Genomic DNA, 71,722 nt, shown 5'->3' with positions numbered 1-71,722 from the left:
GAAGATACTTATATTGGGTTTGGCTGGGAGATGTAGTGCCTACTGGCGAATGATACCGCCTACAGGCCAACGAACGCGTGATGTTAAACCTTCGGATGAATGAAGAAGTGTTCTATATGCCTTCGGGCGAATGAAATATTATATATATGTATATGCCTTATATATATACTCACACCACTACTAAGCATACTATATATGACATATGTTTTATGAATTGTTTTATGGCATGCTAGGGTTTTCGGAAAAACCTATTACCTATTATGTTGGACGAGTTTTATAAACCTAGGGGTTAGTACATTAAAGTTTAACTGTTTTATTACTACTTACATATCAACTTGGTCCACTCATGTTTTGTTTTGCGCCCCCTTAGAACTTATAATCGAGGCATACAATCCTAGCGTCAAGTACTCCCGCATCGGCATCTTCGAATCCTCTTAGGGTAGGACCTTTGTTCATTCAATTTTATATTATTCCTTTTTAGTGTCTAGGATCAGTTGTATGTTCTAAACATGTTCCATAATTGCATAATTATTGTATTTAAATTTATGAGTATTGTTCATATTTATTATTTCTCATGCATCCTAATATGGCTTCGTCACCTTCGAGTGTCGGCTAGCACGTGCCTACCCTGGTGTTTGGATAATATCAAGGTTGGGCATGTCAATTTGGTATCAAAGCCTCGTTTGTTCACAGTATACTTAGGATCATATCGTACTCTAGTAGTGTGTCGGTCATGACATCATATGGATGTCACGACTTCTGGATTTGTTGTCTTTCGGCACGATTGTGCAACCCTTATTCAGTGTGAATAGTCACATCCTATTGAAGAATAAGAAATTTGTGTCGAGATTGTGCCTCATTGGTGACGAAATGTATTGTTCAACGACTTTCAATATCAGACCGATACTCTGCAACATGTGTTCCTTAGGAATTGCGAGCAGAGTCGAATCTACATAAGAGTGTAAGGAAACAGAAAAATCAATGTGGTATGAGTTGGTTAAGACCAATTGGAGACCCGAAATGATGATGCTACTTTGCAATATACGTTCCTTAGGAATTACAGGCAGAATCGTATCTACACAGGAATGTGGTGAAAAGGAAAGAAATCTAAGTGGTTCGAATTTGGAAGATCTGAATCAGTGATGTCACTCTGCGACATGTGTTCCCTAGGAATGGTGGGCAGAGTCATATCTTTTGGAAATTATTCGAAACATTGGAAGTTCGGGTTAAAGAAAGTGAGTAAACGCTGGTTGTTAAGAAGTTTAGTAAGTGGTAGCTTGGTGGGATCAAATCAATGCTCTCGGACTCATTCCTGCTGAGAAAATTCATGTGGATCCTTAGAACAATTCTCGGCAATTGTTTTATTGAAAACCTTCTTACTTACTCCAACCACGAAGTCAAGTTCACTAAACATCGACAGTCAGTTGTACATCAATTCTTTGAGCATTATTTTTATTTTAGAGTAGATACTTTTCTTAGGAGTTTCTTAAGTAGTAGACGTTATTCTCATCAATTTCCAAAAGGGGTTACAACCGTTGGAAATTGAAAATCCTCACAAGATGTTGTAAAATACGATATGTCTTTGGTCTTGTCAAATCCTATCAGCAGTTATTAACTATTCCTTAAGCTTAGACCTATTTCCTTTTTGGCTAAGAAACCAGTCAACTTGAGTGTGATGCTGATGGTGAATGAAGTTTCTGACAACAGGGTATTGTCTCATCTAATCGTAGCCTTTACACTTTTCAAATTTCTACGGTGGTGTATTATTAAATGTTTGGTTACACGCTAATGCAACAGAATCGAGTCACGCATGTGGTTCTTAACGATTGGAACTACACAATATGAACCATCCTATCCTTGACCTAGAGTTGATAATGACCTTTCTTATGGTAAAATCTGGTGACGTTTTCTCTACATTGAGAAATGTTACATCCTTTTTTACCAAAGAAGTTGTGGTGTTTTCACACATAAATAATTGAGTTGGAGTCAAATGAGGTGGATGGAACTCATGGGTGAGTTAATTGCACCTTTGAGCATCATCATGGTTATGCAACTGTCATAACTGATACTCTTAGTCAGAAATTCCAATGATTGTCCTTCTTAGGTTGTCGGGGACCCATTGAGGATACGAATGGAAATGGGTGATTGTCACCATAGATTTCCTATACAAACCACCTTGTACTCATGGAACCTATGATGACGTTTTGATACTCGTTGGTTAACTCACTCGTCGTATTATCTATCAGTCCGAGAGGACTATACTTCGACCGTTTGACAAAATTCTTCATTCTAGATTTCTTTAGACTGATGTCTCAATTTACATCGATTGCAATCATAATCCTAGATTCATCTCCTGGTCTTAGAAAACGTTATAGTCAACTTTGGGTTCAAACTGACCCTATGACACTTCAGATCATTTCCTTCGCATTATTTCTAAAGTAGACAGACGGTCCAGGAGAGCCACTCAGACCCAAAAGTTTAAGCTAGAACCATCAGTCATTCAATCACCCAATAACCTCCTATTGAGCAAATCTTTACCATAGAATTAAGTTACTTACACGTATTCTTGCATCAAAGTTACGATTTCCACCCAATTATTTTGTACCCTTGATTGATGGACTTGATTTGACCCTTAAATTCGTGTGTGTCCACTTAGCCTTCTCGGCATAATTGTTCGCTAAATTCGAGAGAAATTTTCAATGAATCAGCTTACTTAGGCATTGTGAATTACATTGTTCCAATTCTCGATATACCGTCACTCTTATCCCTCATCGTGATGCGCGTTTCACTTCTAGGTTTTGTGAAGTTTTCATGAAGGTCTCGAGCACTAAATTGTTTGTCCTGTATCACATTTTTATTTGCAGGTTGTTGGACAATCTTGAATAAACTATATAGATCTTGAAAGCCGTGTTGCGTTATTTTGATTTGTGGTTTCTGAATGATTAGATTTTGCACCGATCTCGTTTGGAGTAGTTACGACGATAGTTTTATTTTCAGTTTGTGTATGGCACTATTTGGTACTTGGTATGGTATATTCTATTAGCAGCACTAGTTGGACAATGGAGCTCTACGAATTGGTTTTTGAATGTTTGATTTTATGATTTGAGAAACTGTGTGCTTGTGTTGTTGTTGACTTGGGATTGGACATCGGTATGTTTTCACCCTTAGGAAATTACTACTTGCTTATCGAGACAACAATGTGTTGTCGATATCACGGGCGGCCGACTATAATATCGATGGCATATTCGTTGGGTTCGTTGAGCAAATGGACAGGTAGACCCTTCTACGATAGTTGGTACTGTTTAATTATTGTTAGGACTTGGCCCTAAAACACATCTTTTCTCAGAGTACATGACGTTACGAATGCTTGGGCGAGACCCACTCCCATTTTCAATTTTGATTTTCAGTACAAGTATTTTGTTCTACCTTATATTAGTTTTGTAATTGTATTTTTGACGGTATAAATGTTCGGTTAAGTCTCTCCCACTTTCAGTTTTAAGTTCTATTTTGACGTTATTATATCTTTATAAAGTATGCTCCTACATTCACACTAATGGGGGAAGAAGGTAAGAGCTTGGAGGCATGAAAGAGGTTTTGGCAACCCACTCGCGATGGTTTGGCATATTCTCTTTGATGCAACCACTCTGACTTGATTTTTTCCTTATACATATATTCTTCTTCCTATCTTCGAGTATTTTTGTACATTACATCATTTCAAATTTCGGGACAAAATTTTCTTAATGGGGTGGATTGTAACAACCTGTCTCGGAATTTACGGGATGGAAAGGGTATTTTCGTAATTTCACGTTGGGTTGTAAGATATATTTTGAAAGGATTACTATTTGGGCCTTAAATGGTGTACATGTGGGGCCCCCTCTAGTTTGTTTGCCCCCAGCCTACTTGCTTCTTCTTTCCCTCTTCTTTCCCATGCACTGTATCTCTCTCCCTCTCTAAACTCTCAGACCTCTCTCTTTCACCTCTACTCTCTTCTCCTCTCTTTGACAAACTCTCACACACACATACCCATACTTACATACACATAGACAACCACCACCCCTGCATCCTCACTTCTCTCCCTCACTTCTCCGACCTCACTTTATCTCTTTTTCGGCACTATGCACCGTCACTGTGCATGTGGTTTTACGACGACATAAGTCGAACTTAATCCTAAATAGTCCTAGATCAAGTTTAGTAGGGTGATTAGGTAATGTTTGACGCATTTTGGTAGTGTTTTAACACAGGAACACCTCGGAACCATTTTCTCCATATTATCCAGCGAGACCTGATGACTTTCGAGCCATTTTCTGGCCACCTCAGGCCACGATCGAGGAAACCAAAGGTACATCTCGATTCCTTGTCTCTCGGGCTTCTTTTTTATGTATAGTGTTGTAACGTTTGGTTGAGAATCGAGTTTATCAGAGCTAGGAATGCTCCGGCTTTCTTCTATTTGAAACCCAACCAACCCGGCTTGGAAAAAGGTCGGACCTTACCTAAACCCTCAAGCCCAATTTAGTTAATTGGACCAAACCCTTAGGCCAGGTAACCAGCCCAAGCCCGAGCCCACTCGTTTAGCCTCAGCCTAGAAACCTTTTAAACTTAAACCCAAGCTTTAGGCCCAACTCAAAGAACCCAGGCCTACATACCAACCCAGCCCAGAACCAGCCATGTAATATTCTATGGAATATTCTCGTGTTGACTTTTACGAAATTTGCCCGGGACCTTTCTCAGGGTAATTCGACATCCTAAATCCGTTTTCCCAAAGTCAATCGTTTTGATAAGGTGAGTGGACCCCTTCCAAAACGCATAATTTACTATTAGAAATGCATACATGAAAAGCATGATTTAATGGTTACATTTTATGAAACGTTTATGAGTAAATTAGATTTACGCTTTATGATATTCATGCTTTATCGATTTTGACATTCTTCGTAGTGTATATGATTGATGACTATATACTACGAATAGGTTTTACAATATGACGTTGTAGCTACCGAACTCCGATTAGGATAGATATATATATGTATATTATAGAAATTGTACTTTCTCCCTACGGGCGATTGATATCTATATTAGCTTCGGTTGGGTGATGTAGGGGCCTATGGGTCGAATGATATATATATTGGCTTCGGTCGAGTGATGTAGAGGCCTACAGGTTGAATGATATCTATTTATTGGCTTCGATCGGGTGATGTAGGGGCCTACGGGTTGAATGATACTTATATTGGCTTCGGTCGGGTGATGTAGAGGCCTACGGGTTGAATGATACTTATATTGGCTTCGGCCAGGAGATGTAGTGCCTACGGGGGGAAGATACTTGTATTGGCTTCTGCCAGGAGATGTAATGCCTACGAGTGAATGATATACCTATGGGCGAATGAAATATTATATATATGTATATGCCTTATATATATTTAGACACACACACACACACCATTACTAAGCATACTATATATGATATATGTTTTATGAAAGGTTTTATGGCATGCTAGGGTTTTTGGAAAAACCTATTACCTATTATGCTACACGAGTTTTCTAAACCTGGGGGTTAGTATGTTAAAGTTTAACTGTTTTATTACTACTTATATATCAACTGGTCCACTTATGTTTTGTTTTATGCCCCCTCAAGACTTAGAATCGAGGCGTACAATCCCACAGTCAAGGCACTCCCACAATGGCATCTTCGAGTCCTCTTAGTGTAGGACCCATCTCTTTGTTCATTCAATTTGATATTTCTTTTTAGTGTTTATGATTAGTTGTATGCTCTGAACACTTTCCATAATTGCATAATCATTGTATTTAAATTTATAAGTATTGTTCATATTTATCATCTCTCGTGCATCATAATATGGCTTCATCACCTTCGGTTGTCAACTAGCAAGTGCCTACCCTGGTGTGGAGAATATCAAGGTCGGGCGTGTCACTGAAGTATACACTCACCTCCCTTATCATTTCTTATCTTCTTGAGCTTGTGCCCAGATTGTAGTTCAACCACTGTTTTGAACTTCTTGGATATGTTGAACAACTCAGACTTATGCCTCATGAAATATACCTAACACATTTGAGTATGATCATCTATGAAGGTTAGGAAATATATGATGCCACTTGCTGTATGCCATAGCCAAGTAGTCTATGTGACACTTGCTCTTAGTGAGTTGGTTCATGGTAATTTAGTAACTGTGAGAAACTTCTATTTGCAATCATTTCAACTCTGGTAACCAAATTCTCCAAGTTTCTGTCATCAAAGACCTCTACCATTAAGTCACCAAAGAGTAGAAAATAGCCATGTAGTATCATTTAGCCTACACTTCACAAGTTCATATCAAGTCTAGGCACCAACATGACTTCTTTGATCTATCTTCTGGCTTTGTTTGTTTCAATCACAAATATGCCTTTACCAGTGGCTCTCACAAGTTGTCCATTACCCATTTTAACTCTACTAGTGAATTCTCTATCAATGTGGATGAGTAGAGGCTCATGTGCAGTTATGTGATTGCTGGACCCACTATAATTGTACCAGACATCCTTATTTTTCCCAATTATAGTGATATTGCAAGCATAGAGATAGAACACATTTATCTCCTCCTCAGCTTTGTGTGCATAGTTCACCAATTGATTTCCCTTAGAACCACTGTCTTTAGGCAAATGACCAAATCTCTTACATCTGTGATACTTGTGTTTTCTCTTAAGCCAACAAACACCAAGGTGAGCTTTATAACAGATTTTGCAGAAAGACTTTGTACCTTATGCACCATTGTTTCCAGCACCACTATTTCTTGTAGGCAAGCTTGGTTTTCTTTCTCCCTTTTTACCTTTTCCAAGTCTTCTTCTGTTGCTTGAAATTAATAATTGATCATCTGAGCTGCCTTTTCTAGGACTGGCACTAAGAGACCGAAAAGCTTTTTCTGTGGTGCATCAACATGCCTCTCTAGCCTTTGCTCAAAAGATTTCAAAGAAGCCATCACTTCTTGTGCATCAAGTGTGTATGTGTCCTTGGTTTCTTCTATAACATTCACTATCAAATCATAGGGTCTTGTCAAACTGATTATAAATTTCCGGACTAGTCTCTCCCTAGACAATTCTTCCACAGAGTTTTCATTTGATTCACAATATCAAACAGTCTAGTAAAATAGTCCTTGAGAGGTTCATCGTCCCTCATGCGTGTATATTCAAAATCACATCTACGAGATAGAAGTTTTACTTCGGTTACTTTCTTGTCATCTCTGTACCCTTTTTGCACCGAGCAATTTTGGTCGTCTCTTCATTTGATATTCGAGGAAAGACGGTATCTGAAAGTGCCCCTTATATTATTCTCAAAGCTTTGACATCCCTTATCACATTATCTCTCAATGTAATTTTTTTAGCTATTGAGAGTTCTTCATCCTGGGTCTCGTCATCTGACTCTGGTTCTTCATGTGTGTCACTCGTTTCCTACTCTTCCCTATTCAGTTCTTGATCATTTTTATGCTGTGTATTGTTCTCACTTTCACTTTTATATGTTTATCATCTCCAGCTCTCCTTCTAATATCTGCATACTATTTGGCATCTGCTATGTGCTTGACATGATTTTCTAGATTACAGATAATTAACAACCTATCACAGTAATTTATCTGATTTACATATTTCTTTGAGGGCGATTTGCGGTCATATAGACCTGACCATTTGATATGCATTCCACTAATATAAAGTAGTATCATTAAATTGAACATTCAAGCCATCGATCACTCAATTTGTTACTATTAATTTGTTCGTTAAACCTTAAATTTAGTGAGTTATTTGTTCCAATACTCAATAGCAAAAGAGGAGGCCAGGAAACTAGACTGGCATTCTAGCAAAACAAGGGGAAGAATCACTTTTCTCAATAGAAAGCATATATTTCTGGTCATTTATCCACCAAGAATCATATAAGCACAGTTAAAAAAACCCAGTTTAAAACACTTGAAAAGCGTATATCCACTTGTTAGCTGCTTGAACTAGCTAGAACATTATCAATTCTATTGTTGAATACAATTTCCCTTTAAGAAACTGCTTAGCATGGTTTCATGACTCTACTCTCCTTTCCAGTACTTCAATACTCTTTGGCCGCATATTGCACCAGTCTTCTATAGGACACATGCACATGTTTCCAGTGCAACAGCATTCTCTATCATGTACTAGTTCAGAATCATCTGGGCTGCCATAGTACCCATATACCTCCCCTTCCCTAAGGTTATGATGGAATTCTTATACGAGTATCTCATAAGTTGGATATAAATACTTTATCAATTAGCTTATTTTATCTAAAGTAGCCATATGTATCAACATAAGGTGGATGATACAGAGGTAATTGTTTTAATGGATTCTTGATTCGAATTTCTAATTGGGGTAGTCTCAAACTTTCAATTTAGTCATTGAATGGCCACAAAGATGCAGATATTTTATAACAGAAAGTTTCGGACATTAATATGGCATCTTATAAGATGATGTTGTTACCAAATTCCAACTTTATCTTGATTTGTTTAAAATGTTCTCGAAGGTTTGTTGACAATGATAGTGTTGTTGGCAACTTATATGTTACAATGTTTGACGAATAGCTACATACATGGTGTCACGATGTTAAATCCATGGTTTGGTTCTATTTATATTCTTAGTTTTGTTCTTCAAAGAAAAGAGAAAGTGATCAGAAAACTGTTGGGGTTTAAAAATGCTTCACTACTTGGAGAGGTTTATCTCACAAAGAAAAATGTAACGCAGCGGAATTGATAGGCAAGAGAAAGAAAGAATTCTCAAAGTATTACACAAGGTTTTTATTCACTCACAAACTTAGTACAAAAGGAAACACTCAAACACTCTTAGAAGCTTTGTTGCTTCTTCTTACTTCTTACTTGACACTCTCACTTCTTACTACTTGCTCTCTTGGTTGTTTCAAATGGTGTGGATGCCTTCTCCTTTTATAGGCATGGATGGAACCTTGGAGAAGTATGAAAACATCATGCTAGAGATATCTAGATAATTCCACTACCTTCCTAAGCTAGAATTATCTACACTAATCTTGTATGTTGGTGGAATCCTCACCATTCTTCTAGACTCTTCCACCAACTTGAACTTTGCTAGAATTCTCTAGCATGTGCATGGATCTTTCTTTGTGTATGGGCCGGATCAATTATCTTTGGGCCAAGACAAGATTACAATTCAACATCCCCCCTTAATCTTGTCTTGTGACGCCAATTGAGTTTCTTAGTCTGACAAAGTCTTCTTGTTTGAGTGGCTTGGTGAATATGTCGGCAACTTGGTCTTGAGACTTCACGTATTCCACTTGCACATCCTTTCTTGCAATGCACTCTCTTAAGAAATGATAACGGGTATCTATGTGTTTGCTCCTGTCATGGAATACTGGATTCTTTGCTAGAGCTATTGCAGACTTGTTGTCGACGTAGATCTTTGTTGGCTCTTCTTGTCGCATTCTCAATTCTTTCAGCAAGTTTCTCAACCAGATTGCATGGCAGACACATGAAGTAGCAGCTACATATTCAGCTTCGCAGGTAGAGAGAGTGACAATTGGTTGCTTCTTCGACATCCATGTGAATGCAGTGTCTCCCATGAAGAACACAAATCCAGTAGTGCTTTTTCTATCGTCGGAATCTCCTGCCCAATCACTGTCGCTATATCCAACAAGTTTGTAGTTATCAGAACTTGAATAAAACAAGCCAAAGTTAACAGTACCTTTGAGGTATCGAAGAATTCTTTTGGCCGTTTTCAAATGTGTTATTGTGGGATTCTCCATGTGGCGACTGATTAATCCGACAGCATAGAGAATATCTGGTCTTGTGCAAGTCAAGTAGCGCAAGCTTCCAACTAGACTCTTGAAAAATGTTGGATCTACGCTTTCTCCTTTGTCATACTTGGTTAGTTTGACTCCGCACTCCATTGGCGTGCTCACGGGCTTGCAGTCGTCCATTTTGAACTTTTTCAGTATCTCCTTTGTGTAGCTTTCTTGGGAGATGAAAATTCCTTCTTCGTTCTGCTTGACTTCAATGCCTAGGTAATATGCCATCAACCCGATGTCGGTCATCTCAAATTCTTTGGTCATCACTCTCTTGAACTCTTCAAACATGCTTGGATTACTCCCGGTGAAGATTAGATCATCTACATATAAGCACACAATCAAAATATCTCCATCTTTGACTTTGACGTAGAGAGCATGTTCATGAGGGCACTTGATGAAGTTGTTTTCCTGAAAGTACTTGTCGATGCGACTATTCCATGCTCGTGGCGCTTGTTTTAACCCATAGAGGGCTTTCTTCAGCTTCAGAACTTTGTCTTCATGCCCTTTGATCTCATAGCCTGACGGTTGCTGAATGTAGACTTCTTCTTCAAGAACTCCATTTAGGAAGGCGGACTTCACATCCATTTGTTGAATCTTCCAACTGTTTTGGGCTGCCAAAGAAATTAGTAATCGTATAGTTTCCAACCGAGCAACGGGTGCGAATACCTCATCATAGTCGATTCCAGCTCTTTGACTATAGCCTTTCGCCACTAGTCTTGCCTTGTATCTTTCGACCTCTCCATTGGCATTTTTCTTTGTCTTGTACACCCACTTGACTCCGATGGCTTTGTGTCCTTTCGGAAGAATAGCGAGTTCCCATGTATCATTCTTCTGAATTGCTTCAATTTCTTCATCCATTGCTTTCCTCCACTTAGTATCTTGCACTGCTTCTTGGAAGTCGACTGGTTCACAATCAGCAAAGAGACAGAAAAGTGTAGGATTATCAAGTCTTTCAGCTACCTCATAAAGATCTCGTATACTTCTTGTGCGTGGTACTTCTCTTTCATTTAGACTCCCACTTGACAATGCTGATGCTGATGAATTACCATGATTGGTTGATGTTGGTGAAGCAGGTGGAGTAGTGGATTCTTGTTGAACCTCTCTTGCTTGCTCCATCATTCCTTGTTCATTTTCTTCTTCAAATTGAGGAAAGAAGTGAAGATCACCTGCATGTGGGCCAAAATCCCATTCTCCTTCTTCATCGAACATCACGTCTCGACTGATCACCGTCTTCCCATTGTTTGGATTATACAGCTTATAGCCTTTTGAATTGGTGTCATAGCCGATGAAGATGAACTTCTCACTTTTGTCGTCGAGTTTGGTTCTCCTCTCGTCTGGTACGTGTACATGGGCTATGCTTCCAAAAACTCTTAGATGAGAAATACCTGGTTTTCTTCCACTCCATGCTTCTTGCGGAGTTTTTCCCCACACACTCCTTGTTGGAGACCGATTGGATAGGTAGACAGCACATGCTACAGCTTCTGCCCACAATTCCTTAGGCAATTTCTTGCTTTTGAGCATGCTTCGAGCCATGTTGAGGATGGTTCGATTTTTTCTTTCCGCCACTCCATTTTGTTGAGGGGATCTTGGAACTGTCAAAGGTCGACGGATTCCATTTGCTTCACAAAACTCTTGAAATTCCTTCGAAGTGAATTCTCCTCCTTGATCAGATCTCATGGCTTTGATCTTGCAACCACTCTCCTTTTCTACAGCGACTTTGAACTTCTTGAATGCTCCAAAGACTTCTGATTTCTGCTTCAAGAAATACACCCAGGTTTTTCTTGAAAAATCATCAATGAAGAGAAGGAAATAATTATTTTTACCCAAAGAGCTTGGTTTTATTGGACCGCACACATCGGTGTGAATGAGCTCGAGTGGCTTCTGGGCTCTTGTGGTCGACTCCTTTGGAAAGCTTTTCCTGAACTGTTTCCCAAGTAAACATCCTTCGCAAACTTGATCAGGGTGGCTGATACACGGTAAGCCTCTCACCATCTCCTTCTTAGATAATAACTCCAATCCCCCAAAGTTAAGATGCCCAAAACGAAGATGCCAAAGCCAAGATATGTCTTTGTAACATATCTTGAGACACTTTGCAACATCGTTTTGAATGTTCATGGGAAACATCCTATTCTTTGACATTTTCGCCTTGGCAATTAATCTTCCTTTGTCATCTCTAAGAAAAAGGATATAATTTTTCGTATGAAAATCATAACCTTTTTCTAAGAGTTGACCCAAACTCAAAATGTTGCTTTTCATATTGGGCACGTAGTAGACATTCGAAATTAATTGGTGACCCCCATTTTCCAGGGGAATAAGGATGTTACCTTTTCCTTTTACGGGTATTTTGGATTCATCTCCAAAAGAAACGTTGCCACTCACTGATTCATTGAGCTCTACGAAGATGCTTCTTCTTCCGCACATGTGGTTGCTGGCGCCGGTGTCAAGGTACCATGTATAGTCTTGGTCTCCATCATTGTTCTTGCATGCTAGTAGCACAACACCATTCTCTTCTTTCTCTTCTTTCACATAATTGACCTTCTCATCAAGTCTGTTGTTTGGAGCTTTACATTCCCAAGCATAATGCCCAAACTTTTGACAATTATAGCATTGAACTTGAGATTTTTCATACCTTGAGTTTGAGCGTCCTCTTCCGCGACCTTTTGTTGAGCTTTCTCCTCTTTCGTAGTTGCTATGGTTGTTTAAGTTCCAACCACATCCACGCCCATGTCCACGTCCGCGACCTCGACCACGACTTCTTCCGTATCGGCTTCTCTCGTTGTTGAAGCTTTCTTCTTTCTTCTTTGGTTGAACATGCGTCTTAAGGAGCTGCTCATCATTCCCTTGCCTCTTCTTATGTTTCTCTTCATATGCTTGTAGTGAACCCATTAATTGCTCTATACTAATTTCTTCCAAGTTTTTAGTTTCTTCAATTGTCACGACAATGTGCTCGAACTTGGGGTCCAACGAGCGTAGTATCTTCTCCATAATTCTAACATCTTCTAACTTTTCTCCGTTTCTTTTTAATTGATTGGAAACGGCTAAGACTCTTGAGAAATAATCAGAGATTGATTCAGACCCTTTCATTTGTAAAGATTCGAACTCACCTCTTGATACTTGAAGACGAACCTTTTTCACTTGTTCGGCTCCTTTGTAAGAGGTTTGAAGCTTCTCCCATGCTTGCTTGGCAGAGGTTGCACTCGAGACCTTCTCAAAGCCATTGTCATCTAATGCTTGGTAGATGAGGTAGAGAGCCTTCTTGTCTCTCTTTCTTGAATCTTTCAAACTCTCCTTCTGGGATTGAGACAGAGTAGCTTCATCTTCTGGCTCAGTGTAGCCTTTCTCCACGACTTCCCAGACATCATGTGCACCCAAAAGGGCCTTCATTTTGATACTCCAATTATCGAAGTTGTTGCTGTCGAGCACTGGAACTTGGAAGGCTGCCATAGCATTGCTAGCCATAGCTCTGGTACCACTTTGTTGGGGTTTAAAAATGCTTCACTACTTGGAGAGGTTTATCTCACAAAGAAAAATGTAACGCAGCGGAATTGATAGGCAAGAGAAAGAAAGAATTCTCAAAGTATTACACAAGGTTTTTATTCACTCACAAACTTAGTACAAAAGGAAACACTCAAACACTCTTAGAAGCTTTGTTGCTTCTTCTTACTTCTTACTTGACACTCTCACTTCTTACTACTTGCTCTCTTGGTTGTTTCAAATGGTGTGGATGCCTTCTCCTTTTATAGGCATGGATGGAACCTTGGAGAAGTATGAAAACATCATGCTAGAGATATCTAGATAATTCCACTACCTTCCTAAGCTAGAATTATCTACACTAATCTTGTATGTTGGTGGAATCCTCACCATTCTTCTAGACTCTTCCACCAACTTGAACTTTGCTAGAATTCTCTAGCATGTGCATGGATCTTTCTTTGTGTATGGGCCGGATCAATTATCTTTGGGCCAAGACAAGATTACAATTCAACAAAAACTGTCTCCTGAATCATGTGTATGCTTACTGCTTTTCCTGGTTTTCTTGTACTCGGATTAATGGTTGACCTTATGATAGTTGGCATTTTAGCGACATCATTTGTAAGAATACTGAATGAAATAGTCCACATCATGTTTGACAGTTTCCATAACTGTTCCGAAAGATACTATCTGCATTTTAAAGTCAATTGTAAGAATACTGAATATCGTTATGTGTAATGTATAACATAAACTACTAGGGCTTTCAGTGAAACTTGTTTGCTTTAAATGGTTAGTGGACTTTATGTGCTTTTTAAAGTAATCAATATCGGTCTGTGCATTCATCTGCATTTCAAGTACAATCCTTTAAGCATGTTTTGTCTGTTTAGCTTAGTGAACCTTTACGTTAAGAGTTATTAGCGAGGGCATCATTTTTGTGACATCCTTATTTATAACTTTAGCAATTTCAAACTCTAGTTTTCTCAGAAAGCACATTTTGGAGTGCCCGTGGTCAGCATGCAACAATTCTTCTTAAGTTAGAAAAGTTTCCTAGTCTGGAATCAGGTAAATGGAAACAATGCATTTTTCTACTCAACCCTACTTTGTATGTAAAAAAAAAAAAAAAAAAATTGTCCCAGAAGTAAAAACACTGAACACATAGGTATCGTCGTTAACTCAAACTAGCTAAGAACGTTCCCTGTTCCAGAGTGATTGTCTATGAGGATCTTTATTATCATGCTGCACATAGAAAATCGTCCATGTACCTCTTAATTCTAAATTACTAAATGGTTCTAAATGGTTCTGATCCATTTTTTTCTATATTCCTTATAAAAATTTCATCTCTAAATGCCGTACACATAAACAACGTTTTGACTTCCTAAGTTTCCTAGCATTTAATTATCAGTAAGACATTGACATTGGTATAGGAAGGTCACATTCCGAAAATTGTAATGGTGTTAAAACTTGTTTCCTAAGCTAGAGCATTCCATAGTTTGTTCAAGTTCTATTTTGAACACGAGTTCAATGCCTTTCCATTAATGCACAGTACCTGGTTTTGACCTTTGATGGTTGAAGTTACAATCTCTTCTACAATGGCAGGGAACAACGAATCCAAAGTTAGAAATTGGTCGGATATGGACTACAATATCCTTGTGAGGATATTTATGACCTTGAATTTTCTGGATGTGATATTTGTTTCTTTCGTTTGTAAATCCTGGAATGCAGCTTGCTGCAATCCAATCCTTTGGGAAACGCTTGACCTGACTCTGCTCAAGTTTAACATCTGTAATACTCCTCGAAGATTGACCACTTGGTCTGATAATAAATCAAGCGAAAGACTACTGAAAGTATTGAAGAGTGCTTTATGTCTCAATTGTGGAAATTTATCTTCCTTGGTTTTCCATTTCTCTTTATTCATAAACGATGACCACTTGATATGTACAGCCAAAAGGTATTGGTTTCCATTTCCCTGCATTCATAATAACAAACGTTTTGTTTTGAAACATAAAGTTTCTGATAATGTTGAAGCCGGACTAATACTGATTTCTGCTTCCTTGCAGAACCCCAGGCCTCAAACAACTGGTTCTACCAAGTGGGAACCTGATGACATAGAATTGATTTGAAACAGCTGTCAGGAATTGGGTAGGACTTGAATCATTGGTTGTTGCATATATTGATTTTCCTTTTCAAATCATGAAGCTAGTTGGAAGCTACTGCAACATCTCTCAGCTTAAAGTTTTGTGCCCTTCTAAGTTTGACGTAGTATGCGCAAGGGCCATTGTTGCCTACTTCCAAGCTCAAGACCTTAAGTCTGCAGTGCACAACGGTGCACAAGAAAGCTTTGGTTTTTATGAGGATCGAAATGGAGGATTTGGAAGTGCTGAATGTGTCTCACTGCACATTTATAGATGATTCTGAGCATCCTGGATACTCTTATAGATTCGAACAACTTGGTGAGTCTATCGTTGCACAAGCCTCGTGGCTCAAGGAGTTTCTTGTATGTCCGAGACAACTGTGTGATATGCGTGCAGGTGTAGATGAAGATGAAGAGATGTCCATATGGCATAGATTTGAAAAAGAAATTTGGAGTAAGGATAAGGTAAGTTCGCTTTCATTTTGATAGACTATATGAGAGGCACACGGTGATTGCATCTGAGGAACATACTGTAAATGAAGTTGTTGTAAAGGGTGATGCATCGTGTATAAGAGCTTATCCTACAAAGATTAGTGTTCACTATGAGGGATTTTTCCAACCGTTGTTATCATCGCAAAACATAAGAACTTATGTATTAGAATGTCTAATAAATGTTTTGTTACCTAGCAAATTGTTACTAATAACGGAAGCCTTTAAGGGGAGGGATCCCCATTTTTCAAAAAAAATAGGGACACCCTCTTGACTGTTAGATTTGGCTTTAATGAAATTCTATGGTTGAAATTATGTGGTCTGTGATTTAATCTCAACCACAAAATTTCATTAAAGCCAAATATAATGGTTAAGAAGTTGTCCCCATTTTTTTTTAAAGTGGAAATCCCTTCCCTTAAACGCCCTGTACTAATAACTGAATCTGTTGATATAAAGAAATATTCGATTTTGGACATAAAGAAAAAGAATGTCATTTGAATGAACTCGGCTAAGCTCAGGTTTGCTCATGTTTTGTGCTTGCTTCTAGGTTCTCACAAAATTTCTCAGCTAGTGCAATTAGAATGTTTCAATCCATGGATGGATTTTCTTTTATTTTTATTTTTATTTTTTATACAACGATATACTAGTGATGATGAATTCCATCAGATCATAGTAACTGTAGTACTAGTGGGGATGTTGAAGAGCGATCTTCAGCTTTTCGCCCATTAAGTGATTCGTTAAATGCGAGTGATGAGTATCCATCATTCGTTGACCATTTGAGTGAGATTTAAGTAGGCCTTACACCTATGTTTGGTATGTTGGAAACAGAACTTGAGAATGAGAAAGTGTTGCATTTCACATGTTTCGTACGTCCAGACTCAGGGAAGTTGTCTCCTAACCCTCGAAAAAATTGCCTACATGATTTTGGACCTAAATTTGCCATCCCTGTTCAAGTCCAGTGAAAGTGCGTTCGAGTTTGAGTGAGCATCAAGTTCAAGTCGAATGAGAGCGCAGCACGTTTGAGTCGAGTGACGGCACATCGCGTTCGAGTCAGATAGGACCAATTCACTATTATACCATTTTGGTCCAAAGGAGATTTACAAGATTAGCCAAATTAGTAATTGTGATGGAGGAGGAATAAAGTTTTCAAATTCAAATCCTCGGCATGAAATTTGGAGATCGTCAAAGTCAGACTTGTATTAATTTAAAGACAAATCTGATGGAAACAATCAAGGTTGAGTAGAATTGTAACACGTAATTAAAAAAAGTTTAAACTACTATAAATAAGACCCGTCTAGCTCATTGTTAGTGGTCCCCTACCAAAATAACATCTCATATTTTAGTTTCTCTACACCCTATATGCTTTTATGTTTATTTTCTCCTCCTAGATGTATACTTGCACTTTCAATTCCTAGTGTAAATTTTTCTTTCCAATTGTAAAATGATTCAGATTTTTTTTTTCTTGCTTCTCGCACTTAACGTGTTTATTTTAATTTATTTTCTCATAATTTATTTCATTACAATATAATTTTTCACATTTTATTTTTTTGCAGTAGGAGTATTGTAATTCAATTGCGTATCAATTCGGTCCATTCGACCAGTTCGTTTCGGTTGTTCAATTCATCTTCTCATACAACTCATCTTACCACTTTCACAACCACATCAACCACTATTTTCTTGCACCCAAGGCACATAGAACCTACAACTGAGACGTGTTTCTTCCTCGGTCACAATCGTTTTGAAAAAAGTCAAACAAAGTGCAAATAACATTTTACTCACTCGGCCCCTAGGTTGTGAGTTGGTGCGCCCGGGAACTAAATGAATCTCTGCCATTGAGCTTGTCTTAGTCAGTCAAGAAGATGAATTGCAACCACATAAACCACTATTCAGTTTGAATGCCAAATAGAATTAGGTAATGAGTTTGTCTTATAACCATATGTAAGACTTCATTAGAGTGTGTTGTAGGGCTTGGATTGAACTCAACAGATGATACTGATTAGGCAGCTTAAAGATAAGCTTATACTAGATCAATGGTGGAATCCAATGTGAGAAATCAATGAAATCATCACTGTAGTAGCGGCAACGTTTTGCATTGCACACTCTCTGCAACATTCTTTGTGTTTTTATCAATCTTTCCTTTAAAATCAACAATTTCTTCATTGATTTTAGCATGGCCTTAGAGATCTGTTTGATTCGAAGAATTGGGTGTGTCTTTAAAGCTATGAGAGAGGGAAAAAGGGAGACCCAACGAAGGAGAAAATTCAACTCTTCTCATATTCGAGTCTCATATGGTTGGGTCGAGTGGCGACGAGCTCTGTGCTCCAGTATACAATGCGGAACTACGATCGGGTGCATTCAATTGAAAACCATTTCAAATCTTACGACGTGTGGGACTATGTCGAATCTGGGTTTGAAATACCAGAACAGGAAGAGATGGTGCACACACTGTTGGACAACATATTATTCTGAAAGAAAACCAAATGACGGACACAAAAGCTCTTGGAATAGTACAAGGAGTCATTTGTGTTGGTTTTGAAAAGTTTACTAACTCAATACCAAAATATGTGGGTGATAAGTTTACAAACTCTGTCACACCTCTCACTTTCACTCTCAATAAAATTGGACAAAAATTGAGAAATGAGGGAAGCTACAAGCTTTGGCAAACAAGGCACTTTGATATTAAAAAACAGATTGCAAATACACTTCTAGAATTGAATGACAAATCAGATGGGATTTTTTTAAAGCCTTACGAGAGGCTTCCTTAAATACAACACAACCTACACCTTTACACCATCAATTGACAGCACACAGACAGCAGCATATCTGCTGTCTTTAACACATGGGAACGTGAAAAATGAAAAGACCAAATGTATTCCAGGTTGTCTACATTCGGCTAGCACATGGCAGCACACTGCTGTCTTCCTGCTAGCACATCACATGGCAGCACACTTGTTGTCTTTCATCACCATTTGGCTGAATAATGAAGGAGCAATGATGATTATATTTTGCTGGAAACAATCTGTAAAGAAAGGTTAGCATCACATGGACAGATCACATGACTTTTAATTTGAATTTCCAACAATTTGAAACACCAGTTTTGGCGAATTTCAACTGTCGAGACAACCAATTAATGCAACTTCAGACATCCTGCAACAAGAATTTTGTGGTCATAAAAAGGCTAGAACTGCTAGACTTCAAGGTTTAAGAAGAGATTTTGAGCATACTAGGATGAGAAATGATGAATCCTTGTCCAACTATCTAGCTAGAATGTTTGAAATTATCAACCAAATGAAAACATGTGGTGAATACTTGTCTAATCAGAGGATTTTTCAAAATATTCTCGTTAGTTTGCCAAGGATTTGCAAACTATTGAAGCTCACGAGGTTATCAGTACTCTAAAAGGCTATGATCAATGCCTTGATATGCATGATAGGAACACAAAAGATGTGATAGAAAGGACTTTTGCTGGTTTGAGCATTAGTGCTAAAGAAGGGCAAACATGCAGTCAGAGCTAAATAAAAGAAATCCTGGAAAGAAAAGGATAAAAAGTGGGATAACAAATCCACCCAACGAGTGAAGCAAAACAAATGGCAGTGAAACCGCTAAGAACAAGAGAAAAATCTGTCAAAAATTGCACAATGGTATGTTGGCTTAAGGGAAAACTCAAGTGTACCAACTCTAATGATTTGGACATTTGGCCTTGCAATACAACGAGGAATCAGTTGGCTAACTATGCACATAGAGTTGAAGAGGAAACAAACGTGTTTTATGTCTGCAACGTTACTTCAGTTAAGAAAAAGAAAGATATTTGGTATATAGATAGTGGTTGCATTAGTCACATGATAGCAATTACCAAAAAATGGGAAATGGGCAACATTGATGGAAGGTTTAGTGGCAAGGTGAAGATAGTGGTTGCTTACCTACATTGATGGAAGGTTCAGTGGCAATGTGAAAATGGGCAGTTAGTAGAAGCAATTGGCAAGGGGACACTTGTTGTTGAGACTAGAAGAGGCAAGAGGTTTAACAAGGAAGTGATGTTAGTGCCTGGCCTTGATGAAAATTTGTTAAATGTCTGTCAAATAATCATCCATGGTTATTTCTTGTTATTTGGTGATAACATGGTTCAAATATTTGGTGATAGAAGCCTTTAAAACTCGGTTCCAAGGGTTAAGATGACTAAAAATAGTTTTATTGCCTTGAAAGCTGAGATCACAGATTGCACTAAACTTTGGCATCAGAGATATGGACATTCGAACTACCAAAGTTTGAATGATCTATGAGTACGGTTAGTGGATTGCCAGAATTGAAGAATACAGAGGAGGTACATGAAGGATGCACATTTGGCAAGCATCATAGAGAAGGATTTGAAAGTGGAAAGTCTTCGAGATCACCATAACCTCTACAACTCATACACACTAATGTGTGTGGCTCAATGCAGACAACAACCATGAGTGGAAACATATTTTCTTATGTTTGTTGATGATTGCACAAGTATGTGATGGGTTTACTTTATGAGGAATAAATCTGAGATGTTTGGTATCTTCAATCAGTTCAAGTCCATAGTGGAGTTGCAGAGTGGTTTCAAGATCAAGAAACTAAGTGATAGGGGATGTGAATATACCTTTACTAGAATTCAAGGATTTCTGTGAGAGTGTTGGTCTAGAAAGACAACTCACAGTAGCCTACATGGTTACATTCCACAAAAAAATGGAGTGGCTGATAAGGAAAACACGAGAAGAAGTTCCATATGTGTATGGGGTGAAACAGTTAATACTGCAGTCTACTTGGATAAAAGGAGTCATACAAAGGCTATAAACAAGAAAACACCATTTGAAGCTTTTAGTAGTAGAAAACCAGGAGTAAGGCAAATGAGAGTTTTTGGTTCAATCTGTTATGCATAGATCCCCTTACAATTGAGACATAAGTATGATGAAAACAACAACAAAGGCATTTTTATGGGATGTGAAAATTATGAGAAAAGGTACATAGTTTTGAACTTGAACATTTAGAAGATAAAATCTTAAGAGATGTTATTTTCAATTAAGAAGTCACATAGAATTGGGAAACAAATTTTGAAGTGAGAATCACAACATCACTCCACATTGAGGAGATTGACATTGCACCTATAATTGAAGCTGAAACACCAATTCAAAATACTCCTCCACAGTCACTTCAAACATCTCAAAGTTCAACCCCTCATTTAACACCACAGAGTACAAAATCATATGACTCATAATTCAACACCACAGAGGATGAGAAATCTCAGTGATATAAGTGCTACCTGCAATTTCTGAACAGAGACATTTGAAAAGGCTGTGAAGGATACTGCATGGAAGAAAGAATGAAACTTGAGATTTGGTGAATAGACCAAGTGACAAGCAGATAGTTGGAGTGAAATAGGTCTATAAGACCAAACTCAATCTGGATGGAATTGTGCAAAAATATAATGCAATGCTAGTTGCCAAAGGTTACTCACATCAACTAGGAGTAGATTTAAACATTTGCACCTTTGGCTAGGCTTAACACAATAAGAACTCTAATTGCACTTGCAGCACATAAAAGATGGAAGCTTTATCAATTGGATATAAAATCTGCTTTCCTAAATGGAACACTAGAAGAAGAAATGTATGTTGATCAGCCACCCAGGTTTGTAGTTCCAAATGAAGTGGAGAAAATCTTTAAGTTGAAGAAAGCTTTATGTGGACTAAAGAAAGTCCCAAGAGCTTGTTACAGTGAGATTGATTCATATTTCAATCAATGTGGGTTCAAGAAGAGTCCAAGTGAAGCTACATTTCACTCAAAATTTGGAACTGCCCAGGTATATGATGTCTCTATATGTGGATGATGTTGTGTTCACATGAAGCAATGATGAAATGATTACTAAGTTCAAAGAAGATATGATGAGAAAATATGAAATAACAGATTCAGGACTTTTTGCGTCATTTCCTTATAAATGAAGTGATTCAAAGTTCAAGTGGAATATTTATCCACCTGCAGAAGTATATAGAACTTTGTTTGACAAGTTTGAACTACAAGGATATAAATATGTTGCTACTCCACTGATCGCAAATGAAAAGTTGAGTAAAGATGACAGTTCAGGCCTTGCAAATGAGACTCTTTACATCATAATAGTAGGCAGTTTAAACTGAAAGGATATAAATATGTTTCTACTCCACTAATCGCAAACGAAAAGTTGTGTAAATGTGACGGTTCTGGCCTTGCAAATGAGACTCTTTACAACAAAATATTTGGCAGTTTACTCTACTTGACAGCAAGTAGGTCATACATCATGTTTGTTGCTAGTTTGCTATCAAGGTTCATGTGTAATTCAACCAAATTGTATATGGGAACAACCAAGAAGGTCCTAAGGTATTGTTGACCCTAAAAACTACCAAGCCTACGTGGCACACAAGCCGAGTAATCAATGAGCTAACTACGTCATGCGGTTGTGTGCGGGGCGTGCCAACTCGTTGGCCGAGCTCGGCTGGGGAGTAAATTGTGTTCATGTCGCGTTGGGCGCGCTGCTGACTTCTTGATCTTGTGGCTGTAACCGAGGAATAGAGCCTGAAGACAAGTCTGCTAGTTCTACAAATTTCAATATCAAATTCAGCTCTCAATGTGCCGAATGTAGTAACCTATAACACCTCACTTCGCCGAGAAGGCTAATGAGATGACCTCTGCCAATAAGGATTCGAAAATTCTTCTCGACCGAGACTTGGATAGATAACCAGCCGGCCTCGACGCAGATCTGTTTATCCAAACTGAAGGTACTTCGCGATCAGCTGATTTTACGGCAACAATGTTGTTTATCCAAACTAAAGATGTGTTGGCGGAAAAAGAAAATAAAAATCTCAAGGTGTTTGAGAGGTTTCGCGTAGAGTGAAGGTTTGCGCAAGACAGTTTGTGTGTTGAATTGGAGGGCTATCAATGTTGCACAGCGTTATGTATTTATAGTACTATTTGCTTGCTAGCCATGCTGAAGATTATCTGCCGCGGCATCAAAGCAATCAAAATAATATTCCTCAGAACATTATCTTTAATAACCTCACGAATTGCCATCCTCTCGAATTTGTTTGCGAGATCGAGACCACATGCATGCTTGAATGATAAGTGGCGATTAATCTGTGCTATTGGAGACCATGTGAGGACTCTGCATACTAATCCCAGAAGCCTTGCCTTATCCAATCCAAAGCCGTCACTCAAAGTCAAAGACTCCCAATGCAACTACAAACTTTCTTCTTCCACCATGTATGTCCATATGCATGCAAGGTATATTGCAATTTAATTGCAATATCACTGGAGATATCATCATTTAATTATTCTCAATTCTTATCTTTTGCATGCCCCAAAAGAGACCATGTCCATTTCGAACTATACTTCCCTTCAGACGGCACCATGATTATCACTTTTCAATGATAATCATCACCAACTCTTTGCTTGGTCAAGTTCCAACTTCCTCCATTCTCATCCATGCAGAACATGCTAATCCCTTTTAAGTGTCTTTGTGCTGATCACTCCACACATGCACGAATTGTATGGAAAGTCTCTCACCCACACGCATATGCATCACGCATGGCCAAACAGGTATGTATATGGGACTATTGATTTTGGAATTGGCTATGAAAAGAGAGAAACTATTATACTTGTAGGATTATGTGATAATGACTAGGGAGACAGTGAGGATAATATGAGAATCCAGTCTTTTATCAAAAGACTAAACACATCAAGAGGAAATTTCATTTTATCAGAGAAGACTTGCAAGAGAACTTCATTTAGAGGGGAGTGTTGGAACTAAATGAATCCTGCCCATGATCATGGCTTAGTTAGCAAGGAAGTCCAAAAAGGTCAAACGGCTAGTTTCAATTTGAATGCTAAATAAAATTAGGTGATGATTTTTGTCTTATAGCCACATGTAAGGCTTAAATTAAAGTGTGTTGTAAGGCTTAGATTGAAACCAACAGCTGGTAGTGATTAGGCAGCTTAGAGATAAGCTTGTACTACACCAATGGTAGAATCCAACATGAGAAATCAATTGAAGCATCACTTCAGTAGCAGCAATGTTTTGCACTCCCCATTCTGCAACATTGTTTATGTTTTTGTCAATCTTTCTTTATCAAAACCAACAATTTCTTCACTGATTTTAACATGAAGGACCAAAAGATCCCGAAATCCTATGTTTGTAGCTAAGGCCGATTTTGAGACAAACAACATGAAAACGTCCTATGTGAATGCTTGGTCTAGCATCTATATACAACATGTTTTTGCCATATACAATCTTTTTAGAAAAGCGCCTTAAGTGAGGGCCTTGTCTAACACCCGTCTACATGCAGTGAGGCCAGATTTCTTTTCAGCTTATGATTTTATGCATGCAGGTTTTGAATTATTAATTACCGTGTTTGAGACTATCTAAGTGTCTTGAAGATTTGCAACTATTAGGATATTTAGAAAAGTAATTTAATGTAATTTTGGTTGAAGGGCAGTCCCTAAAATTGACGAAGGTTTCTTGTGATTAATAATTTTAATTTCACTTAGGATGAATACTACATCTTAAGGGTTGCATGGTTTTTCAAAAGTTTTTCATAAAGCTAATGAGTCATGCATGTTTAGATTTGATCTTAATACCACAGACAAATTGCATGTTTGATATACGTTTCTAGATTGGGAGTCCAAATAGAGTATAATTTAGGAAAACCTAACTTTCAAAATATGTGTGTATAAGTTATAAATAATTGGGAGAACTACGTGGGATATAAAAGTGATAGCACAACCCTAGTGCTTTACAACTTAATTTTAAAAATTGTTTTCGTTTGTTTTTTTCCTACTTGCTGATTTCTTAGGTCTTAAAATGAGCCTTTTTCCAAAACTTTCTTTAAATAATCAGTTAAGATTTGATTTTAATATAAATTGTTTTAATAATCCATGTAGAAAATGACCTTACTAAAGCCGACTATACTACGACTACCTTGTTTCTCTTGCAAGTATTTTAGGTGTTTTTAACCCTTTTTGCGTGTGTGATAAAAATCCTATCATGAAGCATCAACAAGTACACAAAATGAGTGTGGCGAAGATGAGAATATTTCATTGGATATGTGGGCACTGATAGGTGCATTATTTATCATATTTTCATGTTAATAATCCCTAGGCTTTGTTAAGGAATTGATTATAAAAGAGCCTTATTACTTTCCTTTTCTCAGTTTCAACCAATCTACGCATGCAGGACGTTTTTCGTGATAATTCGACTTTCCGGAGGATTTTTTATGGAAGGCCAATTGGAAAAGGAAGCTAAGAGGCTGAAGATAGTTTTGTGTCCAAATTTCATAATTTTCCATGGAGCCATTCATTCCAGTTTTACAAATCAATTCCACAGAAGTTGTTTTCCTGTCAGAATTTCGCAGCTGTGGGAGAATGAAGATTTGGAGGCTTTCCTGATTTTTCCTAGTGATGTGTGGATATATGCTTGGAAAGATAAGAGATAAAGCTAGGTTTCTCATATTTTTACAGAATTTTCGAGAAGATAAATCGACCCCAAAACTGGCGTGCAAGGCAAATGACATGTTTCCCAAGTCAACAAGGATTCTTTCCTAGTTTGTGTCATTAATTGTTTAGGAGTTTGTTTTATTTTGGGAGACTTTCTCCCAGACCTTTTAGGATTTTTCTAGTATAAATAAGTTCCCTAAGCTCTCTCTAAGATATCCATCCATCCACCCCCGCATCCCTCATATCACCCACACCATACTACCATTCACCATCTCCGCAATAAGTGAAGAAGAGCTTAGGGACGTGCTTTGCCATGGATTCCAGGTTCTATCTTTCTTTTATTTTTATTTCTATGTGTAACTAAGTTATTTTCTAAGGTTTATGATGAAGCCATGACATGAATATTTGCGAAGTACTTTGTTCATTAATTATTATATGATTATATGCCATTTAGATTCTTAATTTTTGTGGGTATTTTATTCTAGGTTCGAATTTCTAATGACTGATCACCTTTAGGAATTTTGCATCTAGATAAATCTATGAGGATGACCAGTCAATTAGGTTTATTGGAACTAAGATTAAGAAAAGTAGACAAATTAGTGAGGATGACCAATATCAAGCTAGTCCTACTTGGTTGACATGATTCTTCTACACTTAATGGGTTTTTATGTGTTTAATTGTATGTCTAACCAATAGGATATAATTATCATGTAGAGATACAAGAGTTGATGCCTGACCACGGATTAATTCATACCTTAGAAAGAACAACCTTTAACGTTGGCATGGTTATTGGATAGTAATTGGCTCTAGGAAAAGTAAATAGGATTGTTATTGGTGGATTCATTACCATAGGCTTTCTTGTGTTGTGTGTTTGTTTTAGTTAATTGTCTTTTCTTTTTCTTGTTAATTTTAGTCTTAAGCAATTACTCAATTATTCAATTCTATCTATCCTTTGTTTGTTTAATGAAATCTAGCATGATTAATCGGTTAAATTGGTGTTAAAGCAATCCTTGTGGGATCGACCTCGTGTTTGCATATATGACTATAATTGATTCATGCGCTTGCAAGTTTAATTTGGTTTAAATTAATTTATTATTTAGGTTAGTTTAAATACACATCACGTTTTTGGGGCCGTTGCCAGGGATTGCCCCTTAATCCCGATTTGGCTTGTTGATTGCGCTTTACTAAATTTTATTTTTCATTTTCTATTTTTATTTATGTAGTTCTTTTATTTTTCTTTCTTTCTATTTTCTTTTATATATATATATATATATATATATATATATATAAAATAAAAATAAAAAACGGTAGTCTTCTTTGTCATCCTATTCAATTCTTAGTTGAAATCCTTGAGTTAGTTGGAGTCTTTTGTTTGTAATCCATGAGTTATTAGGAGTAGTAGTTCTTTGGTTTAATTTTTCTTTTTCATCAATTAATTTTCTTTCATTCCTTCTTTCACTATTGTCAATTTTCTTTTTCCAGGCAAATACCCGATGGCTTGGTATCAACAATTTCCGATGGAACATTGGCCTAGTGCTCAATTCTCAGAGTTTATACAAGAAGCCACACCTATGAAACCCACAAACCTTCATGGGAAGAAACTTTTGCGCTGATGGTTCAAGCTAATATGCAATATCAACAAACCACCTCTCAAATTTTGCAAGCTCTCCAACAAGGGCAGCAAGCGTTCCAGCAAACATTCCAACAAGAGGAGCGAGCACACGCTCATGCAATAGCAAAATTGGAGAAGCAAGTTGGACAATTTGCTGCAATAGTGAGTGCAAGAGACCAAGATATATTTCTAAGTGAACCCGAAGTTAATCCAATTGAGCAAGATGCATTCCATGAACAAGATAGTGCCCACATTGCATTGAGAATTGAGAAGGACATCGACCACGAGTTGAGTGAATTAGCAGAAGGTGAAGAAAAGATAGAAAACTCAAAGTTGGAGGACCCTTTGAATGAGTCACTTAGCCAAAGAGTCATTACTAACTGGTCCCTTTATGCCGACATTCAAGTTGTTGATGAAGTGTCAAATATTAAAGTGCTAGACGCAAATCCATCTCCATTGGATATTCCTGAGTGCCACATCCTTAACACTACTGATTCTAAAGTTTCAAATTCATTCATTCTACATCAATTCAAAGATCCTTTTGAAGTCCACTGCTCAAATTATGGAAGAGAGTTTGGAATTGAACCAAAAATTGAAGTTATGCATGCTCAACTCACTTTCAGTCTAATGGCCAAAATATGGTGGAAGAGACAACGGAAAAAGATGAAGAATCGAAAGAAGTCTCAAGCTTTGAAATTGAAGAACCAAAAGTATGTAGTGCCTCATTGCCTTGTATCGACACCAAATTTCAAAGCTACAAGGTGGAAGAAGGGGAAAAAGAAGAAGATGCATGGAGTGGTTCCCCATTTCAATTATCCACCATCCTTCACTTAATTTCGGCACAGTCTAGCTCATGACTATAAAGAAGCGCTTCTTGGGAAGCAACCCAAGTTTTCTAAATCTTTCCTTTATTTTTGTAGTTTTCATTTTGTTTTTTAAATTAGTTTTTAATTTCTTTCTTGTGTTGCATGAGCATGGGCTTCCAAGATTCAAGTTTGGGTTGGGAAGCAACCCAAGTTTTCTAAATCTTTCCTTTATTTTTGTAGTTTTCATTTTGTTTTTTAAATTAGTTTTTAATTTCTTTCTTGTGTTGCATGAGCATGGGCTTCCAAGATTCAAGTTTGGGGGAATTCGTTATATGGTGATTCGCATCGCGCTTCAACGTTGTTCATTCATACTCCAATAAAAAATCCGGGGAAGTTTTTCACACCCTCTCTTTAAATGTGTTATTTGTTATGTTTTCTATGTTTTAAAAATTGAGGACAATGTTTAGTTTAAGTTTAGGGGTAGGCATTGGATTTAAGTTTTATAAGTAGTTTTATAAGCATTGAAAGTAGGAAAAAAAAAAAATCGAAAAGTTTATGGTCTTCAAAAGCACTGTTCGATTATAGTTTGCTAGGAGTTGATTTTGCTGAAATCTATTTAATTTGATTTGGTCGTTTCCATACTTTTTAGGTCTTGGTTTGTTTTTTCTTTAGTTTTTTTTTTTCCTAATGTGTCATTTATTTAAAATTTAATGTCATATAAAAAAACAGAAGAAAAAAATTCAAAAAGATTTTCTTTTTCTTGAGTCGTTTTCTTTTAGTTTGACCTTCCATAAGTCCATGATAATAATTCACTTTCTTCTAGGTCACAAACTTATTTGAATTGGTTCTTTTTATGTAAAATTTCAATCGTTTTGTATGGTTAAACAGATTTTTCCATGATCATTCTCAATTTTATTTTATACAAATAACCAATTTTACTATGATTAGCTTTTAACTTAGAGAATTATATGTGGATTTTAAGTGAAAACTTATTGAACCTTTGTGAGATTTTGAGCCTCTTGCATATTCTTTCTTGTGAGTTTCATGATAGCATTATCATTCACTAGAACTTGCCCCAATATCTCTCAAGGCGAATCCTATGTCATGCAACATTAGAGAGATGATTAAGGCCATGTTTGGATCGTTTGAGCTTTTCTAACCAACCTTTTATGTTATATTATCCCTAGTTACCCCACTTAGCCTTTTCTTTCATTACCCATATTCATCCTTACCTATTTAACCTATATTAGCCATACCCTATAGCTTAGGAGATATTAAGTGAATGTCAATGAAGATAAAGGTTAGGTTCTACAATAAATAAGTGGCGTGTACCGAGGTACCATGTGTAGTATTATTATTTTATTCTTCTTTGGAAAAAAAAAAAAAGAATCGAAGAAAAAGAGAGAAAAAAAAAATCAAAAGAATTAGAAAAGAAGAGTTCGAAATTGTTCCATCCTTCGACATGAGTCCTGGATGCCAATAATAGAAGACCCAAGTTTCAAAAGAGGGCCGACCAAGTTACATTATGAAGATATCTTGGTATTTCTTAAGCTTTAGTTTTTCCATATCCTTTCTTTGATCGCTCATACCCTAGCCTATCGTTACAACCCTTGTAAAGACCTTTGATCTTTGGTGTTGCATTGATTTACATTAGTGGAGAGTTGATATGATGAGCAAGATTATGGGGTTTTGTATTGCATATCATGATTTGAGTGAAACACTTTGCCCTTTAATGTGTGATTTCTTTCTAAGTGATATTCATGGTGGATAATTTGAAGTGGAAGCTCTAGTTTGCATATACCTATCTGGGTTGAGTAAGTTGTATTGATATTGGTTATTTCACTCATTACACTTGAGAATGTTGTGTAAGGTTTGGTTAATTCTACTTTGAAAAATGTTTAATTCTCTTAAGTTTGGTGACCATCTCTTGATTGCTTTGAGGCTAATTTATGGAAGGTCTATTGTTTCATTGTTGTTTTTTATTTTTGTTTTCCTCGACGACTAGCAAAAGCGAAGTTTGGGGGTATTTGATAGGTGCATTATTTACCATATTTCATGTTAATAATCCCTAGGTTTTGTTAAGGAATTGATTATAAAAGAGCCTTATTACTTTCCTTTTCTCAGTTTCAGCCAATCTGCGCATGCAGGACGTTTTTGGTGATAATTCGACTTTCCAAAGGATTTTTTATGCAAGTTCAATTGGATAAGGAAGCTAAGAGGCCGAAGATAGTTGTATCCAAATTTCATAATTTTCCATGGAGCCATTCATTCCAGTTTTACAAATCAATTTCGCAAAAGTTGTTTTCCTGTCAGAATTTCACAGCTGTGGGAGAATGAAGATTTGGAGCTTTCTTGATTTTTCCTAGTGACGTGTGGATATATGCTTGGAAAGATAAGAGATAAAGCTACATTTCTCATATTTTTACAGAATTTTCAAGAAGATAAATTGACCCCAAAACTGGCGTGCAAGGCAGATGACGTGTTTCCTAAGTCAACAAGGATTCTTTCCTAGTTTGTGTCATTAATTGTTTAGGAGTTTGTTTTATTTTAGGAGACTTTCTCCCAGACCTTTTAGGGTTTTTCTAGTATATAAATAAGTGCCCTAAGCTCTCTCTAAGATATCCATCCATCCACCCCCGCATCCCTCATATCACCCACACCATACTATCATTCACCATCTCCGCAATAAGTGAAGAAGAGCTTAGGGACGTGCTTTGCCATGGATTCCGGGTTCTATCTTTTTTTTTTTTTTTTTTATTTCTATGTGTAACTAAATTATTTTCTAAGGTTTATGATGAAGCCATGGCATGAATATTTGCGAAGTACTTTGTTGATTATTATCCGATTATATGCCATGTTAGATTCTTAATCTTTGTGGGTATTTTATTCTAGGTTCGAATTTCTAATGACTGATCACCTTTAGGAATTTTGCATTAGATAAATCTATGAGGATGACCTAAGATTAAGAAGAGTAGACAAACTAGTGAGGATGACCAATATCAAGCTAGTCCTACTTGGTTGACATGATTCTTCTACACTTAATGGGTTTTAATTGTATGTCTAACCAATAGGATATAATTATCATGTAGAGATACAAGAGTTGATGCCTGACCACGGATTAATTCATACCTTAGAAAGAACAACCTTTAACATTGGCATGGTAATTGGATAGTAATTGGCTTTAGGAAAAGTAAATAGGATTGTTATTGGTGGATTCATAACCTTAGGCTTTCTTGTGTCGTGTGTTTGTTTTAGTTAATTGTCTTTTCTTTTTCTTGTTAATTTTAGTCTTAATCAATTACTCAATTATTCAATTCTATCTATTCTTTGTTTGTTTAATGAAGTCTAGCATGATTAATCGGTTAAATTGGTGTTAAAGCAATCCCTGTGGAATGGACCTCGTATTTGCATATATTACTACAATTGATTCGTGCTTGCGAGTTTAATTTGGTTTAAATTAATCTATTATTTGAGTTAGTTTAAATACACATTAGGCACACAAAAAAGGATAGGCTTGAGAGAGGATATCCGAGGTAAAGTAGGAGTAGCTGAAATTGAAGATAATATGAGAGAAAATCGGTTAAAGTGATTTGAAAATGTGAAACGAATACCTACAGATATTCTGGTTAGAAGATCCAATTACAGACAGAGGCTCATGGTCTAAGGGGTAGAGGAAGACTTGGAAAGGGACCCTAAGAAAAGACTTTGAGTACTTGAATGTAACAGAAGGCTAGCTTGGCACAAAACCGAGTTTAACGGAGTTCTAGGATTCATATAGCCGACTCCACTTAGTAGGATAAGGTTTTGTTGTTATAGTTGTTGTTGTTGTTATTGATGATTGAAATGGTTCTGATACGGAAGCATAAAATGTGACAAGGGAAGTCATGATCACATCATCAACATGCAAATGCAGTTTAAGCAGTCACGTCTTGTTGCACCACATGGATTACATTTTCAAGCAATGCACCATCTTCTAATGGAGCATATCTCGAAATCACCTGAGTATAAGGTTAGCCGTTATAGCATATCTAGATTATAATATTTGGTTGTATTTTATATGCATGAGTCCTAACGTTGCACCTTTCGGCCGGTTATTGTTTTCTATACAATTCGAAGACCAGGAATTTTGTCAAGGATCCTTATTATCATGTTGCACATGGAACATCATCAATGTACCTTTTGCTTCTAAACTAATATGTTTCTGTTCTATTGTATTCTGTATTTGTAATGCGTGGACTTCCTAAGTTTCCTGGCATCTATTTATCAGTAAATGCACTACGAGATAGACATTGGTAGGAAGATCACATTCCAAAATTGGTAATGTTGTTAGAGCTGGTTTCCCAGGCTAGACTCGAGAGCATCCCATAGTTCGTCGAAGTTCTATTCTGCACACGATTTTAATGCATTTCCTTCTTGAAAGTTTGGAAGTTAGATTCTAGAATTGTATTATCTACACTAAGGGGGAGGGGGTGGACCTAACCTCACAATAGGTTAGCAATAATGTGGTTCAAATTCGCCTTTGATAAGTATCAAACCTAAAACCTTTCTTTTTATTTGATTACACACCTCTCTCACACAAAGCATGAGTAAGAGGAGATAGGGGAAAAAAAGGAAAACTAACAAAAAATCCAAAAAAAAACTTTAGTTTTAATGAAAAAATGACAAATAAATGTGTAGTGAATAGTATCAGGGAAAGATAAAAATATGATTTTTCGTTAAAAGTGAATAATACCGGGAGTTTTTCGTTAAAACTTAAAAAAAAAAAAAGTAACTGTTACAATCTCACACGCTCAATATGCTTAGCAAACTCACGTGCAATGCACAAGTACAACTTAAAATGCATCAATTGTTATGACAACTGGTGCAATCCTAGCCTATGAGTTAGTCTAATCTCAACCGTTCATTTACATTTGAACTTAACAAAGAATTAAGAATGGAACTTGGAATTCTTCACTTCAATCCAGCCTTCCATCGACCTTCCTTCACTGCAATGGCTGTCCACTTTTTGCAATCCACTTTCTGCTACAATCCTTAAATGTCACAATCTTCACTAACGTACCTTTTCCAGTAGCTTGCACTAGTTCATCGTTTCCCATTTTCACCTTGAATGTCACAAAATTTGTCAACATTGATCAGCAAGGATTCATGTGATATCATATGATTGCTACATCCATTGTCAATGTACCAAACACTACGCTTGTTTCACAACCTCTGCAGAATGGCAAGCATAGAACATAAAGGCTTCATCTTCTACATACTTAGCATGGTGAACAAGCTTATTCACCTTGCTATGGCAGGCCCGGCTATATGACCAAATTTGTCACATCTGTGACATTTAAGCTTGCCCTTGAACAAACAAGTGCCATAGTGTAACTTATCACTGTATTTGCGCACCTCCTTACCATTTTCCTTATTTCCACTGTGCTTAACAAATGCACTTGGTCTGTCAACAGTCTTAAACCCTTATTTCTTCTCCTTATTCTTCCACAATTTATTTCCCTTAGCACTGTTACCTTGTGAACCATCCTTAGGAGTTATATGTAGACTGCTAAAGGCCCTTTCAGTGACTTCACTCTCTTCAGCATGTCTAAGCAATCTCTACTCAAATCCTTTTAGAGTAGCTACAATCCCAGTATATTAATCTCATCTAGCTTCTTACTTCCCTCTGTCACAGAAACTATATTATCCTATGATGCATGGACACGGACACGGACACGAATACGGGGATACGTGAAATTTCTAAAAATGAGGACACGATACGTCAAGGATACGGCAATTAAAAAAAAAAAAAAAATATATATATATATATACACACACATATCTAAAACATTATAAAATAAGCATTCAAATTTATTTCAATAAACTCTAAACATTTAGAAAGATAGTTCATCCAATAAGCAATTAGCCTTAAAACTTGAAAAAAGTAAAAAGATCATCCAAACGAAATTAAAATAAAAAATAAAAAAAAAAGTCTCATTCAACTTCCATGTTCATGATGTCTCCTCCAGTAATCAAAGTAGTCTCCTATGACGGTTCATCAAGTGAAAGGTTAGCAATATCAAGCATCCCGACACTTTCTTCACCCAAGTTTTCAAAGCCATCTCCTCCAACATCCCACAATTGAGTAATACCTTCTTTGTAGGTTGAGCTATTCCTTGATAAAAGACGAAGATTATTATGCACAAATACCAAATCCTCCGCTCTTTGTGGTGTAATCTTGTTCCTTCTTAGAGAGTGAATAAAACTATAAGTGCTCCAATTTCTTTCACAACAAGAGGAGGAACAAGGTTGTCCAAGTAGCTTCAACGCTATGGATTGGAGACTAGGTGTAGAAGCTCCATGGACAATCCACCACATCACTGGTTCCAAATGAAACCTATCATTCATAGAATCAATAGCTCCAAAGTCATTCAAGCACATAGAGAAAGAGGCATACTCCACATTGATACTTCTTCTAATTTCCTCATTGGAAAAGTATCTCTCAAAGCACTTTTTCCTTTCAGTTGTAAGCTTAACATCTCGGTGTGGAGCAACCCGACTAGGGTCTTCTTGGAGCCATTCTGAACTATAATACCTAAAATAAAAGAAATAGCACTTTAAAAATATAATCATAAAGCTAAAGATTAATTTATAAGAGTTTATAAGGATATTAGCAAAATCATTACGTTGGATTTATGCGCCAAACAATGAAGTGGTGTGCTACTTTTAGTCCATCGCTCCAATAAAATGCGATACACCGCATCAAAAAAGCTGCTTTTTTCATGTAATGCCTTGCGCTCATTCCTGTAGATAGCAGCTTTCACCTTTTCAATCATAGTATCCCACCACTCATACACCAAGTGAAGACAAGGTTTATCTGTATCAGCCATTCTAATAACCTCATATATTGGAGCTGTAAAGAAAAGAATATAATCAATCTTCTCCCAAAAGTACTCATCCAATATTTTTTGCTTCACCGACATTGCTTTAACCAAATCATCTTCTTTGTACAAAGCCCAATTCGGGCTAATCACCATTTGTTGTAAACCTTCCTTTACTTCCTTAAATCTTCTAAGCATCACAAGTGTGGAAGCAAATCTGAAAAATTTTAAAATTAGGATAGCTCATAATTGAATAAGAAAAGAAAAAAAAAAAAGTGGAGAAAACAAACCTTGTTTCGGCAATGGAGAGCAACTTTAGTTTGCAATGTTCATTAAACATGGACAATCTCATGCTATGGTTCATAATAAAAAATTTTATGGACCAAACATCACTAGCAATAGTTGAAATCCAATTGCAGTCATCGTACGAAACATTTGTTTGTTTCGGAGAGCATATACTCTTCAAAGCAAGATTAAGAGTGTGAACAACAGAGGGTGTCCAAAAGATATGGGGATAGTGAGCCTCAATAAGTAACCCAGCAGCTCTACAGACAGGAGCATTGTCAGTGATCACTTGAACAACATTTTCATGACCAATTTCTTTGATAGCTTCTGTGAGAAAGTTGGCAATACAATGCTTGTCTTTATATTCACCTTCACAATTAATTGCCCTCAAGAACATAGGCCCGCTTTCACAAGTTGCCATAATATTAATTAGTGGTCTCCTTTGTGCATCTGTCAACCCATCACTACACAAACTTACACCTTTAGTGCTCCATGTGCGTTTGATTGGTTGGAGGCATTGTTCAATGTGACTCTTCTCTTGTTGCAGAAGAGTGGTTCTTAGTGCATTGTAACCTGGTGGAACATACCCTGGAAGTGTAGAAGCACGAACATATGAGTTTCGATAGTGCGGATTTCTTGCAAGGTTAAATGATAAGCCACCTGTTTAAAACATCCTTGCAACCTCGGCATCACATTGATCTTGAGCTTCCTTGTTAAAAGCTTTACTGAGAGGCCCACTTGTTCCTTTTCTCTTCTTTGGATCAAGATTCACTTCAGGTAGATCATAACAGAAAGAACCAGTATTGGGCAAAGACACATTCTTAAGAGCAGAACTCTTCAGCTTATATTCACACTCTTGAATTAACTTTTTCATTTCTGCAAGATTTTCATTAGTAACCTTGCTGCAAGGCGCGATCCCGTTTCCAGCCATTTTTAACAAATGATACTTGACCCTAGGGTAGGATCCTTTATAAGTTTTCTGACAATAATTGCATTTAAATTCAGTATTTCCTCCTCCTTTATTTCCCACTTTTTCGAGGTTTTTGACATACTTCCACAACGGAGTGTGATAATTTTCTACAATCTCATCCGGATTAGCATTATCATCCAGATTAGTATTATCATTCGCATGATTATCAGGATGATTCATTTTCCTAAGTCAACAAACATATAAAGTTATAAACAGTAAGAGTTAATCCATTATGAAAGCATGTACATAAAAAAACACATCATGAAAGCATATACATAAAATTATTATAATCTAAATATTCATACCACTACACAATAATATATTATAATATGCAAAATACAAGAATATTATAATAATACAAAAAGTTAAAAACAGAAAAGTAAACAGAAAAGCAACAAGCTTCATCAGAAGAATATTATAATAATACAAAAAGTTAAAAACAGAAAAACAACAAGCTTCATCAGAAGAATATTATAATAATACAAAAAATTACAAACAGAAAAGCAAAAAGCTTCATCAGATTCGAAGGGTAGTGGTATGGGTATTATAATATATTATTGTGGGTAGTAGTATGGGTATTATAATATATTATTGTGGGTAGTAGTATTATAATATATTATTGTTTGGAAAAGCAAATGGCTTTACATTTTATAATCAGTTAAAGGCTTAAAGCTTTTAGTTTCTTTCTTTCAAACTTTCAGACTTTCAGTACTCACCTGGAGTTACAGATAGAGAAGAAGGAGACGACGGCGCAGTTGTAGACGGAGAAGATGGAGACGACGGCGCAGTTGCAGATGAAGATGATGGAACGGTTGCAGATGACGGTCTGATTCGTGAAAGTCTCCCAACAAGAGTGATTTATGTTATGAGGTTCGAGAGGTAAATCCGAGTTTTATTTTATTTTTTCTTATTATCCTCCGATTTTAGAGTGATTTCAGTTAGCTAGCTTCGATCAATCACGATTCTATGCGGATTTATTGTGATTTTTTTTTTTTTTTTTTTCTGATTATCCTCCTATTTTAGTTTCAAACGTATCTGAAATGTAGGATATGGGTATCTGGACGATACGATATGCGTATCTTATCAGCCCTAAACGTATCTCTTCATTCCGATACGTATCGGGCGCGTATCCATGCGTATCCTTCGCGTATCCGTATCCTCAGCGTGTCAGATACGGGATACGATGGATTTCTCCCGTGTCCATGCATTGTAGATATTATCATAGCTAGGAATAAGACAGATTGACATTTTTTCAACTATTCTCTTATTTGACAACTCATCACCATACATCTTCATATGGTAAATCAAATCAAACAATCTAGTCAAATAAGCAGATAGTATTTTATCATTTCGCATTCAAGCATATTATAAATCTCTTCTAGTACCTCGTAGTTTCACATCTGGAACTTGAGAATCACCTCAGTATTCCTGCTTCAAGGTGTCCCAAGCAGTTTTAGCCGTCTCTGGATTTGCAATCATTGGGAAGATTTCATCAAACACTGCGCCTTGAATCAATCCCAGAGCTCTAGCATCTTGTGCAATAAGATCTTGAGTTGCAATCTGCTTCTTCTCAGTTAGTTCATCGCCTGTTTATGAGGGAAGCTTATAGCCTTCTTCAGCAAACTTCCACAAATTATGTGACTTGAAAATCGTCTTATCTTGATGCACCATAAGTCGTAGTTTACTGCGGTGAATACGGAATGTCAGTTGGATCGGTGTCTTGCTAATGCGGGATGTCGTAATCTCTTCCGATATTCGCAAGTCATCTATCTTGCACCGCTCACTTTTGACCACATTCCTATTCTTCTTCAAGTCAAGCAAGGCCCTAATCAAAATCAACGAAAACACAAGCAATTTCGCTTTGAAGAGGCGTGGCTTCAACGAGAGGACTGCGCTCAAGTGGTAGCACGCATCAAGTTGTTGAAGTGGAAGCAATCCTTGGCATCAGTGAAGGAGGAGATAAAGATTACCAGAGACTAGTTGAAAGTTCTTTTTTAACACCCCTCGGATTCGAAGGAATGGGATCTTGGGCCCTTGGCAGAACTCTCCTTAGTAAACTTGAATCTTTACTCTCTCAAGAGGAGTCTCACGGGAAACAACGTTCCAAAGTAACCTGGATTTGGGATGGGGACAGGAACACTCGGCATTTTCATCAAAAAATGTCTAATCGTCTCCGAACAATGGTATAAAAGGTTTATTTGATGCTAATGGTGTTGGAAATTATATATTGTAATATATAATTTTAATAATTGAATGACAAATATTGTTAACCAATTTCTTGGAAAGGTTATGTTGTTTAGGTGCATTCCTTGATAAGTGATGTATACTTATGGATGAAAAGTTACATCTCCTTAATAAGTAGAAATTGAATTCTATTTAAACCCATGAAACCATTGGTATTAGAGATAGAAAATTAGAGTTAATTTTTACTCTTGAGAAATAGGGTTTCCCCACTTTGTTTCTCTCATGCTTCGTGAGTCAAATTCCGAGTCGTGTCTTGAGAGTATGGAATATATAAAGTTCGCCAGAGTCCGAAGATTGAAGTTCTTTGACTTCGGATTATAGATTGTTGAATCCTGGGAGATGGACGCCTACCGAACTACAAGCACAAGAGTAGGGGCGAAATTCTATCTTTAGGACATTGCATTTATACAAGCCTTAATCTCCAAGTTTGTCAGTTATTCTAACTTTCTCTCTAGTTGTTTATATTAATCTTATATATAATTGATGTTGTGAATTTCTTTATGATTATTAGCATTGAAATTATATTGTTATTTTTCATATTTTCTAATATTGCTTCAACAATCTAAAGATAGAATTTTTTTTCTTCATGCAATAATGAGAAAAATATGGATTCAAGAAACAATTACATTGAGAAAGTAGGAAAGAATGATTTGAATATATGTTAGTGAAACTGCTGTTTAAAACTTTGAAATGCATGCATATTGTTGTGAAGATATTGTTCTTGAATTTCATTAAGAACGAAATGGGCAGTTTGTTAAGGGTTCGTTTATTTAATGTTTTTTGCCATTTAACGTTATTGTTGTTTGTCACATCCCGACCCGGGGCGGATCACTTCCCGGACCCGCTCCACCACCGTAGCACGATATTGTCCGCTTTGGGCCCTGACCACGCCCTCACGGTTTTGTTTCTGGGAACTCACACGAGAACTTACCGATGGGTCACCCATCCTAGGAATACTCTCATGCGCTACTCGCTTAACTTCGGAGTTCCCATGGAACCTGAAGCCAGTGAGCTCCCAAAAGGCCTCGTGCTAAGTAGGGATGGGAATATACATATAAGGATCACTCCCCTGGGTGATGTGGTATATTACAATCCACCCCCTTAAGGGCCCCAACGTCCTCGTTGGCACACCACGCCCAGGGTTAGGCTCTGATACCAAATTGTCACATCCCGACCCAGGACGGATCACTTCCCGGGCTCGCTCCACCACCGTAGCACGATATTGTCCGCTTTCGGCCCCGACCTGGGAATGCTCTCATGCGCTACTCGCTAAACTTCGGAGTTCCCATGGAACCTGAAGCCAGTGAGCTCCCAAAAGGCCTCGTGCTAGGTAGGGATGGGAATATACATATAAGGATCACTCCCCTGGGTGATGTGGGATGTTACATGTTGGTTCAACACTATAAAAATTAGACATGAGAATGGCGATAAGTTCTTGTGATGTGATTGGTTTTGCCAATTCAAAGTTAACAGACCTTTCGAGGTGTTTTCCTACCAAACCATGGTGATTTAGCATATTACAAGGTACCATTCTCTTAATCTCATGGAATACTACAACTTTGGTTTTTGAATCACTCGATTTGGTTGAGTAACGAAGAAGATATGAGTGTTTGAAAGTAGCCCAGAAACCGACCCAAGTGTGGCATGAAGGCAGCACAAGACGGACAAAAAAGCATTGTGGACCAACACTCCAGGGACCGTGAGTATAAGGTTGGTGACTTTGTTTTCCTGAAGTTGTCTCCCTGGAAGGGTGTGGTTCATTTTGGTAAGCAAGGAAAGTTGAGTTCTCAATATGTTGGCCCCTACCAGATTACTGAGAGGATTGGTGCAGTTGTTTATAGATTGGAGCTACCATCAAAGTTGGCACAAATTCATGTTTTTCATATTTTCATGTTTTGGAAGTATGTGTCGGATCCCTCTCATGCTATTCAGCCGAAACCACTAGAATCAGGATGCGAGTTACGTCGAGGAGCCAGTGGCGACCATTGACTGGCAGAAGAAAACCTTGAGGAATAAAGTCATCCCATTGGTAAAAGTGATGTGGAGAAACCATGTCGTCGAGGAAGCTATAGGAAATGGAGGATTCGATGAGAAGTACCCGTATCTTTTTAGTTGAGTTTGTAATTTTGGGGACAAAATTCTTATAAAGGGGGTAGATCGTAAAACCCCTCCCCAAATTTAATTTTACATTTCCCATAAAAGTTTATGTAATCTTGCAAATTGGCCCCCTATCCTAATCCAATCCAGACCCTCCCTTTAAGATTCTCTTTCTCTCTCCTTTGCCACGTGGCACCACCCTATCCTAAAGAACGCATGTTGCAAAGTGGTGTCACCCTTTCGATAGGGAGATATATGGCAGGCATGAGGTATATATTGATGGCTTCGGGCCGAGAGATACTGATATTGATATCACTAGCTAGCACACTATATACGAGATATGTTTCATGAAGATTTTATGGCATGCTAGGGTTTTCAAAAAACCTATTACATATTATGCTATTGATGTTTTCATAAAACTTTGGAGATTAGTATGTTGACAACTGTTTCAGTATTATATATATATATATATATATATCAACTTGGTCCACTCATGTTTGTTTTGATCCACCTCAGGACCTAGAATTGAGGCGTATAGTCTCAGCGTCAATGCACTTTCGCATCAGCATCTTCGAGTCCTCTCAATGTAGGACCCATCCTCTTATTCATTCAATTATATATATATATATATATATATATATATATATTTTAGTATTCTAGATTAGTGTATACTCCAAACACATTCCTAAATTGCATATTCATGATATTTAAATTTATAAGTCTTATTTATTTCTTGTAACCATGTATTCTAATATGGCTTCGTCACCTCTGGGTGTCAGCAGGCATGTGCCTACCCTGATGTTCAGGGAATATCAAGATTGGGCGTGTCATGTGGTGCTGCCTAATCAATCATCTCTTTAATCCTCCAAAGTCCTTTTGTATTTTGTCATATATATATATATATATTCTATCTTTTTCCCTGGAAAAGATTTTGGCTATTGAATTTCAAATTTTTTCTTTCCTACAAATTCCACTAGTTCAAAAGGATCCCATCGTCTCTCTTCTCTTAATCTCATGTATTCTCTCAAATGCTATTATAATTTTCACCTCTTGTATGCCAAAGGAAAGAATCGAGTTGTTCACTCAATCCGAGTATTGCGAGTGTACACTTACAAGGATCATAGGTTGTTGTATTCCAGAGGGTAGGACGCCATAACCTACTACACCGAGACATTGTCTTAGAGGGGCGAAACTTACTCTTAAGGACAGTGATTACACGTCTCAACCTAAAATCTTATTCTAATTAAGGATCAAAGAAGAGTGTTTCCAAAGATAAGTATTTTATCTTATTTTGTTTATCTTATGTAATTAATTGCGGAAATGAAAATTATCATATACTAATATTTATGTTATGTGATTTATTATAGGAGAAGTAGCATCCGGATCGCTTATCTTTCCAAAACTGTGCAATGTCTTGTATAACATAGGTGCAAAGGTCATTGTGAATTATTTGAAGGGAATTATGGATGCAATTATTTCTGAACAGCATGGAGCTTTTGTGCCTAGCAGCTTAATCTCGGATAATTCTCTTATGGCATCTGAAGTGGGGCATTATCTTCACAACCTTAGACGTGGCAAGCGGGGTTTGTTAGCATTAAAACTCGATATGAGCAAGGCATATAACCATATGGAATGGGGTTTCTTTACGGAAAGTTATGCTAAAAATTGACTTTGATCCGCACTGGACTGAAATCATTATGAGTTGTTGTTAGTTCTGTTTCGTACTCCTTACTGGTGAATGGCGCGATCACTGGGTATATCTCTCACACCCGTAGCCTGAGAAAAGGGGATCCCCTGTCTCCCTATTTATTTCTCCTGTGTGCCGAAGGCTTGACTAGTTTAATTCTCAGAATGAGGAGCTAGGGAGATTACTTGGTGTCTCTATTTAGTGTGGGGCGCCAAGCATTTCCCACTTTTTGTTCGCTGATGACAGTTTCTTGTTCTTCAGAGCCTCCTTTTAGGAACGTTGGCATTTAAAACAAATACAGAAATGTGCGGTATCGTTTAGTCCCAATATTCGTCGTGATATACAAGACAACCTTGCTGCCTTCTTAGGGGTTAGTCAGGTTGATGTACAAGATCGCTATCTGGGCTTCCCTATTGTTCTCGAACGAAATCGTTCGGAGTGGTTCGCTCATATTAAGGACCGTCTCTGGAAGAAGCTAAAGGGTTGGAAAGACAAGCTCATTAGTGCAACAGGTAAGGAAATTCTTATTAAAGTGGTTGGTCAGTCACTTCCCATTTATTCAATGAACTGCTTTCTTCTTCCAAAAACCTTGTGTGAGGATTTGCAACGTATTTTGTGCCGGTTTTGGTGGGGACAGTGAGGACACTAGACGGACTCATTGTCTCTCTTGGGAGAGTATGTGTCATCAGAAGGATAAAGGTGGTGTTAGGTTCCGCTCGCTCTATGATTTTAATCTCGCCCTCCTTGCCAAACAAGGATGGCGGCTGCATCAAAACCCGGAATTCTTAGCATCTCGATTACTGAAAGCTAAATATTTTCCTCATAATTCCTTTTCGCAAGCTACTTTGGGGGCTACAAGCATGTCGAAGTGGTATCATGGAGGCTCGACCAATCTTGGAAAGAGGTTCTCATTGGCTAGTGGGAGATGGTAACTCAATTCCTGCTAACTGTGCGTTGGAATATGTCTCGGATTTAATCAGTTCTGAATCGGCTTCCTGGCTACCTGATTTGGTTAACGAGTTGTTTCCATCTTGTGATACTACGCAAATTCTCTCAATCCCGCTGAGTAGCAGACTCCCCTCGGATAAACTGATGTGGCATTATGATGCTAACGGTTTATTTTTCGGTGAAAAGCGCATATAAAGATGCATATTCTATGCGTAATCAAGCTTTATCTTCACATTCGAGCACTGTGGGGGTCTCGATGTGGAGAGCTATATGGCAAGCTAAAATCCCCGGAAAGGCAAAAGTGCGTGTTTGGAGGGCCTGTCTCAACTCCCTTCCTACGCGTGCTAATGTGGAGAAAAAAATGAGTGGTGGTGGACAATAATTGTGTGTTTTGTAGTTCCTCTCTGGAGCCGGCGTTACATGTTTTTTCTGATTGTCCATTTGCTCGACGGGTTTTTTTCTCCTCCCATTTGAAATTGGGTTCAAACCCTTCGGTCCATTCTTCTGTGTGATGGGTTGCTATGTGTCTTGCCTCACTCCCTGCAGGTCAGTTGAATCTTTCTAATGCTTATTCATTCTATATGGCTGGCCAGAAATTGTCTTTTATGGGACGGTAAGCTTGATAGTCCAGCTTTGGTGAGTCATCTGACCAAGTTACACCTAGAAGACTTCCTGAAGGGCATGCCTGCATGACAATCCCGTCCCACCCAAGCATTGACTTCCTCGAGACCCCCACTAGCAGGTTGGATAAAGATCAATGTAGATGGGTCATTTGGTGCTGCTACTAATATGGGAGGTGTTGGTGCGGAATTTCGCAATGAATTTGAATCACATTATTACTAGCTAGTTTCTCGTTCTACCCAAATAAAGAAATTTAACTACAATGGGTTGCATAGTCTTTCTTCCAGGTATAATTATTGTTCTACTAATAATGTTTAATTAACTTTACTTTTCGCAGTCCCATAAATGATGTCAATTGTTGATTTATACAAGGGCGGAGACATAAACTTTTTTATGGGTGTGTTAACTAAAAAAATATCCTAAAATCAAAGGACATTTTTTTTGCTACATATAGATTGTATACAAAAATTTAAGTTTAATTTTTTTTTATTCATATACTTTAAAATTTGCTTGGTATAAACTCAATACACTTCACAATTGCAAATTGCAAAAAATTATAATAAATCATCCGATTTCACATATATTTAGATGCAAACATAAGGAGAAGATAGAAAACTTAATACATGGACTATCTTAACTACAATCACGCAACTAGCAAAACAAAACAATGAAAGGAGAAGTAAAGGCAATCTTAAAAAAATTGATTGAAAATAACATAAAGCCCACTGAATAAAAAAAAAAATTATTCTTGCACTTTTTTTTGTCTATTGTATAAGGCTATACACCTAAAATACATACATATTGTTACAAATTTTCCCTGAGCTACAGCCCACCGTAGCTTCTTCAGAGGATGTATATTTTTTTATTAATAAAAAGGGAGAAGGGGAGGCTCCATCTCAAGTTTAAGGAGTACCACAAACGTGTTCGAGAACACACAGAGAATTTTGACCGCTTTTTTTAATTTTTACAAATAACAGACCAAAAGATATTGCCCAACATGGTCCCAAGTTTAGCGAAGAGGAGCATATCATGCTTCAATTTTTTTTATTTTTTGTGGACCCTACGATTTAGATTGGAAGAATGATGACGAAGGATCGAAAGGAGCCCACATTTTGGGTTGTTGTGTTTGTGTCTACATGGTACAACTTGTTATCATTTAATATCCAATTAATTAGAATCATATCATCAAGTACATGTGGGAGCATTTTTATTTAGAAATTTTAACGAAAAGTTTTCGGTACTGTTTGTTTTAACAAAAAACTACATTTTTACATTAAAAAAATCAATTATGATACTATTGACTTTACCCTTTATTTTGTCCTTATCGTTAAAACTCAAAGTTTTCAAACTATTTTAATTAGTTTTCCTTTTTTACTTACCACTATAATTATTGTATATGTTTATCATACACTTACTCATTTGTTATGTGTTATTTCATTTAATTCTATTGAATTTTCACATTAAATTTCACTTTTTCAATTTTAAAAAACGCTAACCAAGATTAAATGAAATGATACATGATATATGATTAAGTGTAAGGTGAGAATACACTAAAGTTTAAGATGATAAGAAAAATGGCTCTCAGTACAGATAACGGGGAAGTGCCACTCGTCAACCGGATCTTGCACCAAGTGTCTCTGACCATACCTCAACTCTTCACCAATGATTACAGCACAAATTAAATTATAAAACTAAATGGAGATTAGAGAGAAGAGAACACAAATGATGTAAAAGTCAACTCTTGCAGCGCCTGACAAAACCGTTTTTCAAATTAACACTTCATTGGGTGCAAAAGGACCAGATTGCCCTTCAAGTTCTAACATATTCCAAGCCTCAAATGAATAAATAAAGCTCTAACATGTTCAAGGCTTTCTGAATTGACCAAAATGACCTGCAGTAATGCAAGAGAAGTCACCTTTGAGAGCAAGTCCAGCCCTAGCAGAATGGGCTGGCACCAAGTGAAGAAAATGGCCCGGCCTGCAGTGAAGTTGCTCCAGCCCGCGAAATTGACTGGCACCCAGCCCGTGCCAGTCAAGAGCCCAGCCCAAAATGGACAGACCCAGAGGCCGGTCCGTTTATTGGCGCGTATTTTTTAGACTGGGTGGAGATCTAGAGGCCGGTCCGTTTATTGGCGCGTATTTTTTAGCCAGCGCATTTTGTAGGGGTGGAGATCGTTTGTGCCAGCGCATTTTTTAGACTGGGTGGCAGCACATTTTTTTTGGGGTGGAGATGCTTTGGTCTATTACTGTTCATTGGGTCTATTACTATTCAATTAAGTGGATAAATGCGCTGGGTGCTGGCGCAAAGTGGATAGGGGTGGAGTTGCTCTGATAGGAGTAGTTGAAACTTGAAATGACCATCTAAATGCATGACACAAGCGAATGATTTCTGCAATCCATTTTTTTCTCCGACATTAAATTTCTTTTTTATTTATTCAGTTGAATAAGTCAAAGACAAAATAAGAATGTAGAACGAGAAAACAAGAGTGAAAATTACTGCCCAAACAACCGAATACGATAACAAGAGCAAGATGATCTTTTTCCACAATTTGACCAGTTAGGTTAGTTCAATGGTATTTTCCGAAATTCGAGATGAAATATTGGACATTTACGTCATTTCATCTTTACCACAAGCTGCCTCGTCTCATATTAAAAGCCTTCACACCAGCTGCTTCCATTTGAAAAATGAGAGACAAACTCAGTTCCCCTGAATCTTCATCTTATAGAATGATGAGAATTCAGCATCTCAGATTTGTATGTGTGGCCTTCATGATCATGCTTATGATCAGTCAGATATCGAGTTATCATCGCAACGATGGAATGAAATTTGAAGGAGCCAAGAAAACTGAAAAAACTGGATTCTACTCCAGAAATTCATGGTATGTCTCCAGAGAAGCTCCAGAGGAGGGATCTCGTGTGACCGACCGAGTTACCCGCGTTTCCCTACGAGAAGTTCCACAGGGACCAAACCCACTTCACAACTGATCACCCTTCTTGCAACTATATTTGTGTATTCTCAGTCATACAGTATTATTTTTGCAGCTTCTGGTCTAAATCATTTCCTTTTTTTTCTAGTGAAAAATGTTAGGAGTGAATGTAGTTCATGAAGAAAGTGTGTAATTCTGTAAACAGTTTTGGATTCAAAGGATTAAAAGCTATTAGCATGCACATATAATCTGCACTTGATTTCTGGAGATTTTGCAAATGTTCTCGGGAGTAAAATTATTATTTTCTTTAGCACATGAAAAATACTATTCTAAATGAACAAAACAATATTAAAAATATATAGCAACCGGTCGATTGCTCTGCCCCTGGTGGCGCATAGGGTCTTTCCTTTCCAATCCACTACGGCTCAGATTCAAAAGCTTCCCTGAATTTACTATAGCTCATATTAGTAATATCGCTTGTAACAAAAAGAAAAAGTTAATTAAGAAATAGCCTATATGGTCTTTCTTTTCCAATCTACTACAGCTCTTGTTTCTTGGTCTTTCTTTTCAAATCCACTACGGCTCTTGTTTCAAATTCTTCCCTCATTTTGTTGTAGCCCATGTTAGTAATATGGCTTGTAATTAAAAAATAAATAAATAATTAGTAATCAGTTGATATGGTCTTTCTTTTCCAATCCACTGTGGCTCACATTCAAACATTTCCCTCATTTTAATGTAGCTCATATTAGTAATATCTTACGATAAAAAAAATTTTAATTAAGAATTAATGGATAGGGTCTTTATTTTCCAATCCACTATAGCTCGGATTCAAACTCTTCCTTATTTTAGTGTTGCTCAGATCAGTAATATTGCTTGTAAAAAAAATATTTTAAATTAGGAATCAGTGGATAGGGACTTTCTTTTCCAAACCACTACGGCTCGGATTCAAACCCTTTCCTCATTTTTGTGTTTTTCAGATCAATAATATCGCTTGTAATAAAAAAATAATAAATTAGGAATCAGTGGATATGGTCTTTCTTTTCCAATCAATACGGATTCAAACTCTTCTCTCATTTAAGTGTAGCTCATATCAGTAATATTACTTGTAATAAAAAAAAAAAATTAATTAGGAATCAGTGTATGGATCTTTCTTTTCTAATCCATTATGACTATGATTCAAACTCTTCCCTCATTTTAGTATAGCTCAGATCAGTAATATCACTTGTAATAAAAAAAAATTAAAATTAGAAATCAATGGATATGATCTTCTTTTTTCTTTTTCCAATCCACTACGGCTCGGATTCAAACTCTTCCCTCATTTTAATTTAGCTCATATTAGTCATATTGCTTGTAATAAAACAATTAAAAATTAGGAATCATTGGACAGGGTCTTTATTTTCCAAACCACTATGGCTCGAATTCACACCCTTCTCTCATTTTAGTGTAGCTCAAAATAGTAATATCACTTGTAACAAAAAGAGTTTAAAATTAAAAATCAATGAATGGGCCTTTCTTTTCCAATCCACTACAACTCAGATTCAAACTCTTCCCTCAATTTAGTGTAACTCATATTAGTAATATCGGTTGTAATAAAAAAATTAAAAATTAGGAATCATTGAATAAGGTCTTTCTTTTCCAATCTATGATGGCTCAGATTTAAACCCTTCTCTCATTTTAGTGTAACTCAGATCAGTAATATCACTTGGAAAAAAAAAAAAAAATTAAGAATCAGCGGATTGGGTCTTTCTTTTCAAATCCTACTACTCGGATTCAAGCTCTTCCCTCATTTTAGTGTAGCTCAGATTAGTAATATGACTTGTAATAAAAAAAAAAAATTTCTAAAATTGGGAATCAGTGGATAGGGTCTTCCTTTTCCAATCCACTACTGCTCAGATTCAAGCCCTTCCCTCATTTTAGTGTAGCTCAGATTAGTAATATCACTTGTAATAATAATAATAATAATAATAATAATAATAATAATAATAATAAAATAAAATAAAAAATAAAAAAAAATTAAAAAAAAAAAAGAAGCTTAAATTTAGGAATCAAAGAGTTGTAAGAAAAAAGGTGAGAACCAACAAACCAAGTTCTTGCCGGAAAGGTTGTTTTTTTCAAAGTACAAGACTTGTCAAGACATGACTAGGTAACTGGAGTTGCGTCGACAACAAGAAGTTGTTAACATAAGAAGTGAACATGCAAACACGTAATTGATTTTGGCTTGAATTTGGTGGAACACAATTTGGATTCTTATGGAGTATAAAATAATCTGAAATGCATAATATTAATAATTTAGTTGCATATTATTATGCGTTTTTAGTTTTTTTCTGTAACGAAGTCAAACAATGCATTTGGAAGGATCCTATAAGTCATTCAGAAACCAGATAGAAGGTTAATGTTGCAAGCAACAAGCGCTATGGAAGTTTGACTGATAAATCATTCAAGATACAAGAAAAAATACGTACATTCCTACAGTACAATGCACAATTTTCGCTTGTAATCCCGAAGAATTGGACGGATTAGATTAATGTAATCCCGTACGAGGATTTTGAAGAAGACGGAGTGAGTACCTGGTTGAAGGAACAAAGATGGAGAAACCAGCTTGCATACTTAGTGCTTGAATTAAACAGATTGAGCAAGAATGCATGCTCAAAACCCTGCAGGGACACATATGAATATTATGAGATGTACCTCTTTTCGTATACTCTTCGGTTTTGATGAATAAGGGTAACAAACCTCACAGGATCCTCTCTACATAATCTCATTGCCAACTGGATGAACTGAAAAATGAACAGAAACTGTTTTCCGAGTGATTTGCTCGAATTTCGACTTCCATATCTGCAGTTTGGTAAAATTTCCGAATGTTAGAGATTTGTTGGTTGAATGAAACAGAGACAAACCTAGAACTACGATCCCAAAATGTGTCTCGAACCTTAAATTAGCCGGAGATCATAATTATAAATATAAAAACGACGCTGAAAGAACAAAAAGAGCTAAGAATGTAGCCAAAAGATTGGGAAGAACGGTATTTTTCATCATGTAAGATTAGATAAAAATGCACTCGTGATAAGAGAGTTCATGCCACAGTGGATGGGGAAAATTGGATTCAAGTACATTACTTACTTTTTTGTATTCTGAGCTTCCCATGAATATCTCAAAAGCGTCAACTACAAGTTATACAGTGAATGAAAGTTATCAAAGTGAAGGCAGCATGTATCTGAATCTAAATAAGGCAACGAGCGCTCACAGGACCGAAATCTGATCACTACTCCATGTGTATACTCCTTGCTGCTGAGATTAAGATTCAGACCTGCAAACGAAAGAGTAACAAGTTACCATAGGGATACTTCGTAACAAAAATACGAATTTTTCCACTATTTCACCAGAATAAATGTTATATAAACACAACCAAAACAACCTAGAAACAAGAGTTGACAAAATCGAGATGCCTTGTTTTAGGGTTCAAGTGAATTATTTTCCACGAAGAGTGAAAAGTATAAAGAGATGGCTTTTAGCTCAAGCAAACCTCGAGTAGATTGGACAATCAAGGATGGAAATCCCACAATCAGTTCTTCCAAAGAAACCAATGCCTCTTCCACATGTCCAGATGCACTATCAACAAACGATAGCAGAAGCACAAATTCCACACCGAAGTTGAATTCCTGCTTGCAAGAGTAGTTAGCATAGCATTCCCTTTCGAGATTTCTTTTACACCCAAAACCGACAAACATAAATCATATGGATATATTAAGATGCGGAATGAGAATTCAAAAGTTTGATCCCAGCCAATTTAGTTAAAAGGGATAGTAAAATTTAATTGACAGTAAGCAAGTCCTGTATAATCGCAAGCATTTACACTCTTTTCTGCATGTGCATTATGTAGTCCCCAATCCCAATAGGATTGTATTGCATAAATAAAACAAAAACCAGTAAGGATGTCGTTTCAAACCTCTCCTTTGCGGAATATTGGAACAATGTCATCTTCTACTTCAGATTCGTAGTGGACATTAAGCAATTCCTGTGTATGTACCATAAATTCCAGTCCAATAAGTTGAAAAAATTGTTAAATGCAAAATTAACAAAAATCGAAGCCTAAAGAACAGAGTGTCGGTGTTTACATGTCAGGGCATACATGGCAGTAAGGGAAGACATGCTCCTTGAGAACTCGCATGTAGAAGGGGTTCTCATAAAACTTGCCAATGTCTTCTTTTCTCTGGAAACGCATGTAGACAGCATGGGTATACTTGTCAGGGTTTTGATCAGAGACACGTCCTATATGAGCGATTGAGAACATATAAGCCCTTGTAATAGTGCAAATCGGACACAGAAAAGCCACCAAAATCAACCAAGTATTTTGAGTAAAACTCACCTAGTGATATTGCGAGAATGCCTCGCATTTGATACTGGGTTGTGTAGAGATAATCCAGCATATCCTTCTCTTCTTCATCAGATAAATCCTGCTTCGCTTTGAGCAGGCTTACGTGTTCCACAATTTTCCTGTGGAAAGTACAAGATCATTACGTTTGCATGTAAAAACAGGTGAATGCATTAGCTGACCACATTAAGTGACAATTGATAATGTCTAGTAACACCACATGACCACAGATGTTCTGACCACATTATGCGACAGTTGACGTGTCTGATAATAACCAGACATAATAACTTTCGTAAAACAAGTGAATCCACCTTCTACACGACATGATTGTATGATGTGATACAAGATGCAATTCAAAACATAGAACTGTGAAAGATGGGCTCTCCACGCCAATGAAGCTCCTTCGAAATTCAACCCCACCAAGCCAATCTCAATTTTACGTGAAAAAATAAAAGTTCAGAACACGAATAGGATTATAATGACAACAATTGGAAGAGTTATGAACCTTTTCTTCTGCACATTGAGGCTCGAGCTCTGCTCCTCCGTAGCCGAAACCAACACTCCCCCATTCTTTTTCTTCCCCAGCCATGTTCTCACAACTCCGTACGATCGGAAAACTGACCATAGATAATAAAATTGCACCAAAAAATCCCAAGAAAAAAAACACTGAAGAACAAAGAACAAAAAATCGAGTCGAAACCAAAAAATTCGTATTACCGTTAAAAGGGGCAGGGCGGGGAATGAGAAGGCACCGGCCACGGGGGTTTGTGAGGCGAATGGGAGAGAGTACGGAGCATTGAGATTGAATGAGCATCGTGGCGTTGCGCGATCCTGTGGTTCCTGTGCCTTTACCTTCTGCGAGTCTTGTGAGTGTGGGTTATATCAAATTAGGGGGACGATCTCTTCCGGTATAAAATGGGTGGACAGGGAAATAAACGAACTTTTAAATTTGTGGGTTTAAAATTGGCGCTTAGTTATTGAAGTTACCAAATTGCCCTTTCGGGAACTATTATTATTTAGTACTAGAATATGAGCATACACGAAGTGTGTGAGAAAATTTTTTATTTTTGTTTTTGAAATAGAAGGAGAGAGTAAGAGAGTGACAGAGGGTTAAACTGGTTATTAAAGTTACCATATTTCTTATTTATGTTCTGTTTTCATTAGAGGGTTAAACTGGTAATTTTCGTAGGTTTTTAGTTGACAATGAGTGTTTTATTAATTAGTAGAGATATGATGTATTTTTAACAAGATGATAATGTATATTCCAAACTATTATAACTTATGAGATGGGGAATCCCAACTAGTTGTACAATGAAGAAGTGACCACATTACACTCACTACTAACTGACCTAACCAATATCTACAACGTTCAATGTTTTAAAAAACTTGCATTGGGGTGTGCCTAGGCAGCCTTAGAGGTGGGGTGGCAACATTTTCGCCTTTGTTTTTTGGGAGTTGGCAAAATACTCACCTAGGCTTCATGGGGTGCGCGAGGCGGGGCGACAACATTTTTGCCTCTGTTTTTTGGGAGTTTGCAAAATTTGGAATTCTCTTGAGTTGTAGAGTTTGCCCAGCGAAGAAAATGAAGATAGCTAGGGTTTTATTTGAGTTTTCATTTTTCTATACTTTTTATTACCCACTTTGCTACATTTATTATCCCTCTTTACTGATATTTTTTTTACCTCAGTATCTTCTTTTCTGTTCACTTTTCATTTTTCTATACTTTTTATTACGCCACTTTGCTGATAATTTTTTAGGAAAACTAATGAAAAAAACGTGAAAACTTTGAGTTTTAATGATAAAGACAAAATAAAGTGTAAAATGAATAGTATCAAAATTGACTTTTTAGTATTAAAATGTGATTTTTCGTTAAAGTGAACAATATCGTGGGTTTTTCGTTAAAATTTCCTAATTTTTTCCCCACCATCTTCCTTTATGTTCACTTTTAGTTAAGAGTTATACAAAGTATTATATATATATATGTGTGTGTGTGTGTGTTCAAAATTTAGGTTTCTTAAGGCTTCGCCTCATACCTCAAGGATTTCGCCTAGACAGGACCATCCATGAAACGTCCCATCCACACCTTTTTCCTTTAAAACATTGACATCATCTTATGCAAAAAATATACGTTGATTGAAGCTTTTGAGGTATGTCTTGTGCCTCTTTAACTTCCATTTCTGAGGGGTGCTTGGCAAACAAGTCCCAGAAAACCTCGTTTACAGTCAAATGCGGCGTTTTGATTCTCGAAGTGTTTTTCACTAACATTAATAGTTGTCACTTGGCTAATCAGATTAATACATTTGTTTTAATACACTCTTTGGACCATACAAGCCACAACATCTCAGAGACCTTTCACATAAACTTCATGATTGTAAATGCAATCACATATTTGAAGGCCATACCAAAAAGGTTTTGCCTCGAAAGCATAACCACGCAACTTGCCAAGGACGGCTTGACCTAGTTCTTTAGGTTTTGGAAAAGCTCCGGCAGATGGGCGTTTGTAAGCTTGGTCCTCTTTGTGATCTCGTGCTTCTTCTTCTTGGGTTTGGATTTGCTAGGAATGCCTTGACTCTGTGCCAAGGCCCTTCTTTTTGCAGTATCCGTGGCCGGCTTCATCCCATTCTTCTGGAGCTCTTTCTCAATGTCAATCATATCACGCGGCAACTCAATCCCCCTAAAGAGCACCTTAAGGTCATCGTCAACCTTGGAGGCAGGCAACCTGGGGTCGTTTGGATATGCTATGTCCTCTTGTGAATCAAAGTTTGAAAGCAGCCAGATATCACCCGAAGCTTTCAAAGCCTAGAAAATAATTTCTCTTTCTAAGATTCCACAGTAAGAGTAGAAATCCAGAGACTACAATTTACATCACAGCATATAACAGCAGCCACAGAAGCCTCAACCAAAAACTGAAAGTTGGGATGAAAAAACAAGATGCACAGCCATTTTCCTTCATAAAATCAAAAGAAAGAAGAAATCTATTACGACATCTTTAAGACCAAAGATGTAGAAGTCTCTTTTGGGGTCACCATACCAAGCTAAAGGCATTACGAAAGGTTCCTAACAGGTTCCGCCATAATGGCCTCAGTAAAAGCAATAGGGCTAAAGAGAAATGAAAACTTCAATTCTCTGTAGTTCCTCAAATTCCCTAAATATGCAAAAGTTATAAAGACCCACGGACATTCCATCCGTGTACTTTACAAGGTATAACATCAAAACACTCTGGGACCTCTCTTTCGCACACAAAGACAGTTGCATTATTTTTTGGGTAGGGGGAGGAATCTCTAAGATATCTAAAAGGTAAATACAGTATTGTATGATGTCATCTGCTATACCATGATTCATCAAATAAGTAGAACATGTACAAATAATATATACCTGTAAATCGTCCATCACATTTGGGTAAGCATCCTTGAGATCAATGACCGGTATACCCTCTGAAAATTTCCGTACTAGGGACAGAAGCTGTTTTTTGTCCATGATACGATGTTTGGACTACAGATAAAAAAATACAAGTGAAGATGTCATCCTTCATGGAGGTTAAACAAGAAGGCCATTTATAAATAATTCAAATGATATATAAAATCATAGGCGTCCTGGTCTACTCGGGCAGATAGTTAGATAAAATTCACAGTTACCTTATAAGAGAAGCTCTTCCCATCATAAGAAACTTTTAGGTTATTCCTCAGACTGTCAAAGACAGCTTTGTTAGCATTCACATCGACATAACATTCTTGATTAATTTGCTCTGGTGTATATGAAAGCCTTGTCTGCAAAAATATGTAAACACAGAGATTCAAAGTCATCAGATAGTCCTATCCAAGCTGGCATCTCTCTTATCAAAAAGCAGGAAAGAGAAAACAACAAAAAAGAGCTGGGAAAGGGAGGGAGAGTAAAAGGTGTTTCCAGGAAAGCACCAAATTGCTCCAACAAAATTATAGATTAATGCCAATGTTAGCACCTAGTGAATTTCTAATTGCTACAACTGAACCCATGGCGAAGCTAATATTTTTAAGCACAAAAACTCTTCCATCTAAACTGATACTCCCCATCTTAACCTCGCAAATATTCTGTTATAGGCATCCAGAAGATCAAAAATAAGCAGTCCCTACCAATAGCCATCAGCACAGCCCTCTTGTATATATTATATACAAATGCTGACTTATTTCTTAAGTCTGTTATTTGTTTATGTTTTAGTAGAAACAAATTTTAATGCAGAAAACAATAACATTACACAAGCAATGGACAAGATGGCCATAACAGGAATGCAAAAGTATAAGAAAAATCATGGAAGCAAGTGTTCTCAAACAGTAAGACATAAACCACATAACACAACACGATACCTAGTATATAGCAAGATCAACCCCTGAATACTAGAATAAGATCAAGCCCTGAATTCTCTATTGAGGCCCATAATGATGACCAAGATAAAAAAAAATTCCAATAAAATCTGTGTCCCACCACCTGCAACATCTTCGAAAATCATAGCCAAACATCCCAAATAACTAGCCAATAGTATGCACCCCCATAAAACTTTGGTTTTCTTCTCCCACCCTGGTAACTAAATTTCTCAGATAAAACGGAGAAAATATACTGCAAACTCCCTGAACAAGCACCACCAAAGGCTCAAAAACCACAGGACAACGTATAAAAACATGATCTCCAGATCCCCGTGCTAGCATAGGATGCATCACTGAGGATAAAGGCATGAGTCGGCTCTCCTCCTTGGAATCATGCCCGGAGTATTGACCTTTTTATGAGCCACTAACCAAGTAACAAACTTCACTTTGGGAGGAATTCATCTTTCGTGACCAAAACTATATATACAAGTACAACTCACATATGTTCATCAACCACAGGCAGATGTAGAAAATAACGTACAGCCAATTATCTATACCCTTGCTGCTCACGCTGGGTGCTCTAGATACTGATCAATCATCAGCTTTACATCGAAAAAATTTCTTGCTATGTGTATCTCCAAAAAAAACTACAAACATAACCAATTTTGGTATGTGGTATTTTACAATTTTTTTTTATCATTTTGTTAAGCAAAAAGAGGTTTTTTTTTTTTGGGGGGGGGGGGGGGGGGTGTGTGGGGGGAGGACACAGAAGTCACCACTGTCCAAATCCGCAGGCACACCAATAAGTTACATGCCAAGAATATCTGCACTAACCTCTACCAATTATCTTGAAATGACGCTGATAAACAAATTGTAATGGTACACAAAAAGCCTGCTCATTACAACTACCGTACGGAACAACAGGTAACTGAAAACATGGGGTTCAGATGAGCTTGTAGCTCAACCATGGACACCTCAATTTCTTTTCATGAATCGTGATTCAAAGTACACACACCACACAGTTATGATTTATTATGATTCATTAGGAGAGTTGTAAATGAAACAATATAATAGTCATTTACATCAAGCAAATAAAGGGACAAAATGTGGGTTTAGTTCGAACCTCCCGCAACAGGTCTATAACACGCTTGATCTGAGCTCCAACAGGGGCTTTCCGTATGCTATTAATATGTTGAAGTCTCTCCGTATCATTTGAAAATTTGACAGCTGGAGCTGGAGCCTTAGTGACTGCAGGCGCAGGTCTTGGTGTTGCTGTGGCCCTATCAGATGCAATGCCGATAAGAAGTGACTGTGCGCTCTCTTGCTGCTTCTTGAACCTATTCAAACTCTCTTTCAACGCCATCTGCAATTCACAAAGTTTACTTAGAACTCATCATCTGTTAAAACAGTATAGAAAGATGTACTAAGTAAACAATGCAAAATCAAGCTTATACACAAATATCAAAATTGAAACTAAAACAAGCTATTGCAAGCGGTGGATTACACTGGATAGGGCCTTCACCTTCCCCTTAAACCCACTGCATCCGAGGTTCAAACCCTTCCCCACCCTGTAGTTTAAATGAATTTAGTGTAAATTATCGGATTGATTGTCAAAAAATCCAGAATCTTTCAATCTCCAAGAGTACACATGTAATCTCAAATTACTTCATTTCAATTGATTTTTATTATCAAGCTCCAGTTTTTTGATTAAAAAACGAACATGGCATATTTCTAACACCAATCAGAATTTGAAAAAGATTTCCCAGGTCACTAATGAACATATTGGAATCGATAAAATCATAAACCCCTATCTCCAATTCATCAGAGTAAGAAGTAAGAAAAAACGTAATTTCAAGTAAAAACCCACAAAAATCCAAATTTTTTTCCTTTTTTAATTTATAATTTACCCTTTCAACTTCTGGGCGCTTGCGATGTTTGCCTAATTCCCATCACAGAAAACAAACTGTGGGACCTAAACATGGTGTGTAAATAGATGAAACGATTCATGAATTCAACAGAAAAGGAACCCTAAAACAGGTAATCGAATACGTATTCGGGTAGAAATTTGAATTTTAGATGGATAAAATTCGAAATTAAGCACTAGTTTCTACATACCCAAAAGCTAGAGAGGGAGAACGAGTAGCGAGAGAACAAATGCTTACCGAAGACAGCTCGAGAGGACTCGGATGAAGGCTGCTACTGTAAGAGATATGAGACGACAAATGGGGGGATCGGATGCTTACTAAAGCGACGAGAGAGAAGAGGAGGGACAGAGTTTTATTTTATTTTGCAAAATCAAACATTTTAATTTTGATAAATTATATTTTACCCCTTCTTCGGGTATGGGCAGGATTTGGAACCTCGTTGGATCCTCTTCCTAGGGATCCTAGACATCAACGAACACAGACCGTTGATAAAAAATCGTACGGTTCTAATTAAATATTTTTTATATTTTTAAAAGTAAAGCACCAACGTTTTGCATAAAAAATATAAAAAAGAAAAAAATCGTGGCTACAACATTTTTGATCAACGGTCCGTGTTCTTTGATCCCTATGATCTCCAGAAAAGGGATAGGGCAAGGATCCAAATCCTATGGGGCAACTGTAACCTCATACGACAATTAAAAAAATTTATTAAATTTGTCGTTTGATAGCAAGAAAGCACAGTAAAAGATTTAATGATGACCTATTTTTGAATTAAAATTTAACGACAGGTGATCGATCAAGTTTAGAACATATCTTAAAATAGTAAATACAGTAATAAATCATACAAAGAAAAATGCAAAAATGCAAGGGGATAACAAGGTATAGGTAGCAACAGAAAATAATTATTTATACACCTTACTTTGGGTTCAATCCATCAATTTTCGAAAGAGGATCTTTCTGGATCTAGCCGTTCATTGTATATCGTGCCATTAGTTTTTGTCAGATACTATTTACGTTTAAATTTAAATAAAACAATCAAATGATTTTTAGCCTTACGATACATGATGAATGGTTAAAATGTATATATTCGATCCAAATTCCCAATTCTCTTCTTGCAATTTAACCGAGTTACACTGTTGTTTGTAAGGAAAAAAATAAAGAGGGAGAGATTGAGAATCGAGGAACACGTGTGCCGCAACATTTGACTCCGGTCCATTCCAATCCACAATGTTCACTAATATACGTTTTAGCTGTTTGCTAATTCTCAATACACTTTCACTTCCGTTTTACTTCACAGGACCTGGAGACACCAAACACCCTCGATAACACCCAAACTTTGATCGCCGAACAACGCTCAGATTCCCGCGTCTCATCACTGGAGACTTCGTATTCCTGGCAAAATGGTGGCCAAGAGCTCGCCGGACTGGCTCCCGCCCGGCTGGTCCGTCCAATCCAGAGACCAAAAGAGAGGTCGCAAAATTGAGGTAATACTTTCGCCAATTTCGTTCTTCTGTCTTCCTAGGGTTTGACTTGAAACCAGACAATCTCGGTTTTCAATTGGTCCCGTTAGCTTGTGGCTGAGCTGCCATGGTAGAAAGCTTGTAGCTTTGATTGCGTTAATTTGGCCCGTGTTTCTCTCTTTAGCTTCATACAAGTTTTCTATGATAACTGCATGTCACATTTTCATGGCCTTGATGATTTCGATGATATGCGAGTGCGCCTGTTTGCGAAAAATGTGTGCTTTGTTGATGAAAAGGAGTTGCATGTTGGGTGTTGCGTGATTCCGGTTGTTTTTAGCTAATAAGTTTTGCATTTTTAGGAAATTCTGAAGGTTTCTGTTCTGGGATTAGTAGATTGACTTAAATTAATTGCTGTACGGTCTCAAGCCGTGATTGTTTGTTCGCTGCACGGAAACAGTCTAGTTTGTAATGGAAGATTTTGTTGTGCTCAGGGTTTGGGGAGTGTGCGTTGTCTTTCTCTTGCGTAGATTCCAAAAGATGTGCATCAGGAGTTATTGATGGATCTTGCTGCCCAAAAATGACTGTTTATTAGGTATAGATGCGAACGTCAGTGTCATGGCTCATTAAACTCTCTTTGGGGTTTTTTGTGTCATTTCTGGTGTTGATGACGGACGTATTGCTTGAGCTGGCAGTTGCAAAATGACTGTTGTGAGTGAAGTATTGGAATCTGAAATGAAAATGGATATCTTATCGTCATATTGGAGGAATAATGTTTAACTTCTTCCTATTCTGTTCCAATCTTGATGACCTAATTGAGCAATATAGTTAGAAAAGATATTAACTAATATGGAAACTTTACAATCAAAAGATCATGCCATTGTGTTATCACTAAGCTCATAATCACTTTGGTGTCTGCAGTTTTATATCCATTTGGAAACTGGGAAAAAGTTCTTTTCTAAGGATGATGCTGTGCGCTTTATCAAAATGGAAAACACGCGCGGTAAAAAGCCTCAGCCAACTTCTGTGCAGATCCCAAACCACTCAGAAGAAGTTCCTTCTCAAGTAAGTCTTTTTTCTTTTTTAGGCTTTTCTCTAAACCATATGCTAGGTTCATCTATTTGATTGGGCTTGTTTGTTATCAAAAGCTTGAAGTGGACCCAACCGAATATCCTGAATGGTTGCCTAATGGTTGGAAAGTGGAGCTGAGGATACGACAGAGTGGTGTGCAAGTTGGAAGAGAATACAAGGTAATGTTTATGTGCATTTTTTGTGTGCCTTGCCGTTATTGTCTAGTGAATTTATACTTAATACCCTTTTAGCATTTTATTATAACGCCATTACTAGTGGCTTGGCAATTAATTTTACCAAGGAACTCCTGGTTTGTTATTAATCATGATTTAGCTAGTATTCCAAAACACATGGTCGGCCTGGCACATGCATATTTGACATGGTTGTGAGATATGTCAGGGCTCAGTATTTACGTTTGTATCAATGACTTGATCGCATTTCACATTGAATACTTTTTCTAGTACATCAGATTTTGCCATCCAAAATTTGGCCCAAGAGTATGTCAAATTAGTTGTGCACATAATAGTGCAACAGTTATTTTACCAAATATTTTAGTAACATTCCATTGCATATTAGATGTCAAACATTCAAAAAGAAAAGGTTGAAGCAAGTAATAGTTTATTCCTTTGAATTCTATAGGTTAGAAATAAGTATTAGGATAATGGTTTTGGTCTGTTTGAAGGATGCTAGGTGTTAAATTACATTGTATTTGTGTAAAAGTTATTACTGCACTTATTCATATTAATGCTAGGTGTTAAACTATCTTCTATGAAGGATGCTAGCATTAAATTCTATGGTGCCACTATTATCTTTGGTGCTATTTTGTCATTAAGTCGTTAGCAAAGATTCCTGTATGGTAGAATCCTAGAAATTGTTTACCTTTTATTAATGTCTTGCACACTTGTTCCAACCATAAACTGTAATATCTTTTCTAAATCCATTCACAATGAGATTGTATGTTGTTGTATTCTGTGGTCTAATTACCTGTCTTACGTACAACTTAAAGCGCGGGTTGATTTGGTTTTACAAAAATAGTCTTGTAACTTTCCTGTTAAAGTTGATAGTAAACTATGAAGAAACATTGACTTGAGCAATTTTCCTTTTGCAGTGTTACATTGATCCCTCCAGAGAACGTACATTCTATTCCAAGCCAGAGGTATTTCGGTATCTCAAAACTGTAAAACGGAAGAGCTCGAAGTCTGGAAATCTCAAATCTATAAGCAGCAAGAGATGCATAACCGAAGGGAAGGATGTCACTACCATGCAGCTGACAAAAAATGTTTGTTTCATTTGATATTCTCTTGCTGTAATTTCTTTTTCATACTTATTTGGATGGGACAAAAATTCTAAAAAAATTACCCAAAAAGAAGCTCCATGGTTTATGAATTGAATTCCTCCGTCCAAAAGAAATCAAAATCTAGCTACAATCAGTTTTCTTTAGAAGCTGTGTTCTTAACTTCGTAGAAAAGCCTAAAGTAGAGAACACTTAGCATTTTACGTGATGTAATATTTTAAGGAAGTTAACCATTTGAGTCCTGATTAAACTATCTGCCTTCTTGGTAAATTTTTCCTACAATCACATTCCATCCCATAAATGGCCAAAAACGTCAACCTGATGACTACTAGAATTTTCCTATCTTTTTACTTTTTCATATGGTTGAGTTCCCCTTGGTCATTATATCTGGGTCGTTTAGTATATAAAAATCAAAGCATGGAAAATGGTATAAGATTTCTGAGCTAAGTCATTATCTGCTTCTACCTTAATCACTGGAATCAAACGGATTAGAGAATTAGGTTCCTGCTGAAATATTTGTATACGGGTTGTTGGATAAATATAATTTTGTGGTATTTTAGGATCACTTTTCCCGCTACTGTTTTTTGATATAACTTCTCCTACTATTGTTGAATGATGATGTTTTGGGTATACCTGAAAGGTAGAACAGTGAACTATTTCACTAAACTTTACCACTATTAGAGCTTAGTCCAGCCTGCCAGACATCCATTGTAGTTTGATTGTGAAAAAGAGAAGTTCTAAACTGTATATTATGTTTCGTCTAAAAATAAATAAAAATAAAAGAAAAGTAATAAACTGTTTCTGCGAAAATCATCCTAAGCCTGAGGTGCCCTGATATTGACGGCACCTCATTTCCATATCGAAGTATGAAGATGGTAGTGTTAGGGGACTACTCACTGCAGGTTTCTATTGTATGACATACTGAAGCTACCGAACGAATGATTGCATTCTGTTTATGAAATTCATGTTATTACATTTGTTTAATCCAATGATTGTTGATGTATAATTTAGGTTTATGTTGAGAAGCATCATGTGGAGGATTTACCACCGGGATGGATAAAGGAGATCAAAGTTACAAAGTATGCAAATCGATTTAGAAAAGACCCGGTATAGAATCAGTTACCCTGATACTTATTCCAGCTGATGTTGGTTCTGTTCATCACCCCATCTCTCTCTCTCCATTCATAGTACACATGCTCATGTGCTTTCCATGCTTAGTCTTGCTGTAGTAATAATCCAACTAGTTGCAGTTTGTTTCTATGAGTTCTTGACTATATATTATATGCTGATTTTTAATGGTCCATTCCTTTGGACAGTATTACACAGATCCAGACTCTGGATACGTGTTCCGCTCCAAAAAGGATGTTATTTGCTATCTAGAAACTGGAGAGATCAGTAAACATGCATTTAAACCCAGGAATATGTGCGGGAATGTTCTAAAGTTAGCTAATGATGCAGTAAGTGCTATATCCATGCTGTTTTTTTTGTTCCCCCATCACCAATGTTCTCTGTTGCTGCAATGTTGTTGTTCACTAGTGCAACACCAACATTATTTATTTGTATAAACAGTTTTAATGTTTAATGGTATCAGTTTGGAGTTTACACTGTAAAAAATCAGAATGCTTATTGTTGTATTCTTTGGAAGCTTTAGTGCTAAAACATTAGGTTACATGAAAATTTAGTGATCATGACAGATACGGTGTGATGCATGTCTAACATGTGCAGAAACAAAATAAAGTTCAAGTGATATTCACTTATACTACTTTGAAAGACAGAATCTTTTTAATTTAAATCACTTATAACACTTTGAAAGCATGTTCCAAGTAAAAACAGGGAGGACTAGGTGGAATTTGGGCTCTGATATTTTTTGTATAACATGATTAAGCTTAATCCAAAACAATACATCTCTCAGTCCCTGATTGAAATACAATTCTTACATTTATGTAGCAGTGAAAGCTTTCTCGTGTTGTGGGGTTTTGATTTTCTATTTTGTTAACGCTATTTAAAGCATCTGTTTTTCATAATGGTTTTGGAGCATTGTTACTGCTTTGGCTAAGATTCTTTCATGTTGTGGTAGGCCAATTTCATGCGTATTAACTTCTTACCCATTTTAGTGAAGATGGAATTTAACGTATTTAAACATAAAGTTGCTGTTTTCACACTCATCTGTTCTACTGTTCTGTTTACCTGTCTCTGAAAGAAATAGAAGGTATTCAGTAAATTCTCTTTAATGAATAAATCATAAAAGTATTAAACCAAGGAACTCCAAGTCAAAACTGATGTTTCTCTATAACTATGACCCTCTGAATGTGGTAGGCTTGTTAGGAACAATTTTATCTCTTTTATTAGTTATCTGTTATATCTGTTGTGCACGAGGGACATTATATTAATAATATGCTTTTCCTTTTTTTTTTTTTTTTTTTTTTTTTTTTCTTCTGTTACTGTAGCCATCATCTGCAACCAAAAGGAGAAAACTTGAGCATCCTGTCATGAGGAGACAGGTATCACAGCCAAAAATTGAACTCCCTGACAGACGTGAAGGAAATATGTTATTTGTTGAAGTTGAAGGTTCTGTGGTAGACCCAGGAAAAATGAGTTCTGCTGGAGATGAGCCTGGTTTGACTCCTGCTATTAGTCTGAACGAGAACAATTCACTTGAGCCTGTGATGGAAAAAAGCAATGTGAGGAGAGCCCTAGTACACTCGAGCAAATCAAAAAACAAGGAAATTCATAATTTGTCTCGTCGGTCCTCAAAACGACTTGCTGGGATCAGTTTAGAACTACCAGAAGCTGGAAGCTCCAAGTTGTTAGACAAAAGGGTACCCTATGAAAGTGGAGTGGCCTTTGGTTCGACAACTGAGATTGTCCAAGAGAAGCATTTAACTGGGAACATGCTTGAAAAATGTGCCGAAACTAAGGAAGATAGTTCTCTAAACACTCTGGAAAAAAGCAAAGGCAGGAGAGCCCTAGTAGACTCGAGCAAATCAACAAACAAGGAAAAGATCAATTTTTCTCGTCGGTTCTCCAAACGACTAGCTGGGAGCAGGTTGGAACTACCAGAATCTGAAAGCTCCAAGTTGCAAGACAAGATGGTACCCTCTGTAAGTGCAGTTGCCTTTGCTTCGACAGCTGAGGTTGTCCAAGAGAAGCGTTTAGTTGATGACATAGTTGAAAATTGTGCCAAAAATAAGGAAGATGGTTCTCCAAGAAGACCGTCACAGGCAAAAGCTGAACTTTCTGACATACATGGAGGAGGAAAAATCGATGTTAGAAGAGCCTCTGTAGACTCAAGCAAATCCAAAAACAAGGAAAAGTTTAATTTGTGTCGCCGGTTTTCAAAACGACTTGCTGGGAGTAGGTTGGAACTACCAGAAACTGAAAGCTCTGAGTTGCCAGACAAGATGGTATCCTCAGTAAGTGGAGTTGCCTTTGCTTCGACAGCTGATGTTGTTAAAGTGAAGCAATTAACTAATAACATGCTTGAAAAATGTGCTAAGACCGAGGAAGATGGTTCTCCAAGCAGGTCATCACAGCCAAAAGCTGAACTGTCTGAGACACATGAAGGAGAAAGGTCATTGCTTGAAGTTGGAGGTCCTTTGTTAGACCCAGGAAAAATGATGTGTACTGGACATGAGCCCCTTTTTACTCATGCTGCTTACACCCTGAATGAGAATAATTCAGTTAAGACTGTTTTCAAAAAAAGCAACATCAGAAGATCCCCAACAGGCTCGAGCAAATCAAAAAACAAGGAAAAGCTTAATTTGTCTCGTCGGTCCTCAAAACGACTTGCTGGGCTTGAACCAGAGGGGGCTGCTAATTTGGTTTCCACTGAACGAGCTGTTCAAGCTGCAACTAGGAAGCCTAGTAAAAGTGATTCTGGTCAAGATGTAGGTTTGGCTTCAGATCTTGTAAGTAGAGCATCTCAGCAGCTTGGGGCTCCATCAGAAACAAAGGTAACGCATCATACTTTAACTGATTTAAAATCTGCATCACCTGAGCAGCCATTGGACAAGGGAGATATGCAACTTGATGACCAAGTGGTTCCTAAGGAGCAACAACAAGAGCTGGAAACTGAGAAAGGGGATGCTGAGAAGCCAGAACCAGAGCTCAGCATTCTGTTTGGTTCAGACCCCTGCCTAGAATTTGCATTCAAAACGCTTACAGGGGAATTGCCAATATTTGATAATGTGGATAACAGGCCTATTCTAAGACCTGCAGCTGATATGATGGAAAAAGAAAATTCATTTGACGGTGGAATGGAAAAGAACTGTAGTAGAAAACCGAGGGCTAACAAATCCAAGGACAGTAAAGAACTTAAGTTGCCCCGTTGGTCTTCAAATCAGTATGCTGGGGTTGAACCTGAGCTGCTGGCCAGTACTATGTCCGAGGAACGAGCTATTAGAATTGCAACAGAAAATTCATGTAAAAGTATAGCCATCCCAGCTGTGGATTTGGCAGATGAAGCATCTCAGCCGCTTGAGATTACACCAGAAGCAAAGCTTGCAATTCGTCCTTGTACTGCTATAAACAATTCAATGCAAGAGGAGCTGTCAAACAAGAGCGTGAAGGCTCTTGAAGAGCATGCTGTTCCTCAGGAGAAACCCCAAAACTTTGAAACCGAGAAGGCACATGTTGAGCATCCAGAGCCACATTTCTCTTTCCCTTTCATGGATTCATGGTCCGACCCATGCCTAGATTTCGCATTCAAGACTCTTACAGGTGCAATTCCATTAGAGGATGATTATTATCACGGTTACTTCCAAGAGAAACTTGACACCTCTCACAACCATAGAGATAGTTTGGCACTACCAGATTTTGGCACACCTAGCTTGTTTCAAAGTGATATTTTACCTCAGTTTGATCCACCAGAACAATCTGTTTCTGGCCAACAGTTTCCCATGAATTCTGCATTCCTGCCTTCAGGAAATGTGAGCATGCCCAATTGCAGTGGAATTGGTTCAGGCCAACAGTTATCTAGGAATCCTTCATCCCTCCCTGCAGGAAACGTGAGCATGTCAAATTGCAGCGGGGTTTGTTCAGGCCAACAGTTACCTATGAATCCTTCATCCCTCCCTGCAAGAAATGTGAGCACGTCAAATTGCAGCGGGGTTTGTTCAGGCCAACAGTTGTCCATGAATTCTTCATTCCTGCCTGCAGGAAGCGTTAGCATGTCAAATTGCAACGGGGTATGTTCAGGCCAGCAGTTATCCATAAATTCTTCATGCCTGCCTGCCGGAAATGTGAGCTTGTCGAATTGCAGCTTGGTTGATTCGCAGTGGCCTTGCGTAGGAGGCAGTAATGATTACCATGGAAATGTAAAGTCCTAGAGCGAAGGTAGTTCCTGTCTGCAAGTACACAGGTTTCTGTAAGTTGTACATTTTGAAACCTTGTAACTGTATGTCTCTTGTGATGTAGCAATGTAACCTATGAAACAATTCATGATAAAATTTCACATTGTTTAATAGAATGGTAATACAAATAATCTAATAAAAGACGACCCCTTAATTGAAAATAGAAGAAATAAAAATCCAACTCAATAAGCATCACCTCTAAGAACATTTTTTGTTAAAAGAGCACTGTAGGATTTTTGTGAAGCACAAAGCACTATCGGATATCTATTCACAAAGCTATTCGTTGATTAAAAAAAAAAAAAAATTCGTTGAATTAAAAAAAAAATATTCGTTGAATTAAAAAGAAGAAGAGGTAAGATGGAAGACAACTTGCAACAGTCACATAATCAGTAAATAATTATAATAAATGTTTGAACTAATAAAAAGCTAATAAAAACATTTAATAATTAATTAAAAATTATTTGAAGTTGTTGTCAAATTTGACAGCAACTCCTATGTTGCTATTTCATGTCATGCCACATATATAGGAACTGATATTTTGGTTGGAAAACACTAGTGCAATCTTCTTTTTTTAACTGTTATTGATGATGTTGACCACTTGAGTTGTATGTCTGGAAAGGATTTTAGGCACCCACTAGTTATTAGTACCCGCGCGTTGCTGCGGGTTTTAAAGCAGAATGAAATGCTATATTAAAGACTTGAAAAATGGATTTGCAAAGCAGTAACAACACTAATAACAAAGAAATTGGAAAAGCTAGAGAAAAGCTTGAATTGTGAGAATATAGGGATGAACTTGGGAGTTTTTTATTGGATCACAACAGTTACAACTGTTTTTGGATTAGGATGATTATTTTTACAGACAAAAAATTAGCAAATACTTTCATATGGAGATACAAAAAATATTAGAGCTATATATTCTACTTTAGCAACCCTATGTGCTCTAAAAACTAAACCAGCTTCTGTACACAAAAAATTAACAAATGCTGGTATATGGAGGTACAAAAAATATTGTCTAGTTTTGAGCAGAAAGTGGTATTTACAAACTACCAAAGATCTTAGACAATGTTTAATATAGAGTAACAAAAGATGCAAAATATTCTGTAGTAGAGCATGAAAGGTCTTGTTCCAGGAGCACTATCAGCATTGACATTGAGAAACCAAGCTACACAGAGAAAAACAATGGAAGGCATTTAGACAGTGATTAAGTTCACATTTGAGCAGTTTTTAAGCAAAAAATTTAGCAAAATGAAACCATACTTACCTAGTTCATTTTTGGAGGGATTGTATTTGTTTTTGAAGTAGCTGGAGGCGGTTTTTTTTTTTTTTTTTTTCCAGTGATTTGATAGGCATTTCATCAAATTCTTTTGGGTCAACTTCTGAAATTTCTTCTGCCTCACTGTTTTAAATGGCCATGACTGATGAGCACATTTTATTGCACAAAACATAAAAAATGTTGCCCAACTATAATTCGTTATACTCTTTACTCATTTTAAAAAAAAAAAAAAAAGATTCTTCACAGGTATATTTTAAGCGAAGCAAGATAGGCAGAAGATATGCATGTTTGAACACAGGGAAGTAAAAGAAAAGTATCAGATTTGATGACAATATGGAGTTTGAATCAAAACCTCTCTTCACTGCCAGTAAAAAGAGCTTTCCTCACGGACTCCCTCTTTCGCTTATGTGATTCTCCGCTTGTTTCAGGTGGTGAGGTCGAAGATGATACAGTAGTGGAAGATACTGTGGCTGCTCTTGGTACATTTGTGGAGTTACCCGTTTTATAGCTGTCTTGCCTGACACATTGTAAATCAGCACATCACTTTTTTGTAAACTATTCTTTCTATTTTCGAACCGCAAGTGAAAAATCTTCTTTTGTCCAATTAGTCGCAAAAACTCATTTGGCAGTTGTTGGTCAACCAATCTCTGATTCATGACCAAATCTTTGCAGGCCATACCAAAGTGTTTTTCTTTAGCTTTGCCAATTATCAAAGCATTGATTTCATTAGTGTTGTCTTTAAGAATCAAATTAACTTTGTACCTATATTTAAAAATTGAGTTGCATGAGTTTTTTATGGTTTATAACTCATTGTTAACAATTAGAGCAAAGAACTTTATACAACAGAGGTTACAGATTTGAACTCATATTTTACTTGCAAAGAAACAGCACGGAGTTGAAAATTGAAGAAAAAGTAAAAAAAGACAGAACAATAAACTTGCATATTAAATGTTACCAGGGTGTTGGAATTTGGTTGGGGTGTTTCTGACAAATGAGTTGTCCGGTCGCTGGGTCCTTATGCATTTGCTTGACACAATTGGGGTAAGCATTGTACCACCAATCATAATGTGTGTCGAAACGTTTGATAGATGCTTTACATATGAATGTATCATTCTATGAAATGTTTTGTGACACGTGTATCATAAAAGAGCAACAACAAAATTAGTTTTTGTTCAACATGTAAAAATGCAGGTTCATGCTTTTTTTTTAAAAAAAAGATAGGAACGCATAAATCGTTTGTATACCTTATACATATTAGGATCCAAAAAGGCCAGCTCATCTACTGTTACTCTTCTCGCAGTACGCAGAATTTCAGCCTCGTTTGCCTGCCTTAAAGAAGGAGGCAGTATTTTTACAGGGACTTTACAGGTTGAGAACCTGCAAGTTTAAAAACAAAATAAAGAATTTTGAAAAATCAGCATGTTTGGAAGTTTAAACAGGAAGCACGATTTTAGATGTGCACTCACACTAATTTATATGAGTTAACCTCTAGGAAGTTTCGGTCGATGAAAAAAAGTGAGGAGCCAATACTATTCAAGACGATGTTGTATGCAGATGCCAAAAAATAATAACAGAATTATAAAACAAACATTAGTAAATATTAGAGATGAGTAAGTATTTTTAATTGAATGATAGATGTTTAAATGCGAGAAAAAAATTGTAATGAATACATTTAAAAATGTGGTAAAATAATTTGAACACGCAAGACCAGAAACGAAATACAAACCGTAATGAATAGATTCTAACAGTTGACAATTAAGAAATAAAAATGAAAAAAAAATTCTGTCATAAGGGATAGCAACCGAATACACTAAAATCGCATAATGATAAAAGAGTGGAAAAGTTTATAGCAACAAATGTAAGAACATAACCAAATAAAGATAGAAAAAGTGGGTTTTAGTTAAATGAGCTACCTGGGTAAATCTTGACTTTTAAACTTGTAAACACAACAATAATTGGCAAAGACAACTTCTGGATCGATAAAGAACAAAAGCTTCTGCAATATTTACCCACAACATAACAGACAATTCTTCTTTTCTGTGCACAAAATAAATGAGAAACAAAGACTAAATTTTCTTCCCACCCTAACAGATAAAATGATATTAACAATTTAGAATTGCAACAGTTAAACAAAAGAACAACCTGATATTCTCAATGTATATGTCACATTTTTGTGCTATACTTCGATTAATCTATTTTGGTTCCAATTGCTGGACCGCAATTATATGGCCAATCACATCTTATAATTTAAAAAGTTAATACAAAAATAATGTCAAAACTCATTTCACCGAAAAAACAACAGAAATGTTTTTAATTGATGGACATGTAGATACACACACATATAGAGAGACATATATACACGTATTGATGTTACTTGTAAGAGTATCATCTCTGTTCAGACGGGGATAGAGCATGTTAAAATCTAGTAGGAACAGCCGATGTCGAGGGATGGGTGGAAAGACGGTAGAGAGTTTTTTAAACACTGTCGTAGCGATGAATATAACTTGGGTATCATGCGGCACCACTTTATACGGTCCTCTGATTCTAATCGTGCGAAAATTCACGATTTCGTAGCAATTACCGGCATCAATCTTTGAGGCTACCAGTTCACAATGAATGTCTGATGCACATATTTCAACCGCGTTGTTCTTTGTAATTGCTCACGTGCCATAAAAAACAAGAAAAAAAAAAGGAATAATAACAGAATTAAAAAAGTTATGAACAAATAAATAGCAAAAAAATTATATTTTGGCACAGAGAGATTGAATGAGCACAGTGGGTAAATAGACTAACTGAAAATATGTAAACTATGACAACCAAGATTTACAAAGGACTTTTACACGTGAAAAAATCAAACTGTAAACTATATATATATAAACATGAATATAAATTAACAAACTAACAAATGAAAAATAAAAAAATAAAAAAACTGATGGCATAACTATAACTGTTAAAATACTTAATTAAAATTATGGGACAATGATGGCTCACCATTTCATCAACATACAATGTAGTGTTATGTATTTGTGAATAGTTATAGAAATGCTAGATTTCTATATCATACACACACGAATCTTTATTTTGTTTGCTTTAGTGTAAGCGCACAATTCTGCAATAGGGGTGACCTTGACTGTTTCCATTGAATCTGTTGAAAGTGAATATAAATTTTATAAAGATAAGAATCACCATAATCAAATCTGAAAACAAATATGAAAGAAATGACTGATTTGTTTCATTCCTAATTAAGTAAATGGTCAAAATAATTTTAACATAACTGTTACAAAATCGATAACCACAACACAAACTCGAAACTCCAAAAATAAAAAGGACTGAGAAAAGAAATAAGCCAACCAAAAGTAATTAAAGAACTAAACTTGATAAAAAAAAAAACAGTTCACATTAGGATAGTAACACAAATGACCACACATTAACCGATGACATACAATAACTATTATCAAACACTCAACACATTATGAACGCAATAAAACAATGGTTGCAAAAAGCAAACTAAAGAAGAAACCAAATATTACAAAGACTAAAACATTACTTACCAAAAGTGAAACAAAATGTGAAGCACTTGTCCTGGAAGGGAAAAGTAGGGTTAAAGAGATATAATCAACTAATTTACCACAGTGCAATGGATAAACCAAAAAGAAAAACACTAAGTAAGTCAGTTTTAATACATTAAGAAAGAAATAAAAGACAGTTATCTCTGTCAGGTGGCATGGGTGCAAATTCTTTTTTTTTTTTTTGTCCATAAATATAACTTTACATTAATGTGAAATCGAAATAAACCAAATTTGAAACAATCAGGTATCCATGGTACTCACCTAAATTTCAACGCATCCACAACAAATTTTATATTCTATCAAATGGCCACCAGACATTTAACCAATTAATTAATAAAGCATTTGAGCATCACATGACTAAAAACCTAAATCTCAAGCCTTATATACCGATGTGCACGGAAAGGAACTAACTTGACAATAAACAATATTAATGCAAACCTATAGATAAAGAAATAAATCCAAAATGTTTGAACACAATTGTAGAACAAAGCACATCGCATTGACCTTGAATTGAACCCCCACTAACAATCTAATACTGCCAAGTGAAGTTCAAAAATAATATAAAACACTAAGATGTCGAACCTGAATTAACAAACTATACGACTTGTGTGTGTGTGTGTGTGTAACTAATTTTAATTAAGTATACAAAA

The 71,722-nt window shown here is 36.8% G+C and overlaps 4 protein-coding genes across 9 annotated transcripts; 1 reads left to right on the top strand and 3 right to left on the bottom strand.

Annotated features, from left to right (window-relative positions):
- Positions 1 to 33,809: 33,809 nt before the first annotated feature.
- LOC108865555 lies at positions 33,810 to 36,080 on the bottom strand. The gene is made up of 4 exons (XM_048589189.1): positions 35,624 to 36,080; positions 34,936 to 35,518; positions 34,464 to 34,862; positions 33,810 to 34,359 (listed from the first exon to the last, which is right to left on the bottom strand). The coding sequence occupies exons 1-4, from the start codon at positions 36,078 to 36,080 to the stop codon at positions 33,810 to 33,812; spliced, it is 1,989 nt and encodes a 662-aa protein (XP_048445146.1).
- Positions 36,081 to 48,770: 12,690 nt separating this feature from the next.
- LOC103958494 lies at positions 48,771 to 51,674 on the bottom strand. 3 transcript variants are annotated; one of them, XR_007260262.1, is made up of 10 exons: positions 51,513 to 51,674; positions 51,301 to 51,412; positions 50,790 to 50,917; positions 50,553 to 50,692; positions 50,370 to 50,438; positions 49,947 to 50,082; positions 49,668 to 49,730; positions 49,544 to 49,587; positions 49,112 to 49,258; positions 48,771 to 48,990 (listed from the first exon to the last, which is right to left on the bottom strand). XR_007260262.1 is itself a non-coding variant. In XM_048589793.1 (10 exons), exons 1-9 carry the CDS (start codon positions 51,607 to 51,609, stop codon positions 49,172 to 49,174), a joined length of 876 nt encoding a protein of 291 aa, XP_048445750.1. In that variant the 5' UTR covers positions 51,610 to 51,674; the 3' UTR covers positions 48,771 to 49,077; positions 49,157 to 49,171. The 3 variants fall into 3 exon arrangements, 2 of the variants coding, with proteins under 2 accessions (XP_048445750.1, XP_048445751.1); XM_048589793.1 differs by having other exon boundaries at positions 48,771 to 49,077; positions 49,157 to 49,258; XM_048589794.1 differs by having other exon boundaries at positions 48,771 to 49,077; positions 49,162 to 49,258.
- Positions 51,675 to 53,010: 1,336 nt separating this feature from the next.
- LOC103958493 (transcription initiation factor IIE subunit beta) lies at positions 53,011 to 57,433 on the bottom strand. 4 transcript variants are annotated; one of them, XM_018650199.2, is made up of 6 exons: positions 57,295 to 57,383; positions 56,637 to 56,700; positions 56,256 to 56,495; positions 54,431 to 54,562; positions 54,171 to 54,287; positions 53,011 to 53,594 (listed from the first exon to the last, which is right to left on the bottom strand). In XM_018650199.2, exons 3-6 carry the CDS (start codon positions 56,493 to 56,495, stop codon positions 53,253 to 53,255), a joined length of 831 nt encoding a protein of 276 aa, XP_018505715.1. In that variant the 5' UTR covers positions 56,637 to 56,700; positions 57,295 to 57,383; the 3' UTR covers positions 53,011 to 53,252. The 4 variants fall into 4 exon arrangements, with proteins under 4 accessions (XP_018505715.1, XP_009369029.1, XP_009369030.1 ...); XM_009370754.3 differs by lacking the exon at positions 56,637 to 56,700 and having other exon boundaries at positions 57,295 to 57,433; XM_009370755.3 differs by lacking the exon at positions 56,637 to 56,700 and having other exon boundaries at positions 57,248 to 57,400.
- A 912-nt stretch (positions 57,434 to 58,345) lies between these two features.
- Positions 58,346 to 66,371, top strand: LOC103958513. Its single transcript, XM_048589338.1, has 7 exons — positions 58,346 to 58,541; positions 59,436 to 59,579; positions 59,663 to 59,764; positions 60,694 to 60,864; positions 61,891 to 61,986; positions 62,196 to 62,336; positions 63,327 to 66,371. Exons 1-7 carry the CDS (start codon positions 58,458 to 58,460, stop codon positions 66,204 to 66,206), a joined length of 3,618 nt encoding a protein of 1,205 aa, XP_048445295.1. The 5' UTR covers positions 58,346 to 58,457; the 3' UTR covers positions 66,207 to 66,371.
- The last annotated feature ends 5,351 nt before the right edge of the window (positions 66,372 to 71,722 follow it).

This window comes from the organism of the source record quoted next, unplaced genomic scaffold (assembly GCF_019419815.1).
Source record: "Pyrus x bretschneideri cultivar Hongxiangsu unplaced genomic scaffold, Pyrus_bretschneideri_v1 Contig3, whole genome shotgun sequence".
Taxonomy (NCBI): domain Eukaryota; kingdom Viridiplantae; phylum Streptophyta; class Magnoliopsida; order Rosales; family Rosaceae; genus Pyrus; species Pyrus x bretschneideri.
This window is presented reverse-complemented; position numbering and strand designations above follow the sequence as displayed.

What these genes read in the sequence shown, in the direction of transcription:
- LOC108865555 (XM_048589189.1), bottom strand. Translation starts at nt 36,080, where the DNA reads ATGAATCATCCTGATAATCATGCGAATGATAATACTAATCTGGATGAT. An exon ending in CAAGGAAGCTCAAGATCAAT is followed by an intron (nt 35,519 to 35,623) that starts GTGATGCCGAGG and finishes CTACACTTCCAG; the next exon opens with GGTATGTTCCACCAGGTTAC. An exon ending in CTCTCCATTGCCGAAACAAG is followed by an intron (nt 34,863 to 34,935) that starts GTTTGTTTTCTC and finishes AAAATTTTTCAG; the next exon opens with ATTTGCTTCCACACTTGTGA.
- LOC103958494 (XM_048589793.1), bottom strand. Translation starts at nt 51,609, where the DNA reads ATGCTCATTCAATCTCAATGCTCCGTACTCTCTCCCATTCGCCTCACA. An exon ending in ATGTCTTCCCTTACTGCCAT is followed by an intron (nt 50,439 to 50,552) that starts GTATGCCCTGAC and finishes GTACATACACAG; the next exon opens with GAATTGCTTAATGTCCACTA. An exon ending in GAAGCTCAGAATACAAAAAA is followed by an intron (nt 49,259 to 49,543) that starts GTAAGTAATGTA and finishes ACCAAACTGCAG; the next exon opens with ATATGGAAGTCGAAATTCGA.
- LOC103958493 (XM_009370754.3), bottom strand. Translation starts at nt 56,495, where the DNA reads ATGGCGTTGAAAGAGAGTTTGAATAGGTTCAAGAAGCAGCAAGAGAGC. An exon ending in GGAAGAGCTTCTCTTATAAG is followed by an intron (nt 54,288 to 54,430) that starts GTAACTGTGAAT and finishes TTTTATCTGTAG; the next exon opens with TCCAAACATCGTATCATGGA. An exon ending in ATGTGATGGACGATTTACAG is followed by an intron (nt 53,595 to 54,170) that starts GTATATATTATT and finishes ATTATTTTCTAG; the next exon opens with GCTTTGAAAGCTTCGGGTGA.
- LOC103958513 (XM_048589338.1), top strand. Translation starts at nt 58,458, where the DNA reads ATGGTGGCCAAGAGCTCGCCGGACTGGCTCCCGCCCGGCTGGTCCGTC. An exon ending in CCATGCAGCTGACAAAAAAT is followed by an intron (nt 60,865 to 61,890) that starts GTTTGTTTCATT and finishes TGTATAATTTAG; the next exon opens with GTTTATGTTGAGAAGCATCA. An exon ending in TAAAGTTAGCTAATGATGCA is followed by an intron (nt 62,337 to 63,326) that starts GTAAGTGCTATA and finishes CTGTTACTGTAG; the next exon opens with CCATCATCTGCAACCAAAAG.